We start from the raw sequence: 72,089 nt of genomic DNA on the forward strand, positions 1-72,089 counted from the left end.
TTGACATAATTTTTTATTTTAACTAAATATATCGTGTTATTGTAACTAAATAAATTTGTTACAATTTATTATAGTGATAGTGAAAGAATGTTATTTGTCATAATTTTTTATATTGGGAATTTAATATTTGTTATAAATTATTATTATGAATAAGAAATTTGTCAAAAAATAATATAATTATTATTTTGAGAAAATATTATGACGAAATAAATTTAACATAACTTTTTATTTTGATTAAATTTAATATATTTTTATTAAATTTAATATGTTATTGTGACTGAAATCACCATTTTTTTTATCTATATATACATTAAAAAAAGAAATTCAATACAAATTTAGAGCATTTAATGCCCAGTAATAGTCTCAACAATGACTCATGAGCAACCCCAACAACTGAGAAGCACACCAACAATCTTCCTCTCCTTGCCACGCATGCAACAATAGTCCTTATCTCCAACCATTTATTTTCAAAAAGTTAAAAAAACGAATCTAAAACACAACTTCAAATCATCAATATTACATGCTCAGAGCAACATGCAAATAAGAAAAATGAAATTACTCAGTAATATACTAATATTTGATCATATAGTTCATTATTACAGGCGATCGGGTGCGAAATAATTCAATCAACGAAGAGGATTGAATCAAACTTAAATAAAATATCATCATTACCAATTCAAGGTATAAATCAAATATTTTGGAGATCTCTTAAAGGTGACAATATTTTCAAAGAGGAGGAAACTTGAGATTCAAAATGCATATTTACCAAAGTAGATGGATAAATAACTTTTAGGGTGCGTTTGGTTCACGGAATGTAAGATTACCAGTGGGAATAAAAGATTACCAGGGAATAGGATTACTGGGAATGTTACATTACTGTGTTTGGTTGGTTTGGCAGGAATGTAAGATTACTGTGTTTGGTTGAAGGAATAAAAGATTAATGGAATATATATTTTACCAAATTGTCCTTGTTCTATATTTTTAACAAGTAAAATTCTAAATATTTAAATAAAAATTATTTATATAAAAATTATATATAGTGATAATATATTACTTGAGTATTTAAATATATCATGTATTATTTTAATTTTAATTAATATTAAATTTTACATAATTTATGTAAAAATATATTAATATTTACATTGTGGAAACTAGCTTCAGTTTATATGTGATGCATTCACTGGGAGGTTTATTGTATTTTTTAATCGACAAGGTTTACATTCTTCTATATACAATAATTCATCATAGATATTCATAATAATAAAAAGATGTAAATTATTTTTTATATAAGATATAATATTTATTATATCTTCTATATACAATAATTTATTTATTTACCTTTCATATTTATACTTAATTCTGCATATTTTATCATTATTATTTATCTCATGAATTTATATTACAAAAACATAATTCAAATAAGTAAGAAAATAATAGTCTTGTGATATAAGGCACAAGTTTGATTAATTATACTATGCATCTGCTGGCCTAAGATACCTACATTACTCTATCACATTTCCCTTTATCTTAGATGGCATTGGAATAATATATGTATTCATTGCATTAGTAACTTAATAATAGACATACTGCTCATAGGCTCGTAGCATTATCATTTTCAATAGCGTATACATACAATAACCACAATAGTAATATTCATATCCATGGCTTTTCGTCTTCAAGAATTCAACTACCTTTGAGAGCGGTGCAGATTTGTGACAAAACGATCGTGCATTAGTTATTCATATACAAACAAGCTTGGATGAAGCACATGCAACAACAACGATCAAGCACGATCTATGTAACACGATAACTATTTGCGACAATTTTCCTTTATAAATAACAGTCAACATATTTCTCTTAATCCTCTTAAAAATGCAATATGAATGTACTTTTGGATGGATTACTGCAACTAATTCAATTTAGAATTTGCATCACCCAGTGATGTGATCAACAAAGAACATTATAGCATAACAACATCAAAAGAATGATCTAATTTAGTTTCCCTTCAAATATTCTCATGCTATATCTACATAAAAGATTTAAGTAATCCAATCAAATGTTGATCAGCGAATTTCCAACACAAATCATGCAATCTCATTTGCCATACTGTCGCCCCCTTACACCCATATCACCCTACCATTGCTGAATCAACAAGGGACTGCGAGGTAAAGTTTATAGCTGAATATAATGACTGCTACCGTTTCTTCCATGAATGATTCTTTAAAGATGATTTAATACCCTAATTCGGATCATCACACCATGTGGTAACTCACCATAAATAACTACTGAGCTACCTTTGCTTCAATACCTAAAAATACATAACTAAAATCCATTTCCACCATGACACAGTAAAAGGCTAGAAACATCGATAGCATGCAATGCAATTCTTGTAAAGAAATTTGACAAACCAAAATATTGATACGTATGACGGACAATGATATATAATTATGTGCTCAACACAATCACAAATTCAGTATCTTCGGCTCCACAGCATGTTTTCAACTGGACATATGTAAATCATGATCAACAAACGGCAACGGCTATCCTGAAGTTCTTGTTCATAGCGTTTAAGTTTTTCCCTGCACTCCTTTACTTGCTATAAACCTCTTTGAGACAATGTATCAGGTCAAATAAAATTAAACAACAGGTACTATCATTAAGATACCTTAGATTTTTTCCGCAATTCCAAAACAACTTGTTGTCTCTCTTCTAACCTTACTTCCATCAGCGAAATCTGATGAGTCACGAAAATATCACTCGCCTTTTCCTACCACTACACAATTGTGGAAATGAAAAACCAAAACATACACACAAACATGCACGTCTTTCTTTGAGTATTGGAGGAAAGGAGGATAAAATTGCCCCTAACGAAAGAAGGCTGGTTGGATTCTGTTAAAACACATTGGATAATGATATTCCCGCTCTAGTGATTACCATGGTAATACAAGCACAAGAATGCATATGCACACATAACAAATGCATTAGCCTACTCCTAAATGCTATCATATCCATCTTCCTACACCAGATTTCGTAGAAAAATCAATTCAAAATTCCAACAATGTAGCAGACCTCTGTTTTAAGTTCTTCTTGGCCTTGAATCTATCTTTCCATTTCTTTTTCAATATGAAAACAAAACATAACTAGTAAAAAGAAAAGGAGACTACACAAATATGCATCAAAATAAAGTTGAGGTTGCCTGATTGTAATCATCAACAGAATCAGATGAAAGTCCTCTACCATGATCATTGCTCGTGTAGCTGCAAAATTGAAAATTAGTTTAATAGACTTCTCATATTAATACACACACACGAAAAAAAATCTAGAAACATTACTAAAACTGAAGTGATTGATCCAAGGAAAAATATTGAAGCTTAGCGCTCAGCTCATAAAGAAGAATTAATAGAGTCAATATATTATGAACTACAGGAAGACCTTAGACTGGAAAATATAGCAACAGCTCATGCAAAGGAAGCACAATAGAATCAGTATCAACATGTGAAGAACTCTATTACAGAAAATTTAAGTAACCAATTGGGGAGTGTTACCCATTCTATCTCTTTAGTCGTTGCTCCTTGTCCTTGTCAACACTTTTATAACCGTTGGTTCCAGCAGACTCCCTATCTTGATCCAAATTCAGCTTATGATCTTTATCCCAATCCTAAACATGCGCCCTTGAACATGATCCTCCACTTCTCTGTTGTGATCGCTATCCAATAAGTATTCTCCAACTCTATCATGTTCATGATCCTCATATCCTCTTTCTCTTCCAGAATCATTGTCCTGAGACCGATCACGCTCTCTAGACCTATCACTATATCAATCACAATACTGTTCTCTACCATGATCTCTTTCTTTGTCCTGTCCCATTGGCCTATCCCACTCACCCCTAGGGCGGTCCTGACTAAAATTTGATCTACCCCCTCTGGTGGTCACTTCATTAACTCTCACAACTCGACCTCCAATAGTATAGTTACAATTTCATGTTTCAACAATGTCAAATCTCTACAAATATCAAAACAAGAACGGAATCATTTCATGTTCCATGGAACCAACAAGTAATACATTCCTTACCCTAATTATAGTTGTAATCGCGGCACAGCTCTTGACATTTTCTGTCCATGATCTTTATGATCTTTGAAAGCATCTTCAATACAACCTAATTTCTGTCATCATTTGCTGGACGATTCTTGTTTTCTTGTCCACCCTCTACTTTCTGACTCGCCCTCGCCCTGTTTACCTTACCAACTTCGCTTGTTACAAACCGGAGGAATCTCGTAAATGCTCGAAAATGATGTCCGTGGATCAATCACAAATGACTAGTACATTCACCGATGATAATCTTCAGTTTCAGCATAGGATCCTTGAAAGGTCAGGGCTTGGGGATTCAACATATCTTCCAGAGGCGGTACTCAACATTCCCCCTAACCTGTCAATGCATCAAGCAAGAAAATAAACCAAGGATGTCATGTTTGGTGCTATTGACGAGTTTTTGGCTAAGACCTCCGTAAAACCCAAAGACATTGGAATTTTGATTGTTAACTGCAGTTTGTTTAATCCGGCACCATCGTTGTCTACCATGGTTATCAACCATTACAAGCTTTGAGGGAATATTCAAAGCTACAATTTGGAAGGAATGGGTTGTTGTGCAAGGTTGATCTCAATAGATCTTGCGAAACATCTTCTTCAAGTCCGTCCCAACTCCTATGCACTGGTTATCAGCATGGAGAACATACCTTGAACTGGTACTTTGGAAACGATCGCTCGAAACTTGTATCAAACTGCTTATTCAGGATATGAGGGGCTACAATACTGCTCTCTAACAAATGGTCTGATAAAAGAAGATCCAAATACTGCACTCACAGGTGTGCAGCACGGGGGAGAAGAAGATTACCAGTTAGAGGCAAGCTCACAGGAAAATAAGGGTATTTTAGCCCTTAGCACGGAAAAGGAAAAATACCTAACACATATGGGAATAACATAAAACACTAAAATTTACTGTTGGTATTAAAATATTACCTTCACTTGAGAATCTTACTTGATCCTTCATTAGGAAAAAATTATACCTGCTGAGAATGCTAAATTCTTGGATCCAAATGGGCTCTCATAGGGTTTCTATTGAGTAGAAAACTATTGAAAGAAGAATATACAAACCAATTTACAGTAAAACCATAGGCTTGAAATGCAATTTACAAAGGAAACTAGTAACTAAAATGTTTAACGAACAAAATAATCTATAAAACAACAAATTCCTTACTATTGAAGTAATTTATTCATCAAGTGTCTCCTTGTACTTGTTATAAAGCTATTCAGAATAATCATGAGGCTCCTTTTGAGTACACGTGTTGTAGATTGTACTGCAAATTAAGGAAGATGATGAATAATTAAGTGGCCAAACAAAATTCGATACAACTGAAAATAAGTAATTGGAGGATACGTGTAAATCATCATATATTCTCTTATGGAAAATGGAGTTTTTGCCTTCCCTGCCAATAGTCTCTTCAGCTTTGAGATCCCTTTATGTATATCTGCCCATCCTTGATCAAATTCATAATGCCGCGCTCCCGGTCCATTGTGTACAATCAGGAAGCTAAGAGCTCAAATTGAAATCTATAAAAAGATGAAAGCAAAACCTTAAACATGAAAAAAAGCAAACGAGAATTGAGTGGGATATCTCCTGCACCCGTGTATTGAGCCTTTTCTTAATGTATTATTACTTTAAATGTATGAATAATATGAGCCTTTTCTTAATGAGTATTTTCTTTCCCTGTAAAAGTTTATGAAATTTTTAGGCTTTTAAAACGTTACATGTTCCATTTGGATAACATCTCACATATCTAGTTTGATACTTCAATGAAGATTCCCTTTGTTGTTCAGGTTGAGACATATTTCGTAAGTCATAAACATTTACATGTCTTCCGGCAGTTGCCACAACTACTCGATTTCCAACTAGAGATAACGAGTAAACGCGCTCAGGTTGCCAACAAGAGTACGCTCCTGCCCACCTGCACCTCTTGGATCCCAGCATTTCAATGTCTTATCCCAACTGCCTGTGATCACTTGTCCTATAACAACAGATCAAACACTGAGGATTCAAACATTTTCTTACATAAAACAAAAAGCTCATGCTCAACACTGTATGTTGTAGATTCAATAAGGTTTCAGTGAAACTTGTGACGGAATCAGCAAGCATCTTTTCTAAAAACGCTTTCCATCATATCAGTTCATTTTTTATTCAGTTAAATCAAAGGTGAATTAATCAATCAATCGTTCAAAAAGAAATTGAAACTCATGTGGGGTTTGATTTATTTAAATGTTTTTGAGGAATTGAAATCTGTAGAAATTGTAATCTGAATCTCAAACGTGTTTGGTTGACAGGAAATTGAATTATAATCTAAAATTGTCTTTTTTTTTTCTTAATTTTAGTTTGTTTTATAACTTATATATAACAATATATTATAAAAATTTAAAAAATATTAAAATTTTATTTTATTGATTGATTATTCATTTTAATAAATTATAAAAATCATACTAATAAACATCATAAGTTAAAATCATCCTAATTAGGGATTTTTCATGGGTCGGGTTGGATCGAGTTTTTGGTCCACCCGACCCGAGAACAAGGAAGCCTCCACCCGAGACCTGACCCGACCAAAATAAAGTTTCACCTGACCTAATCCGACCCAAATATATGAATTAGAAATCCGACCCAAAATAATAAAAAATTATTTTTATTCAATAAAAACAATAACTTAATTGAAAAAAAAATTATATATAAATGGGTATTATTGTAATTATTCCTAAATATATAATGTAAAATTATATATATTTTTCGGGTCAGATCGGGTATTTTTCAATCTAAACCTGAACATGACCCAAATATCACATTTAAAAAATCAACCCGACCCGAATATCAAACTTAAAAAAAACTCGACCCGAACCCGAAATTTTAAAAAAAAATCCGACCAAATACCAAAAGATTGATGAGGGTATATAATCAAATTTCACATTCCCTCTGTCATAGGATTTTAATTTCATGTTATGGATGTAATTTAATTTCCCTCTCTTGATGGAATTAGATTCCAATTACCCTTTAAAAACTTGAACTAAACATGGAAAGGTGGTAGAATTAGATTCTAATTCTTCTAATTTCAAAGGATCCCAACAAACCAAACGCCACCAAACAGGTAGAGATAATCTCACTTTGAAAGGCAACATCAACGACAAATCATCCTGAACTCATCTTTAAAAGGCCGACAAATTAAGTCAAAGGAGATGATTTGCAAATTCTAACTAACCTGCTGCGTAAGAATACTCTATACAACGCAGAGGAGCATCATGTCTACCTAATACATCTCCTTTCCATGGCTGAACATTATCCTACAAAATTAAAAGCTCGAAATTAATCTTGATTCTAAATTCATCTCTCCTAAGCTTTCTTGAGAATCAACCAGAAAAATTAACTAACCTCCTAACTTTATTATCGGCACTGGCACTGAACTCGGATGAATCATCGTGGAAGCAACAATCAAGTACCGGTCCACCGTGCATGAACTCTCCTTGCAAAATGTTCGCGCTCGCATCATACAATCTCACAGACTACGATTAAAAAAGAAAGAAAGAAAAACACTGTTCACTGAAAAACCAAAAGGAAACTTAAAATTTTAAAAGACATTTGATATTTGAAACAGAGCACCTTATCCCAAGAGGAGATGAGTAGATTATCACTGTGATTGGAGAACCCAAGGTTCGAGATCCCGTCCGTCGGAGGATTAGCTAGCTCCCGTCCCGGTACCGGAGGCGGATGGACAGAAGGTATAACTTGATTGGATGTTAGAGTGATTAGAGGACTAACGATAGATATCTTAGGGTTTTTGAGAGAGCGATAAAAAGAGAGGGAAGGAGATTTGAAATTCTAGAAATGGTATTTGGGTTTGTTTCAAATTTTGGCGATATCATGAATAAATAAACAAACGAAAACACTTTTTGAATTCAAAATCAGTTGGTAGTTCTCTCTACCCAAAAAGCCCTTTCTCCAACTCAATTGTTTGGTCCGTTTTAGTATTCAATAATAACTACACAAAGATCATTCTTCAAATTTTCACAATTCGAAGAGGACTAAAGATATAATTAGACCACTCATCCAAGGAAGCCGATTGATTAGGTCATTTTATCATTTGTAAATTCATTCGATATTTATTCTGATTTAAATCTTATTGTATGTGAATTTTTTTCACATATATCTTAATTCCGATTTCAATTCCGAAACATAGGTTTATATAAAGAACAAATAGCCATTTATTGTTCCATTTTACATATTAATGATATGCATTCTTCAAATCCAAATGAATAAATGTGGAACAAGAAACCACACCACAACAATGGAGTTTATGTCCTATCTGTCTTCATGCTTGTTCGATCATGTGATTCGGAACTTCGCCTGGAGTTTATGTTCTATTTTATTTTTTGCCATCACGATGAAAGAAGAAATATAAAGTTTGAATAATGGTCTGAAATAGTTAAATTGAGGGTTTTAAAAAAAGTATTTATAAAATAAATACAAATAAATTTCTTTAAAAACCAGTTTCTCTTTAAAAATCAATTTCCTTTAAAATAAAATAGAGGGAAATTTCCCTAAAAAATTAATTATTTATTTTAAAAAATATTATTTAATATTATTAAGAGCATACCACAATTTTTTTATCATTCGGATTAGTTAGGGATGTTCATATCTAGGTACTCGCTTTTTCAGGTATTCGAAATTTTTTGGTGTCAAAAACTCGATCTATGTCTCAATCAGTAATATGTGGGCACCCATAAGTTGGGTACCCATAAAACCTAGGTACCCATATTTTCGGGTCATCGATACTCGATTAATATTTATTTAATTTATATTAATTTTCAGAAAAAAAGATACATAAGGCTCTTGTACATTTTCAAAAAAAAAATCAAATTGACCATCAAATTACTGTTTCATTCAATGCAACCCTCAAACTTAAGAAAAAAAACAATTAACATGACCTTTAACCAACAACTTCTATCATTAACCATTATGAAACTATATAATAAAAATATTAAAAATAGTTATACAACTAAGAAGAGTATTGTAGTGAATATAACATGATAAACGGAAATAAACTTCACCTAAACTTAATGTAAAAAATTTAATAGGAAATTTGCTCAACTATGATTAATATATATTGTTCAAGACTTACACGGACCACCTTACCTAAGGGCTTAAGTTAGCTTGTTCATTCCTAATTCAATATATATATATATATTTCAATTTTTTAGCAATTTAATTTTCATTTTTACTATTTTTAATATTTTATTTTTTATGTTTTTTAGATTTTAAATTTATAATAATATTGTTTAATAAATAAACAAGCCCCTTAAATTTTTTATAATATATTTTGTTATTATATTTTATTTGAAAATACCATTTAATTATATGTATATTATCATAAAAATTAATTTTTTAAACATTTTATTTTTTTATAATAATAATTATATTTTATCATTATAATTAAATATATAACCGCAAACATAATTTTTTTATAAAAAAAACCTTGAATTTTTTATTAATTAAAAAAATGAATTTTTTGTGATAATTTTTCTATAACAATAACTATCACATATAGTTACAAAACTTGTCACTATATAACATTTTTGCACCAAAAAATAGGAGAAATATTTCTGATAGTATAAGTTTTCATAATGATTAAAATATATAACTATAAAAATAATTAATTACAAATAACTTAAAAATAATTAATTACAATATATTTTGTTACTATATAACATTTTTGACACTAAAAAATAGGAAGAAATATTTCTGATAGTATAATTTTTCATAATGATTAAAATATATAAGTACAAAAATAATTTAATACAAAAAACTTGATTTTTATTATTTGATGTGATAATTTTTTATAACAATAACTATAAATTGTAATTATAAAATTGTCAATATAACTTTTGGAACAAAAAAGTAGAGAAAAATAGTTATGACAATTAATATATACTATCTATATAGTTCAAATTTATAACTACAAATATAATTTGTCACAAAAACGTGAATATCATTGTTTTTTGTGACAATATTTTTTGTAATCATTATTAACACTTATAGTTACAAAATTTGTCACTATATGACATTTTTGGCGCAAAAAATATGGAGGGAAATATTTGTGAAAATATATTTTGTCACTATAATTAAAACATATAACGACAAACATTGTTTTTTACTAAAAACTTGAATCTCATCATTTGTTGTGATAATTTTTTTGTAACAATAATTATAGCTTATAGTTACAAAACATGTCACTAATGATTTTGTTTTTGTATCAAAAATTGGAGATAATCATTTGTGATTATACATTTTGTCACTATAATTAAAATATATAATTATAAACAAAATTTTTCATGACAAATCTAAATCTCATTATTTGTTGTGACAATTTTTTCTGTCATAGTTACTAAAACTTTTAGTTACAAAAGTTGTCACTATATGCCTTTAATTTGGCGCCAAAAAATTGGAGGGAAACATTTGTGACAAAAATTTGTAACAAAATTTATTTTATCATAATATGTTACACATGTTTGTCAATTGTGACAAATTATTATGATTATTTTAGCTTTTGTCATAATTGTATATTTTTTTTAATCAAATGCAACGATTATTTATTTTTTCACCAAAAAGCTACTAATAGTGACAAAATTAATTTTGTCAAAATTAAATTTGTCACAATAGTAGAAATTTCTTATAGTGAAAATTGTTCGTTGGTACCGATATTGACCCTTTGGTATCGATATCCACCTATTGGTATCGACACTCTCTAACTGATATAGGCAGATTGGGTGAGGTAGTATCAATACTCTATACTAAGTATCGATACTTTGGTGTTGAGGTATCGATACCAAAATTATGTTCAATGTTTTGAAAAATATCAAGGTATCGATACCCTTACTGGGAGTATCGATACTATTGCCTTGGTATCGATACTCTATATGAGTACCGATACCAAATTTATACTCTGGAATATTGGTCTCTATACCAACCCAGTGAGTATCAAAACCGAGACCCCAGTATCGATACTTCTTGAATGATTATCAATATTACCCTTTAAAAATCCACTTTTTGCGCCTGAATGAAGAACAACATCGATATTGTTCTTACAGTATCGATACCCCTACTTTAAGGCTCACTATTTTGGCATAAAAGATCCTATATTTCTACCCTAAAAGCCCTATTGAGGTCATCAATTGATGTTAAGTGTTTTATCTGATAATAGGGGTCATAAAGAGTCTATAAACATGCTAAAAACACCCAAACAATGGAATCTACCATGAACATGCTTCAAGCTTATGCAACCTACCAAAACACATCTAATGAGCTACATGTGGTTGAATTGAGTTAGAAATGAGTTACTTGGTGATTCTAAACTGTTGAAAGTGTCCAAGGCTCAACCAAGAACAAATTTTTCCTTCCCTTAGCTTTGCTTTCTCCAACTTCTCTCACTAGACAAGAATCAACTGTAATGGTTACTATATGAATTTAGGGGTTAAGAAGTGTTTTAAAAAAACACTTCATGAGGCTAGAAATATTTGAAAATTGAATCAAAATGCATAGGTTTCCTAAACCCCCACTGTCGGAACCGTCTTTCGGTTGGGCTCGAAATTGGGCTTCGACTTAAAAAATGTGGATTGAGAGTCGCCACAGATCATTTATTTAAAAATAAATAGGTTGATCAAATACCTTATTTCTTACCCGATCTACGTCTTTCCAAAGATGTGTCGAATTCGGGAGTCGGTTACAATCAATGAAGGGTTAGCACCCTTGAACTGCCCTTTCGGTACTATATAATTTCCAGTTGTCTTTAATTAAGAAAAATATAAGTTTAAATTAAAATGGTAAAAATATGATCCAAATTACTTACCACTGATGATTTCGAAAGTGTACCATTTAAAAAAATAGAGAAACGTATTAACGGGAAAATATAATAAAAATAAAAATAAAGAGAAAAAAAATTAAAATAGATAAAAAAAATAAAATAAAGGAAAGTAATAATAATGATAATATATACATAATAACAACAAGAAGAAAATAAAAATAAATAAATAAAATATAAGGAAAATAAAATAATAAAAATAATACACATATATACAAAATAAAAGAAATGAAAAAAAAGATCAAAACATATAAAAAGTAACGTTATAGAAAAACAAATAATATACAAAATAATAATAATAATAATAATAATAAAACAAAAGAATCACCTAACACCACTAATGCCACCTAACGGAAGAAATTGAGTAGTAGGGAAAGAAGTGGGCCCTCTCTAGGAGATGATAGTCCAAGTTAGGTTAATAATATATATATAAAATAATATTTAATTAAAAGACAATAAAAGTTATATAAATACATAAACGTAAAAACATATAAATAAAATAATATAATAAGATATAAAATAAACAAAATAAACAAAATAAAATAAAAATAAAATGACAAAAATGAAATAGAAATCAATAAAAATATATATATAATAATGTATAGACAAAATAATAATGTATAGACAAAATAATAATAGACAAAATATATATATAAAATAATAATGTATAGACAAAATAATAATAGGAAATAAGAAAAAATAAAATGAACAAATAAAAAATAATACAAATAATAAAATAATAATAATGAAAAGGACTAAATTGAATTGAAAATTAATTGGGTGGCCAAATTAGAAGTAAATAAACCTGAAAAAATAGATTTATGGGGTATATTAGAAGTTTTAAAAACTATAGGGACCAAAAAGCGCGGTTTACCCCTTTTTAAACAGAAACGCGCGGGTCGTATGGCATTGGGTCGGGTCATGGGCCGGGTTACGGGTAGTATATAACTTAAAAAAAATTAAAACCTCATTTGATTCATTTTGAAACTGAGACCCCCTCTTGTTCTTTGTTTCTCTCTGGTTTGTTCATCCCTTGGGATGAACACCGCCGCTTGTTTCCAGATTCCCACAACCCCTCCGCCTCTATCGGCGGCGAAACCAAAAAAATGGTATTTTGGATAGCTTTCCTTTCCCTCTCTTTGAAAGCCGAGTTATTTCTGTCAACAAAGGCCTCGAGAGGGCTAGATCTAAAGCAAAAGATCTCAAACCCCTCCCCGAGTCATTGGCCAAACACTCTTTTTTTTGCTTTCTTTTGAATTGAAACGAAGGGAAAAATGAACCAACACCCACATGCAAGCAAAGAAAGTAAATAAAGGTAAAGACTTTAACCTTTTTTATTGCTTTTCGAAATGTTTACAAGGCTTGGTGTTTTCTCTGTAAAAAATTTTTGAGTGATTTTATGCGTGCCTTCAGTGTCCTCTCTTGTATGGTGGTGTGTTACATTTATAGAAAAAAAAATATACTATTTTTAGTACAAATAGAGTCCTAAAGAGACTAATCTGCTTGCTTTGGTTGTTTTTTCGGTGTCCCAAATATCCACGTTGCTACGGTTGTTGTCGAGGAACGCGGTGGTTGCGTGAGAATCGGCGTTTGGTTGATTGAGCTTGGTGAGAAACGGCGTTGTGGGAGGGACTTGCTAGGGTTTCTGGGTCAGCGTGGTGTGGGCTGCTTTGCTGGGCCATTTGGTCTTGGTCTTTGTAACGTTTTGGGCCTGTAATATGTAAACATGAAGTGTAAAAATATGTATATATATTATGTAATGAAATAAAGCAAATATGTAAAATAATGTTGGTCAAAATTTAGTGTCTTCACCCACAAAACCCGTTTTTGCAAACCATGGCCAAAACTTGCAAGAGAATGCTTGAATTGTAACTTAGGAGATGAAGGTTATGGTTCTTACCTTTAAGTTCCTGAATGGGGTCTGAAATGCTATAAAGCTTTTACCTTATCTTGAATTTCTAAGGGAAGAAGAAGAAGATGAATCGGAAAAGAATAAGACAAAGAAGAGTTGAGAAAAATAGGGAGAGGACAACGTGAGATCACCAACAACTAAAGGTTTTTAGCTTTTAAATTTCCAAATGGTATAATTACTCCCTTGGTCTTATTAATTTTGATGACAAACTAAAAATGCCATTTTTATCCGCTATTGGGCTTAAACCAAGCCCAATTTCAATAAATCTTAGATCAAGAGTTCTTTCAAGCCAAGAGGTTTATCTAAAACCCATTTCAGATTAACTCAAAACTTATAACCCAAAATTCAGGGTGTTATAGAGGTCTTAGGAAGATATTAATTGAAGAATCATTATCCTTCTTTCTTCCATTATAAGAGTTTATATATTGACCAATTATGCATGTTTCTAATCATACTTAATATCTTGATTATTTTATGTAGATTATCATAGCATATAAATGTGGTCGTTAGTCCATAACTTTGATTTTGACAAATTTATTAGGTCTACCAAAGATATTGTCAAGGGTTTATGATTGATCAGAGATATTTTTTTATGGGAGAATCCCTCCAGAATTATCTTTAGTAAGTGACTTGGTTTTAAAAAGCAATGTTTTTAAAACTGGACTAGAACTTAAACCGGTGAAGGTATTGATTTACTGGTTCAATCGTGATTCAACCGGGCTGAACCGGATTTTATATAAAATAATATTTTTTTAAAATTTTACATAATATTCAAAGCAATATTAATATATATAACATTTTTTAAGTTTACAATACTAAAAGGTATACAAATATCACAAGTCATAACATATATAAGTTAAAAAACATAAAATCAAGTGAAACAAACTTATTCAAATCAACTACAACATAATATTTAAGGTAAAACATATTAAATAATAAATATAATTATATAATTATAATCAAAAAAATAAATTTGAGGCTAAAAAAACATAACAAACGATGTCGTTTGGTTTAATTTAAAAAAACAATCTCACATGGCTAATAAACATAAAAGAGCATCCCAAAAGTCTAAAGAGTAAAAAATATGATAACAAAACAATCTTACATGGCTAAGAAACATAGAAGAGCATCCCAACTGACTTCTATAAATACTAGAGGTAATTTGACATTCAAAATCATGGAGCCTTTTGGTGAGCACAGAGCGAACTATTCTTTCGCTTCAATTGAGCTCGAATTTCAGGCTTCAATCGAGCTTCTAATTTTTTTTTGAGTTTGAGCCTTTTTGAGTTCAAGTTTCAATATTATATTTCGAGTTCGAGCTGAACTTGATAGTTTTTAGCTCATGAGTTTTTTACTCGAGTTGAGCTTACTTTTAAAGTTTTTGAGTTCGAGTCGAGCTCAGCAGTACTTGAGTTTGACTTGGCTCGTTTAACAAATGACGTCGTTTGGTTTAATTTTTTTTAAAGAAAAAAATAGAACCGGCGGTTCACACTGATTTTGTCAATTTTCAGCCGGTTCTACTGATTCTGTGCACAACCGATTTTGAAAGTTAACCGGACAGGACAGTCCACCAATTCACGATTCAATCGGTTGAACCGGTCGATCCGATCCGATTTTAATAACATTGTTAAAAAGAGCTCTTATGGGCGCGCGTTTCAGACGTGTTTTTGCAGAGGCGCAAAGAGCACACTTTCCACGCTTTTGGGGAAAGATTTCTACTGCTTGGTGAGAGCGTTTTTAATATGAGAAAATAACCTCAGTGACCAAAAATGTCTTATAATATACTATTTTAACCAACTTTTTTTTTGATTTTCCAAAATGACCAACTAAATCGCAATGCGATCTCCGGTATCGCAAATCAGTTTCCAGATTCGTAACGCGATTCTGACTATCGCATTGCAATTTTCCAAATTTGCGTTGCGATTTTCCGACTATCGCAATGCGAATATGTAAATCGTAATGCGATTATGACTATCGCAACGCGATTCTGACTATCGCAACGAGATTCTGACTATCACAATGCGATTCTGACTATCGCAACGCGATGCTGACTATTACAACGCAATTTTCAAAGCGCCATTATTATCGCAACGCATATTTTTTTTTCAAATTCCAAAAACGAATATTAATATATCGGAATACTGAACCGTCCACAGTATATCCCGTAATCGCAACTCATAACCTAAAACCCTAAATCACAACTCAGTCCTATCTTCATCTCTCACTCTCTAAGACGACATCTGACCCCATCTCCGGCGAAATCTGTCTATCTCCATCTCTCAGAGCCACCCTCACAATCATTCATGGTCAGAAATGGAAAATCAACCAAATCAACCACCGAGGGTTAGTTTTTTTAATTATTTTTATTTTGAAAATTTTGCATTATCATTAGGTTTTTCATATTGAAATTGATGATAAGTTTACTGGTAATTTCAATAATAGATTAACCATTTCATTTAGATTGCTTATTAAATTCATTCGATTGCTGCCAATACTGCTAAACTGTTTAGTCTTTAAACCCTGTGAATTTAGTATTTGTCTTTGTTTTGTCTTATGGTTGGAGTAATGCAATCCATTCAAGTTTCAATTTTAGTATTTGAAACCGAGAATCGCAACGCGAAATGAAAATCGCAACGACAGAATCGCAATGCGATTTTAGTTTCGCGTTGCGATTTTCATTACGCGTTACGATAGTCAAATTCACGTTGCGATAGTCATTTTCGTGTTGCGATTTTTATTTTCGTGTTGCGATTTTAAGTTTCAGAAACTATTCTTCTTCTGCAAATTGAAACTTGAATGAATTGCATTACTTCAACAAAAAAACAAAGACAAATACTAAATTCACAGTGTTGCAAATTTAAGTTTGAAGAATAAACTACTACTCTTTATGTTTATTGTTCTTGGTATATCTTCACAGCGTAGTTTTTGGTATATCTAACTTGGTATGTTTGTTGTTTTTGTAGAACTTTTATTCGGCTTAATTGACCTTAAGAAATAAAGTAAGCCTGGCCAAAACAATTGCGTCGAAGCTTTCACCTGCACAAAGAAAAATATTTGAGGATATTTTCTTCGGGTCATGGCTAAAAATACAACATCCGGGTGGAGATGCTATGTTGACCCATCTGTTTCTTCAAACCATGACTAGCGATCTACCAGAGACTATACAACGTCGTGATGAAGAGATATGGTTTGATTTTCCACCTGCGTATATGATGATGTAGGTCGGTACACTAGACATATTACCCGCCTATCATGGTTATCCCGGGTTTTTCCTGAGCTGTCAATGGAGAAGTTGAATTTACACGTGGAATACTTGACGAGATTATTGAATAAGAAAGATGGTTTTACTCGGATGGATGACGTCGATGTTGTCCGAGTATGCCTTCTAATACTTTTGCATACCGGCTTTTTAGACAGAGCGGCCAGACAACCTATTCCTAATGATCTAATTAAATTGGTAGAGGACCTAAATGCATGGAACCTATTTCCGTGGGGTTCGTATATATGGAAAGCTACATGGAATAAGTTGTCGTCTGCCTTTGATGATCGAAAAGGTTTTTGTGGCGATGATTCCAAATACACTTTGTCAGGCTTTATTTGGGCCTTTAAGGTAAGAATTTTTATATAATGTTTCCAAAATTATAATTAATTATTTAACAATTACTAATGTTTGTTATTATATTGTTTGTAGATTTGGATATTTGAGGTCTTTCCCGCCATGCAGACATATGCATTAAAAACTTCTAATGATATTCCTATGGCTATTTCCTGGAAGAGGAAACGGACCTTGCAGCAATGGGAAGATTTACTATCGTATATGACAATAAATAATGTAAGTTAACACAAATACTACCATATGTTTATAAACAAGTTATTACTAGTACACGTTTAACTTTGTTTGAGCTTTTATATTGTTAGGAGGCCAACACTCCATTATAGAGGCTGACACCAACGGAAACTGAGATTGTCACTGATTGGTGGCAAGCTAGTAAGCGTTTTTTTGATGGCACGGATGATGAGCAGCCTCCACTTCGAGAGCCATCACCTCACCCAGAGCCATCACCTGATCGACCCGACTATACACCTCCACAACGAGAGCCATCACCTATTCTGTCATATCATCGAGCCTCTTCTCCACCATCACCTCATGATAGGTGACTGGCAAAGATGACACGACGTTTATCTCTCTGTTCTCCACCTCCACGGGATGAGTTAGGGGAGTTACGTGATGAGGTCAATGCCTTGCGTGAGGAGGTCGGTACTTTACGCGAAGACAATGGTGCATGGCATGTTGAGGTGTCTACTTTACGTGGTGAGGTAGCCGCTCTACGTGAGATGGTAGCATCTCTACGTGAGATGGTAGCATCATTGCAGAATGAGGTTCATACTCTACGCAACGAGGTAAGTTTAATATATTTCATATTTAACTTGATGATAAATTTACTCGTAATTTCACTTAGATTAACCATTTCACTTAGATTAACCATTTCACTTAGATTGCTTAGTAAATTCATTCGGTTGTTGCCAATACTGCTAAACTGTTTATTCTTTAACCCTGTAAAGTTAGTATTTGTTTTTGGTTATCTTTTGGTTGAAGTAATGCAATCCATTAAAGTTTTAATTTGCAGAAGAAGAATAGTTTACTTTCGCAACGCGAAAATGACTATCGCAACGTGAATTTGTCTATCGCAACGAAAGAATCGCAATGCGAAATGAAAATCGCATTGCGTTTCTCTCTTTGCGATAGCCAAATTCGCGTTGCGATAGTCATTTTCGCGTTGCGATAGTCATTCATGTTGCGATTCTAAGTTTCAGATTCTATTCTTCTTCTGCAAATTGAAACTTGAATGAATTGCATTACTTCAACCAAAAGACAAAGACAAATACTAACTTCACAGTGTTGAAAATTTAAGTTTCAAGAATAAACTACTACTCTTTATGTTGTCATTGAACCTGCACTAAACCTATATGTTGTCCTTTTAAATGTTTATATAAGTGATTACTTCTGGAATGTTATCTGATGCATTTTGTGAATAATGATAGAATAATGACTTGGGTGAATACCGTGCAAGTTTGAAATATATTTGTCTTTGTTTTCACTATTTAATATCATGTTTTTTATTTACTGATTTATGTATTAATTTATTTTTAGCGGCCCGCTAAGGTGGATGCTCTACGTCGGGTTTTTCTTGCAAGACGGAGTTCACGCATCAGACGGCGTGCACGTGCCATTACGTCTCCGTTCACCCCAATAGTATGAAGAATCCGTAAAAAAGCTCGACTCATCTGTCATCGTTCAAGAGGCCTCCCCTATCGTTCAAGAGGCCCCTATCATCCCTCAAGAGTCCCCTCCCACCGTTCAAGAGGCCACTGTCATCGTTGAAGAGGTCCCTCCCAACATTCTAGAGCCCGATTCACATGGCGTAATATATCGAATTATTGAGAAACCCCCTCACGTGCCGGACATGATGGATGACTGTTGGCTTTCGTATAAGTTACCGGCCAGTACCATTCCGGCAGATGAAGTGGAGAGGAAACAACTACCGGAAATAATTCTGGATAATACCCTTTGGGCTAAGACCGCAGTTGATTCTACATGAGAAGAGCCAAGGGTTTTACGCTAACATATACAAACTCAACGATGATATGCATTTGTTGATTGAACAGTCTTGGTGGGGTGTGTTATTAGGGGTTGAAGACAATGGCTATTTCGATGGAGGGGTAAGTCTTATATTTCTTCTTATATTTCATTTTGATTAATTTTTTTTTAAATTTATGTAATTCACTAATATATGTCTTTTTTTGTAAAACAACATATTGATGCATGGGTGTCACATCTTCTAATAGTAAGGAAATTGAAGAAAAATAAAAAAATACTCGATATACAATTATGCCGACATCTTTTTACGTAGTTCACTTAAAGAATCAACGACAGGAATCATATATGTTGGCTAATGGACAAGCTAAACTTTATCCTGCATGGTGGGAGGTCGATAAGGTTAGTATTTATTTGTTTAAATATTTTAAAGGTGTTCATAAATAAGTGCGCAATTTGAATTATTACATTTCGATGCAGGTCTTTATCCCTGTTTTAGAACGTACTCATTGGCTTCTCGTCGAGCTTTATCTCCCATCCCTAAAGAAAATAGTATATGACAGCATGATAAATTACATATCATTGTCTGATTTGAGAGATATTATTAAGGGATGGAGCTCTTATTTGGCTAAATTCTTGGATGCGATTAATTATTGAACTTATTCTGGAAACAAGAAGCCAAAGAAGTTCAATGTTACAGTTATCAGGGACGAGACCGTGCCACAACAAACGCCGGAAGCCAAAGGGATTGTGGTCCTCTCGTATGCATGTGCTTGGAGCGTTTGACGACAGGAAGTACACAGTTTCTACCTCCCACCGATAGAGATAGAGGTGCAGTAGGCTTGTGGTTTCGGTATTTTATGGCTAGAGCGATATATGCGAGACGTTGCCTACCTGCATCAGCGTTATGAAAGTGTCCATAAACAATTTGTAAGTCAAATGCAAGTGTTGTTAAGTACCTAGAATTCAATAATAATTTGTTGTTTGTTGGTTTTAGATGTGTAGAAAGTGTTATTTGAGCAAATGTTTGGTTTCTGCAAGTTAATCCTGAAGTGAACTGCGTGAAATTGATGTATGGGTGCATAAACAACTGTCTGGGGTACACTTTTTTTGATTGTTTAATTGATTCTTAAAAGTCTGATTTGTTTAATTGATGAGGAAAATAATAATTATTATCATTTTTTTGCTTGTTTAATTGATTTATAAAAATTGATTTGTAAAAGTTGATTTGTTTAATATTGATGTGTAAATAATTCTTATTTGTGCTTGTTTAATTGATTGAAATGTAAAAGTTGATTTGTTGATTTCAATCTGCATCATATTGAAGGCAAAAGACCTGTTGAATGTACACTTTCGCAACGCTAAACTCAAAATCGCAATGCGAAAGCCAAAATCGCAACGCGAAAGTCAATTCGCATTGCGATAGTCTAATACGCTTTACGATTTTCTCGTTGCGATAGTCAAATACCCGTTGCGATAATCAAATTCGCGTTGTGATAGTCAAATTCGCATTGCGATAGTCAAATTCGCATTGCGATTTTCTCGTTGCGATAGTCAAATACCCGTTGCGATAATCAAATTCGAGTTGCGATAGTCAAATTCGCGTTGTGATAGATAAAATCGTGTTGCGATTTTTGCGTTGCGATAGTCATATTCGTGTTGCGATAGTCAAATTCGCGTTGCGATAGTCAAAATCGTGTTGCGATATTCAAATGAATGTGTAATAAGTGATAACAACTGAACATATCATAGCAATGTTCAAACTCAAGTTACTAATACATGCCTAACTGAAAATGTTAAAAGTTTACACATAATAGTCAAATTCGCGTTGCGATATTCAAATGAATGTATAATAAGTGATAGCAACTGAACAAATCGTATCAATGTTCAAACTCAAGTTACTAATACATGCCTAACTGAAAATGTTAAAAGTTTACACATAATACAACGTTTGCATTTAAAAATCACCTAAGTTAATAGTCCCAAAAGGTGAAGCCGGTTGTGATTGAGATTTTGATTTTGATTGCCTTTTTCTTGACACCATATGAGCTTTGGATTTTGATGAGGATCCATATTTTAGTTGAGGAAAAGATGATTGTGATGGCACTGGTGATCCACATGTCAACCTTGTATGACCACTTTCCTTGCACCGACTACATGTCGATCTCTTCTTCTCTTCACCCTTAGACGGTATACGATCGTGACTTTTTGGTCGGCCATGTAGCCTTCTGTCCATGGCTAGTGGCAAAACTGTTTGTAAGTCATCTGGTATGTCTCACTTAGAAGGATGTGGAATAGGGTAGATAATCTCGACATAAGTCTGTCGGTATACTTCTGTAGTGTAGCAATCCATAGCGTATGCGCTTGAATCATCTTAGTTTAGATGAAGAGCAACTTTTATAACATGCCCACACGGATAACCAGATGTTTGTCATTTCATACAACTACACGTCTTTGCATTTAGATCGACAAGCCCATTTAAGTTATTATCCAGTACTTCAAATAAAGTGTTTGAACATGGTTCAACTCTCCATGACGTTGACTTCACAACACGTTTCGTTATCTTTTTTTCAGTCCATGGTGTAACACGATGTTCCAATGTTCCTGTAAATTTAAATAAATAATACTTAGTAAAATATATGATAAGTTACGAATTTAAAGAAATAATACCTGCATGGTTTCTTTTCTTGTAGTACCATTGTTGAATAGAGGCTCGAAAAAACTCCATTAACATAGTAATGGGTAATTTCTGGGAATGACGACTTAGAGCGTTGATTGATTCTGCACTATTAGACGTCATGAAACCATATCTTGCTCCAAGTTGATGTACTCTTGACCATCTTTCAAACCCAACATCTTCTAGTGTTTGAGCACACTGAGGCAAAACACGTCTTAAACAATTTATATGCTTATTAAAATCCACTTCCCGATAAGCTTTTACAGCCTTCTAGTATGTCCATTTGTGATTTTTTATACCAGCAGACCTTGATTTTAGATTTCTATATAAATGAACACCACAAAGTCCATGAAAAGCATCTGGGAAATACCTTCTAACAGCGTTGTCAATTGAGTTTGCCCTATCGGATATGATTGTCATATTGCTAATAGGACCTATGCAATCCCTAAGATGCCCCATAAACCATATCCATGAATCAGAGGTTTCAGATTTACCAACCCCGTAAGCTATTGGCAGTATCCCATTGTTAGCATCCATGGCTACTACTAATAAGTTTACTCTAAGGTATCGACCTTTTAAATGTGCTCTGTCAACTATAATAAATGGGCGCATGCAAGTAATAAACGAACAAATCTACAAAATCATATACACAAGAAATATAATCATTTAAATGTGAAATGCATGTAACTAACAAAAATGAGTCAACAAAATTATATTGATTTACTAACCGCAGTACCAATGGCGATAAACAGCAACTCAAAGCGTCCATCTCTATCTGTTTTGATATGAGTTACTGACCCAGGATTTTTCAGCTTTAAATTGTGACAATAAGCCGGCAGTTGGGCAAACGATGCTTCTGGCGACCCCCTCAACAATTCCAAGGCATAACATTTGGCTCTCCAATCTTGAGAATATGAGATACTAATCTTGAACCGAGCATTCATGTCAGTCATAATTTCATGTCCCCGATATACCCTGCCATTCAAAAACATTAGCTCAGCCATAAAACCACCCAACACCTTTTTGTTTGCCTGTCTATGGTGAGGAAAAATTTGGGTTCTTGAACATGTATGTTTATCAATAAAAGTCCTAACTTGAAACATTTCGTAATCTTTTATCCTCTTTGCAATCATACGCCACGTACAGCTTTTGTCAATCATACACCTTGTTTCGAAACGATCTTTGCTTGATTTGTTAACTTTTAGTTGATAGCCATTTTCCACACATTTCGTATACAAAGCTATCTTCAAGTCTTCATTTGTATCAAAACAATCATCTTTCTTGATACGAATAATTTTTGTGTAACAATCAACTGCTATTTTTACCAACTCTTCTTCCGGTATCTGAAGTAATTCTGGCATATTCCAGTTATACTCCCGTGGCATTTTCTTCGAGGACTTTTCTTCGGGGATTTCTTCTTCTTCTTTTTCTTCTTCAGGGTTATATAAATTACAGAATGAATGTTCAACATGTTCATTCACAATCGTAACTTCCTCCTCATTATCATCAACAACATCTTCCTCGGTAGCGGCTGTTTCATCATCAAAATTCGGGTATTGACCAATATCAAAATCATTACACGCAGGGTCTGTTTCTTCTTCTGAAACATCATCAAAATCCGAGTATTGACCAAGATCAAAGTCCGGGTATTGACCAAGATCAAATTTCGAATACCGACTAGTACTCATAATTTTTTCTGTTGGCTCATCATCGTCTAACTGGTTAATACGAAAACCGGAATTTGGTGCTGAAAGTTGATTGGGATTTGGATTAGGGAAAGGTTGTGGGTTTTGAGATTGTGTCTGGTATTGGAAATGTGGTGAAACAAAATTTGCTTGGTGATGAAATTGTGGTGGAACCATTAAATTTTGAGCACCATAAACTGGGGTTGAAAAACTTAGTTGATTACTACCCCTACTGACCCAACTTCACTACTTATAGGTTCAACAACATACAATGTAACATCATCTTGCGAAACACTAATGTAAGCAATGAATCGTTCATCATCTTCATTGTCTGTTAACAAATAAACTTTATCTTTTCTCTGATAAGATAGTCTAAATCCAAGGGCTCTAAATTCAATTTATTTGCAACACGTAACATTAGAGTTTCATAAGTTAACTTTTTAATGACAGTTTTAGTTGAAGATTCATGGGTAAAGACATATATTGTAAAACACCATGAACATTCTCCCATGACCCTCCAAAACACAAATCTATCCAAACATGATCAACATTAGATGATTTCATTATTGTAAATTAATTTACTAAACAAACGAGCTGTGAACTAAAACCTGTTGCCGAATGGGGAAGGATGTCGTTGGATATAGGAACGGATGTCGCCGGAGAGAGTGATAGATGAAGATGGAATGAGTTGCGATTTAGGGATTTAGGTTATGAGTTGCTTCTGCTGCGTAGTTATATACCCAAAACATTTGTGTTGCGAAACTAAAACCTGTTACGAATTTGAAATTCAGTGTTGCGACAGTCAGAATCGCGTTGCGATAGTCAGAATCTCGTTGCGATAGTCAGAATCACGTTGCGATAGTCATAATCGCATTGCGATAGTCATAATCGCGTTGCGATTTACATATTCGCATTGCGAATTCGGAAAATCGCAATGCGATAGTCAGAACCGCGTTGCGAATCTGTAAACTGATTTGCGATACCGGAGATCGCGTTGCAAATTATTGATCGCATTGCGATTTAGTTGGTCATTTTGACAAATCCAAAAAAAATTGATTCAAATTATATATTATATGACATTTTTTATCACTGAAGTTATTTTCTCTTTTAATATTAATAAAAAAGGGATAACGTTTAGTGGGAGGGATTTTAATATAAAAAGTTAGATTGAGGCTTAGTGGGAAGGTTTTTAATATAAAAATGAGGTTGTTGCTTAGTGTAAGGGATTTTAATATTAAAAAAAGGGATTATGACTTAGTGAGAGGGATTTTAATATAAAAAGATGGGGGTTGTAGCATGTGGGGAAGATTTTAATATAAAAAGGGGACTGTTGCTGAGGGTTTTAATATAAAAAAGGGATTTTTTTTGTAGTTTGGGAGAGATACTTTAATCAAAAAAGGATTTTAATAATAAGATATTTCATTATTTTTTTTGAAATTAAAATAACTAAATCATCACACGAAAGACATAAATTAATAAAAAAATTAAAATTTAGTGACTAGTAGTATAATTTGAAAACTATTTTTTTAGTCAAGCCTATATTTTTTTAACGAAGGACGAGAATGCGATTTCTAAGCTTGAGAAAAGGAAATATAAAAAAATGGGGTAATTAGGGATAATCGAAGAGAGTGATGTGAATTAGGATTTTCCCCTTTTTTGGTTGTTTCGAAGTTTCCGTCAGAGATCGGGTTTTGTAGAAATTACAGGGAGCGAAATAATCGGTTCGGATTTTAGACTCTCTCGCGGTGAGTGTTGATTTCTTCTTCTTCTACTACTTAAAATCTTTATTTGTGCATGTTAAGATTTGCTAAGATTTTGGCCTCAATTTTTTAATTAATTTAATTTTGTTTTCAAAATTTATTGAGAATATTTATTGCAAGTAAGATTGCATGTTGCTTCTTATGATTTTGTTGCTTCCTGTGTGTGTGTGTGTGTGTTTGCATGATATTTCAGAATTTTAGCCTGTAATTATCACTATTAAATCATATATCCTATCATTTGGCAGTGATATTCCAATGTTTAGAAATTAGGACTCTGTATAGAGAAGGCTACGCCCAATTGTGTGTTCAGAAGGGGAAAAAGTTTTATCCACTAGTGGTGTAAAATGCCCGTCATGTTTTCATTTTGATTCGAAATAAAGGAATATATTTTGAATTACTAAGTTAACATATGTAATTATATGTCTGTTTAGAATCGCGTTGAAATATTCTTAAGCTTCTCCAGCCTATTTCTATATCCAAATCATCCAAACTGTTGCTTCAAAATGTGCCAGAGATGTAATCAAACTTGTTAGTGATATGATTTCCCCCCTTCACGGTTCGCAGTGCATGGTTATATTTCCATAAATCATAGAAAGTTTATTGATGGTTAATTTCTATTCTGATGCTTTTAAATTGGTTCTTGTTATAAGATATTTGAGTAATTTTGTCTGAGAGGCAATGCATGTAAGTTATTCTAGAATGCTGCTGATCATCGTTGTGTGAATCAACTCATCTTTCACATTAAAGTATCTAATAAATCTAAAAGATCCTCTATTGTTTAGTATTAGTTTTGCATAAAACTTTGCTCATGGAATTAATTCATTATGGGAGTGAAGCAGTGACAATCTCTGGAAGCGGGGAATGATTAATAACCAGTATCTCTAGATGGAAAGACGGTAATTGTTTCAGGTTATCGAGGAGTTGTTTTTTGAAGTTGTTATTCATATGCTTTTCCTACACCTTTTGAGTAAAAGGGGGACTTCAATGATGAACGAAGGCTTGAGCTTTGATTTGAGTGTATCATGTAATATTGCACATATCGTGTATCACTTTCATGAAGAATTTATTGCATGTATTCACTTTTTTTCCTGAATAAAACTCTTATCAATGAGAGTCCAAGCTCAGGCTTGATCCTTGTATGAGTTCACTTTTGTTATTTGGACCATAGGAAGATTATGCATGAAGATATACATTGTTAATTTATTGAACCATTATCTGCTCTTGGGAAAGTAGTCTTGTTTTCATTGAGTTGGCTAGTGACAAACAGAAATTATAATTAGAAGCATATTAGCTGTATTATGGCTGTTCACATTTTGCTGCCAGTAATTTTCCCTTCTAAGAAGGGAAAACTTTGGTTTTGAAGTCAAGCATGGTTAGAATAGAAGGAATCTATCATTTTATATGTTTGAAAAATGGACGATAAAGGAAATTTTAATAAAGGATTCTTATAGTTGATAATATTTTGTGCATTTGCTTTCTGATATTTTCACTTTTTTATTGAATCCTTTTCCCCCTTTCTCAGAGAATAGTTTTTTGTAGGGCACAATCTCTAAAATGGTGTTCAGGGATTCACTTAAGAAGCCCAATATGGAAGTAGAAGGGGCAGAACATGAATCACCAGTAATGGCTGGTTTGCAAGGTCGTGTCCCATCGCAGCATCCAGTATCTTTCAACCACAGTTCAAGAATTTCGCAAGATGATTGGCATCTGTTGGCATATATTCTGTCAGCTAATAAGACTATTCGGAAAGGTATTGGGCAAGTTTTACTAGACAAGGAAGTGCATGCTCTAACTTTTGGCTATATAGGATCAAATGGAAAAAAGCCTAAAATTATGGCAGGATCCCGAGAAAATCATGGTGGACAAGGGTCTGATAATAGTTTCATTCCAGGTCTTAATGATGACATGGCACTGGACATTCTGGCCTGGAGCAGCAGATCTGGTTACCCGAATATGGCCTGTTTAAACAGAAAATTTAGGTCACTTATTGGGAGTGGATATTTATATAAACTGAGACGTCAGCTTGGCATAATTGAACACTGGGTTTATTTAGCCTGTAATATGATGCCTTGGGAAGCTTTTGATCCTATGAAACAGAAATGGATGAGACTACCTAGGATTCCATGTGATGACTGTTTTACTTGTGCTGACAAGGAGTCTCTGGCAGTAGGGACTGAGTTACTTGTTTTTGGCCGTGAGTTATCTGGATTTGCCATTTGGATGTATAGGTTGATCACTCACAATTGGTCTAGATGCCCTCTAATGAATTTGCCTCGATGTTTGTTTGGTTCTAGCAGCCTTGGGGAGATTGCCATTGTAGCCGGGGGAAGTGATAAGAACGGAAAAGTTCTACAATCTGCTGAGCTCTACAATTCTGAGCTTGGTACTTGGCAAACATTGCCAGATATGAACTTACCTCGAAAGCTGTGTTCAGGCTTTTTTATGGATGGGAAATTTTATGTCATTGGAGGCATGTCAAGTCATACGGATTGCTTGAGTTGTGGTGAACAGTACAATATTGAGACAAGATCATGGAGGAGGATAGAAAATATGTATCCTGGTTACAATGCGGGTGCATTTCATCCTGCTATGCGTTCACCCCCTCTAGTTGCTGTAGTGAATAATCAGCTTTACCTTGCTGATCAAGTGACTAATGAGGTCAAGAAATATAACAAGGTTTATAACTCCTGGAATGTTGTGAAGAGACTACCTGTTAGAGCTGACTCTTCCAATGGTTGGGGACTCGCATTTAAAGCTTGTGGAAAAAGTTTACTTGTAATAGGAGCTGGAGGACATGGCGGGCGTGATGATCGAGTAATTATTCTACACTCTTGGGATCCAGAGGACGGAAACATGGATGGACCAGAGTGGAATGTGCTTGCAGTCAAGGAGCGAGCAGGTGCATTTGTGTCCAATTGTGCAGTAATGGGTTGTTAATGACTCGTCAACATCTTTATATACTCAGTGTCGTTAATTTGTTATTGTTTTTCGTTTTCCCATTTATGGATATTCAGAAGAATAATGGACCACCTCAAATCAATTTCTGAAATTTGGCAACTGATCTCATAACCGAAAGATTTGACCTAATATCTTGAAGTAATGTCTGTTGCCATTTCTCCTGTACATTGACATTGAATTCTTATCCTGGAATGTTACAGTGAATGCTCCGTTCTGGATATGAATAACCTTAAGACTGGTACTTCTTTTATACATTGCTTTCATCTTCATCGCTGTTTGTTGTGTTGCATTAAAGTACATTATTTTACACTTGTTTATGATTCGGAAGCTTATGTCAGGTTCTGCTTGATATGAAGGTTGGAAAGGATGGAGGATAGAAAATTTGTTAGTCAAAATGGTTAGCATTCCTAACAATTTCCTACTTTGAAGTTTAGCTATTAAGATTAACGAATTTTCCATCCATCATACCAAGAGGAGCCTTGGGCTCTCCTTGGCATGAAGGACAGAAAAGCTCATGTATGGAATCCAATGGCTAAACTTCTGAGTAAGAAAGTGGCGGTGAATATTTTAATCATTCGTTTAATAAGTTTTCTATCCTTCATCTTTTCCACCCGTCATACCGAGCGAAAACGAAGACCTAAAGTTGGAGATAATCGGGAATAAGTTTCTAGGAGAGTAGTGTTAGGTAAACAGGATTGTCATTGAAAGGAAAAACTCGTTTTATCTGTCTTTAAGAGACATTGGAAGGGAGCTCATTCTTCTTTCTAAAAAGACAGTGCGTCTTTGCTACTCGATACTACCCAGGCTTTGTTGAGTGTGGAATATAGACGTGTCCAAGATGATATATTCGACTTCTTTTTCCACATATGATAAATGAATCACCATATGATTATCTTCTTAGTTGTATTACAAATTATGAGTGTTACCATACATGAAATATATAGTTAGACGAAAGACGGTTAATATAAATGATAAATCCTATCATAGAATATTAAGTATAAATGAGAAATTAATACACCACCAAAAATCCCGTCATCAATTATTTTTTTATTAAGTTAAAGTGATTATAAAATATATATGTTCTAAATATTTTAAACCATTTGATAACGGATATTTTTTTATTAAATTAAAGTGATTACAAAGAGTATATATTCTAATTACTCTCAACCATTTGACAATAAAATATCTATTCTAAATACTCTCTACCATTTGACAATAAAAGCTCAATCACTTTGCTACAACTATTGGTGCTCAAACCCCTGAACTCTAGAAACAATAAAGATTCTTTTAATCACCGAGTGAATTTTCTAATGTCCCCAACAACTTTGTTTGCCATTAATTGTAGCATTAATACCTTCGACCAAGTATACTTAGCATCCCAAACAACATGCTAGGGCCGTAATTAAATACACTGCTATAAAAGTACAAATGAAATTCAAAGCATGATTCTGTACCAAGTAATTTGATTACTTAATGCTCATGTTTATTTAGATTTAAAAGTTTTCATGCTGAAGGAAAATCATCAGAGAGTACAACATTAGTCAAGTAGCTACAACTTTTCCGGGCCTTCTCCTCCGGGAAATCTCGAATTTCCGCTCATTCAACTAACTGCGGCATAATTCAAATGCGGGGTTCGAATGTTTAGACGAATTGGACATACCAGAAGGAACTATGGAGTTTGAAACTCACCATGGGGAGAATGAGAACTAGTTGTGGAGAAGTCGGATGATACCATCGGAATGGATATCGATAACTGGGTTGTTGAAAAGGAGGTTTGGTTTGATCTGTCGTCTTCAAGAGACGACCAGGAGTCCCTGGTTTTGGGCCACTCGTCAAAGAAGGGTCGAAGAGATTGACCCCCATGCTTCACGGCTTCTCCCGAGGTGAAATCACCGAAAAACGAATGCTGGGGGTAATCAGCCTGCAAGCTCGGGTGGCTACCGGTTTTTGACTCGGTAAACAAAGAGTCTCTAGACTGCATAAGAGGCCATGTGTCGCGGTTGCTCCCTGAAGCATCAAAGGAAATATTATGCCCACCGGCATCGGGTTTAATTCCTTGAAGATACCTGCGTGTTACAATGAATCGAGTAAAACACATTAAAATCATGATCAACCACAATCAGATCAAAACATTCGATAATAGTCATAGAAGATCACTAAATTCACTCTTTTGCATCTTTATAATCAGATCAAAACTTACCGATGATGTAGCAGGGAGGTATAGTTAAAACAAACGACAGAATCCAAACAATATGAATCGAATAACAAAATCGAAATGTCATGAAACCTCTTACAAATGATATGCAATATAAATTTGTGTGATACAAACTTGAACTTAAGCAAGATCGAAGAAGCTACATAAAATAACACTGAATTTTGGAATATCCAACTAGTATGAACAGCACAGGTCAAAACTCATGCAAGTTGAGCATGCGTGCTAAGGGGAAAAGACCGATATAAATGAATGAGCGGTCTAATTGCGTACGATCACAAATACTACTACGACATGGAAAAAATATATATGATATGAAAAATTAATGTATCAAACTTTATAAAAATATAAAATACCATAAACACAAATATGACATGGCAAAAATACACATGCAGCATGAATAGACAAATCATCTGATTAGACTGATGTGCAATAACCTAGGCTACAGATGAATTACCAAGTTTGCTATCATAATATAGAAAGTAAAACCATAAATGCTTTCCGTGTTGTGAGGCCTCAGACTTGGGATACACCACCATTTTCCCCGAAAAATTGTGGGTAACACAATAGTTTTAAAACAAGATTCCGACAACAATGGTAAAAGCAAGTTCTACATTTGATATTTTTTCCGTTTGGCAGAAAACAAGATTCCGTTTACCAAGACTTGGAATTCTACAATGTACTAATGGACATAAGGGCCCGGAACCCTGAAAATCGAAATAAACTAACAAAGTTTCATGGAATGAATCCCTTATCTGCACCGTAGGAATATAGGAACAAGATCAAGTTTTTGAACATCATGACTAATCATGATCACAATGGTAATAAGACATATATTACCACGCACCTCATGTCGAGCCTAAAACCTAGTAGGCAGACCACGACACACTGGGAAACTAAACGGTAAAGACAGTTTTTAGCTTTGTACAACTATATTCCTGAAATACAAAATTCGGGAGTGAAATAGTAGTTCCTTTTTGTTTTGTTTTTTCTCCTAGATTTTATAAGCAATCCTTGAATTCAAACTCTGCAAAAAGGTACACATACCATTAGGTAAAAAACATAAAAAGTGGATAAGTTTGCATGCGGTAGCATGCTATCAACAGTTTCTCATGGTCGCCAGACAACAGAAATGAACAAAAGCGAACAACACGGAGTAAACAAAAGCAAAAAATGGACCAGAAAAGATAACTGTCGGTGAAGAACAAATTTCAGCAGCAACTCAACTGAACTCGTCGTCCATCTTTGAGGACACCAGGGCCCGGAACAGAGTTTAACAGAAACTTTATAAAGTTTCTGCAAGATCTCCATTATCCTAATGAGAAGCAATCTGTAATTTTACTCCTACCACACAATCTAACAGATAGGGGCCCAACAATTATTATGTCTTGTATCCCTACCACAGCTAAAACAACCAGAAACTTATACTGCAAACCATATTTTTAACGATCTACATCTCGAAAAGGATAACGTATTGAAGCAAAATTAACCCTTTCTCGAATTGTGCAGGCGTTACCATGAATGGAAGACGATGAAATGATTTGATCTTTCCTATGATGTGCTAAGAATGAAAGTATGGTAAGCGAAACACATATAGTGGATTTACCTGTAATCTTTCCTCGGGATTCCATAGGGGATCGACTCCAGATGATAATTGGACTGACCGGTGGCGGATGCAGTGACTTGTGTATTGCCAAAAGCATGTAAAGGAAGGCTCTGGAAGCTTCCTGTACCAGTGGTGCTACCAGAAACAGTCAATGATGTCACAGTAGATGATGACTGTGTCATAGTTTGTGATTCCACAGGCTTTCTTGAACGGTTACGGCCACGGTGCATATGGCGCTCGCAATACTTTGAGTCCGGGGAGGCGTCTTTCGAACAACGCCATTTCTTGCCATCGGTCCTCCGACAACGTCCTGGTTCCGGATCTACCTTCTTTCCAAAATAGGAACAATGTCCCACTGCAAAATTACACTCGGATCGAATTCATAAACAAGGCTTTTCATGAACAAACAGGAACAGATGTGGCAAAACACCAAGAAATTTATGTTCCTAGGTTAAAAAAGTACAAAACCAACAACAATGAGAACAACAAAATAATCACAGCAACATTATAAAAAATTAGCAAATATCAGAACAAGAATAGAACATGTGAAAAAGTGATATGATGTTTGATGATTAAGACACCAACAATATCAAGAATAAAACACGTTCGGAATTTATATTCCAAAACTTTGAGAAAACAAGGAAAAGGGACCCAATCTTTGTCCTTAAAATGTGATTTTAATGGCATTCAAAGCCCGTTATTTAATCCAAACTTTGAGAAAACAAGGAAAATGGAATTTATATTCCATGAATTTTTCAAATATTCAGTCGGTTGATTTTGCTTGTGTATCAAAAAGGTCATCTTAAAACGCATTAACATGGGAAATCGTTGCTTGAAAATCTGATTCTTCTTGCCTGTTAATCAATAGAAACGAAAAAACAAAAAATTTCCCCTCAAATCAGAAAACACAAACCCAGAAAAGAGGGCAAAAGAAAATTAATAAATAAATAACATGTAATCTCTAAAAGTTAATAATAAAAGAAAATGGAAGGCTTTTAAAAATGAAGAAAATAAAATAAATCAGTGCTTACTGGTAGGGTGGCGAAAGAACCTATGAGAAATGGATTCAAAGCTCTTCTGAATAGGTAGCAGAAGATCAGACGGCACAGGCAAACCTGCCATCATATATTTAAAGATCAAAGCTTGATGCTTCAGTTCTTGCCACTGCGACGCTGTAAACAGCGATGATGACCTCATTGCCACCATCCCTCCGCCGCCACTCTCACCCTCACCGCCACCACCAATATCCATCCTTCAACCACCACCCAGGAAACTTGTATTTATAAAAATATATCAAACAAAAGTAAAATAAGAGATTTAAAAGAAAACCTCAGTTTACTCACTGTTTTTCTTTTCTATTGCCCACAAGATAAGTTTTTTCAAGCAACAGACTGAACAGTTTATATATAGATATTCATAGTGATGTTCGGGTTAATTAATTAAATCATTGCTCCATTAAGAATATACACTTGATTTAAGTGGGTTTTGGTTGGTTTAATTTGATTAATCAGTGGTAATAAAGGAATTTCCTTAAAAGGACAAGAGTGGAGCTGTGTCTGAACGGGAGTTGTTTGCTTCTTGTTGGGAAGGGGTAAGGGTTTGTCTTAAGATGATATGACGTCACTAAAGGAACTTGACGTTTTAACCCCCTCGCACACAAAAACAATTCATCCTCACATAAAATAATTATATGTTAGACATCATTTTCTTAAATATTATTGATCTAATATCTTTTTTTAATAGGTAGACATAATGCGCCGATTAGAAAGCATGCCTTCTTAGGATTACATCAGAACTAACATCAAGATGAAAAGGCACGACTAACGAAATATATTTTTAGAGAAATTTGACACATAAAAAAAGACACGGATTATGAGATGTATCTCTATCAATACCCTTTTAATACAACACAATTGTCTATCATCCTCTCCTTAATTATCACCTACCCTTTTAATATTGTCCGTACCCTTCCCCTCCCTCTATAAATACTCCTTCATACAATCCTCAAATCACATCAAAAATTCTCATTCTTCCTTTTATTAAGCATTAAATAGATTTTATTATCGTTTTTAGAAGGTAATTTTTTTTATTATATTATAATCATTTAATAGTTTATTATTTTATTATATTTTACTATACTATTTTTTTTACTTTTTGTAGTTATAAAATGGAAGGAGTTTTTATGTTTACTTGTGAATCATATCTGAGTCATTTTATCGATACGATAATAATTTTAAAGTGTGTTACTTTAATTATTGTGAATGTTTTATTTATTTAAATATTTTATTTATTTATTTATTTTAGTATTAGTTTATATTTTAATTTGTATACTATTTATTTAATTAAGGGAATAATTGTATATTAAATCCATTTATTTGTAACGCTAAGTTAGAGATATTAAGTCGTGTCTGGTCGTATTTAGCCGAGGTTGAATTTGGTTACATAGCGAAATATGAAGGGCATTGCAACCTTGAACCCAACCTTATTTCTGTACTAATTGAGAGGTAGTGACCAAAGACACACATTTCATCTTCCGTGTGGGGAGTACACTATTACACTAGAGGATTATTCAATACATTTGGGGCTTCTGGTAGATGAGGATGTTATTTCTGGTGTGTTAATAGTGATTGTCATTTATTGTGCGAGGAGTATCTTGGAGGTATCTCGCCTAATTTCAACGGTGGTTGAATACCGTTATAATGGTTGACTACAAATTTTCAACATTTGAGTGAAGATTATTCTGATGAACAGACTAAAATATTTACTCGGGCTTGCATATTACAACTTATAGGAGGGATCTTGATGACCGACAAATCTCGTAACCAAGTTCATTGTATGTGGTTGTGTCACCTCGAAGATTTTCACGTTACCGGCTCACTCAGTTGGGGCTCCGTATTTTTGGCATTTCTATATAGAGAAATGTGTCGGGCAACTGATTATCGAAAAAATGTTATCGACAGATGTCTCATTCTTCTCCAGTCATGGGCATGATATCGCATACCCTTTTTATGTCCGGTTGTGAATATCTCGTTGGTCTTCTAGTTATTGTTGAGGTAATTTCAATATTGAGTTCGTATATAAATAATTTTTTGAGTATATAATGAAATGTTTTTTTACATTGAATAAGTGGTCATGTACAAGGAAAAATCATCGTGATATACTAGACAAATTTGAAGAAATTCGGCTACTCATTGATCAGAAGGCTGGTACAGAGGTATGTATTTAAATTTTATTATTTACCTTTAATTATCATTATATAATTATAGTATTATTTTTATAAAAATTATATATATTTGTTTTAGTTTCAATAGGCTCCTTATTCTACTGAAGAAATGAGGCTTTGCATCCCACCTCACTTAAATGGCTCATTAGATGTATGGATAGCGGTAGTCTCTATAATATGTTATGCTATTGTCGAGTGGCATCCTACCGATCGCGTGTTCCGCTAACTTGGCTTCGTACAATATATTCTTGAAGCACCTAAAAATCTCAACAATATACACAACGTCGATAGATGGGGCAAAAAGGATGTCAACTGGCTGATCAAGCACAGCGAGTGGATAATGATATAGGAGAATTAACCTCAACGCATTCCTCATACGAAGCCAATTTATGTGAATCATTAGTAAATTGTGACTGACTATTATCAGTGGTTCAATACGAACGGGAAGTCATTCCTACTTTCTGAGGAAGCATGAGGCGAGAGCATTCATCGGCATTGAGAAAAACATCCACAATCACAACATCATCATCCCCTGACTTGTAAACGGAGAACATGAGTTTTCGGCTCGTCCTCAACTACAGTAACAGAATCATCACAGCATCCATCGTCTATACCAGTTTACATTCCTAGCTTGTTACTATACATTGGTCCACCATCAGCTCAAATGGCACTGCAATCATTTCAGATGCCACCACCGCAGGGTTTTATAACACCTCTTGGCGGATATTATACTAGCATGTTTATGGATCCAGCATGGGATTTATATAATGCTTATTTGGCAGGTGGTGCTTCACCACATGCATAGACACCTCCGGCTCAGTATGAATCGCAATCGTCAATGTTTTCACAGTTTTTCCAGTTCTCTATGAGCATTGGGATGGTTAGTCATACGCCTCCAGGGTTCTTATTCTATGGAGGTATTACATCGTCATCCGTCCCTCATCAACAAAATGTAGCTGCTATTACTGATGATGATAATGATGATGAGAGTAAGGAGGAAAGTGAGTTATATGAATAAACCCTCATTGAAATAGACAACCACCACCCTATGGAACACATTCAAGACGCATACATCGATAGAATTTTTATTTATTTTGTTTGTTTATCAGCAAATGTAATGAATTATGGAGCTTTTTGTTTGTTTATTTTAGTTTGTAATGTATTTATTTAATTTTCTTAATGTATTTATTGTTTCTATTTATTTGGTGATGCTCAAATGGTATTAATTGAAAGTAAACGAAAATGAAATAACACAAACTGAGATTTTAGAAACTGCAATTGCATGGTGATGCTCTATGGTTACGTGATGATAAAAGAGATTGACATTTTTTCTTATTGTGGCCTAAGTTTCTACAATGCCCACATCTTTTGTTTTCTTTGGACGCCTCTTGAATATCTATATCATAATGAATTCGAATTGATTTTGGATGACATACCTCCCATAATAAGAACGAATCTAGTATAATCGTAAGCCAATTATGAATCTCGTATGGGTTTTTTTCATTACCTATCAAGGGGAACTCAAATTCATATACCTTAAATACGGTTGAAAGTCGGTATACGAGATCCAAAAAACGACTATAGTCTTGACAAGTATAAGAACAAATTGATATGGCTTGAAAAAACCCATAGTCACACCACATTTTTTATAGATTAACTCTAAATGACCTAGCTTCAATCCCTTAAAGAGGTCGTGGCATTTCTGTAACACGAAATAATCCATGAGTTCGAGAAAAGCTTGTTACATACATTTCATTTGATGCAGTAATTTTTTATATATCTACAACTAATTTTATGTGATAATCATGGTCATTTTGCATCCAAGTTAGAGCTTGTCCCCCGAGGTGTGAAATGATGCAGATTTGTTTCTCTCGTGAAAACATGTAAGTGTAAGTTTATGAGAAAAAAAGCCCAAGAATTTGTATATTCACCTTCAACAAGGGAAAAAGCAACTGGAAGAATGTTGCGATTACTATCTTGGACAACGGCCAATAGTAAAACTTGCTTGTATTTTTCATACAAGAATATCCCATCAATTTGGACCACGTGCTTGTAGTATTTCACAACATTAATGCATTGTAGGTAAGTCTAAAAAATCGATATAATTGGCATCGATCTCGAAACACTCGATCATTGTGGCTAATCGACCCGATATTTTTTATAATAATTATTATTATTATTATTATTATATTTATATTATTTTTATTATTTTACGTAGGTTTCAATACAAACCCAAATTGAACACATTTACAAACGGGTTAATCAACCCAAACCCAAAGCCCACGGCAAGCCCCAAGTGACCCGGTGAGCCCAACAACAAAGCCCAAACTATGGCCCATATCAATTAGGGTTTGGTGAAACCCTAGTTTTCTATTCCAGTCACCGATGAAAGTCTTCCACCGCTGCCACTATTCTGACCATCGGTTCTCGATGATTCCATCGGTCATTCAACCACTCCAACGTTAGCAAATCAAAGAAAACAGAAAACCAAATAAAAAAATCAATCAAAAAAACTCATTTTAAAATCCAAAAATCCTGGGAAATCCGGATCTTTGAATGCATGCTTAGGGGAAATCATTCCCTACCTTCTGTTACCACCAAATATATCACCAAACAGAGCCAGACAGAGAGATATAAGGGAGACCAAAACTCATGAAAAAAGAATGAGGACGAAGGGGGTTCGAAAAAAAAAGAACATAGATAAGGATTTCGAACTAACAAACAGAGGGGGTTTTCGGGAAACCAAAATCGAGCAGAAAAAACAGTGGAAAAAGAAAAAGAGAGAAACCAAACAAAATATCTTACTTTTGTCTTCAACCCGAGACCACTTTACTTAATCAGAGATAAGAAAACCTGTCGCGAATGTAAAAATGGGTTTTATTTTAAGGTTGGGGTTTAGGGATTCGAAGGGTTGGTTTTGTTTTGGATGTTCGAAGGGTAGGATAAGGGAAATATATGAGTTTGAGGTTTAGTTTACCTACTATTACCGCTGACTTACGGCGATCAGAGTTTTTCATTTCTTTCTCGACGGCGGGGAAGGAAAAGAAAGGATGAGAGGGGAGAGAACTTATCTTAGGTTTTTAGGGTAAGAATGAAATGAGCTAATAAAGGTAGATGGCCGGTTTTTGCCTTGTTTTTTTTTCTTATATTAGGCGTGAAACGACATAGTTTTGGGAAGGGACCAGAGAGTATATTTTGTGTGTGGGTTAATTACGTATTGGGTCCCTCGATCTTTGTAATTTCATCTTTTGGTCATTGAATGAAGCTTTCTGTTATTCTATTTTTTTTACCTTCATTTCATTTTGGTCGTGGCACTCTTTTTATTCATGTTTTGTGACGTTTCTAATTTGGCACTTAGTCTTAGTAACTTCTATTTTAGTCCTCAATGATTTGCTATTTTTTTTTCATTTTTTGCTGCTGATTTTGTGTAGTACTTATTTACACATAAAAGCCTTGTGCTTAGTTTTATATTTATTTTGGCCATTAACTTTGACTTTGGTTGTTGAACTTTGGTATTATTGTCTGATTAATTCTTGTTGCTCTACGTATATTAGGTTTTAATTTTTATAAATTATATAATATATCCTGTTATTACATTACCATTATATATATATGAAATTTTGTATACTGAAAATGTTTTCATTTTTTTTATTTTAAAATTTTGCATATTTTTATTTACTCATTTTTTACATATATGTTATTAAGTATTTTACTATTATGTTATATCATATATGCATGTATATGCTTAGTTAATTTCCTTAACCCCTATATGTTTACAGACTTTGATTTATTATATTATTTATATTTAATATATACATTTTATCTAAAATTTGGGCAATATTATTTTGTATGGGGAATCTATGAAAATGACCCCTTAACTGACAATAAATGTATTTTGAGAATTGTTCATGCAAAATAACAACCTGTATATTTTTTTCTAAAATAATAACAAAATTTAATGTGTATTCGAATTTGCCAATTTCAATATTTAGATGACGTATAATCGCTTAGGTACATATTTCAGGTGTTGTGGGGTACTAATCCTTCCCCAAGCGTAATTGATTTTTGAACCCTTTTTCAAAACGAATCTATGGTTAAACGCATATCATTTTTATTCTTTAAAATTATTTTAAAATATATTTCTAGGTATTCGACCTACCTAACCTAAAGGTCGGTGGTGACTCCAAATTTATTTATTTTAAAACCCAACTTTTTTCCAAGATTAAGTTGGATAGCTCCCCGCCATAGCCCTAAAAAGCTTAAGGGTCGTTCTGACACATGGCAAGTTTCAAAGTCGACTATTATCCCAGGATTCAATATGCTCACTACGTTAAACCAACTTGGTAGTTCGTTGTAAGATGAATCTTACTCGTCGTAAAGTTTTTAATGGTATTTTACTTTGCCTTCCATGTTTTCCGGTAGAAGACAGTGTACCTATATTGAGATTGTATACATGAAATCAACATCGTAATAGCTCTATGGGTGCTTGCTTTGACCATGGGCATGATAGCTTGCCAGATAATGTTGGATTCCAAATTGGAATAGTCATAGTAGATCCCTCTAGCACAACATGTGTGAAGACCGTTGTATATTGTTAATTCTCATATATAGTTTTTCCTCTTCATATTTGATACACGAACCATCCAGTTGCATTCGTTAACACGTTGGACACAGTGGCAGACATACTTTTCGATGGTGGATCGATCGTCTTTGGAGTGAACAGAATTACGAATGTTGTAATTCTTAATTACAATCATCGCTTCTTCTTTTGATAGAAACTTCATTCTGATATATAACTCACCATCATTGACTAGTGAGTTAAATTTGTAGTCACTAACATTAGACATATTCACAAATTATGGCTCTTACATTGCATCATGTCAACTTCATACATGTGTACTGGGGTTCACCATGTATCGTATTTGTGGTAACATCATCATTAGAGTTCATATTGAACTGTGGTGATTCTGGTTTATCGAATAGTTTAGTCTCAGCACCACTCGCACCTAGCTCACGAAGAGGTTCTTCTGATAGAGATGAGGGTTTCTCCATGACGTCGATATTTAGGTCGAACAAGCTGGTAGTGGAATGTTTTTCTCTTAAACTTAAAGGCATCGTGTCATATGGGTTTTGAACTTAGTGTTGTGCCGCATGTATCTCCACATTGAGATCGAAGAAGCTTGCAGTTGAATGTCTCCCCTTGGAACTTGAAGGCATCGTGTCAAATGGGTATTGAATAGATTGCTTCGTCGAGGGCATCTTCATATTCAGGTTAAAGAAATTGGCATATGAATGTCTTCTCCTTGAACTGGAACCGATGTTGCCATATGAACTGTTTGTAGAGCCACCTCAGTACATATCATAACAAGTTACTAATGAATATCTCCCCATTGAACTTGATGGAATGGTACCAGGATGCGGATTTTCCATTAACGAGGTAAAATAATTACACATTACTTGAGTTGGGTTGTCAACTTTATCAGCTTGTTAAGCCAGCCCATAGTGAGAACATAATGACATACCACGAACTGCAAACACTTCAACAAATAGCATACATTTGTGTAACAACGTCTGAATTTTGATTCTAAGCATCAACCATCATAGCAATATCGTCATCGTTGGAGAGTACAAACATTGTATAAGTTAACGGAAATAGTCAATCGGAAATATGTACTGAAGTGATGACAGTCTTCTAGTACTCTCAACATGAACCTTCTCTGAAATTTTAATGATCAGCTCATCAAGAGTGATGTTTCTCTTGAAGGATAAGGTGATATAATGATTTGATGCGAAGACAACGTCAATTTTATCTTCCCGAATTTCTCTATCATAGTAAACAATAACTGAAATATGCCTCATTTTGAGAGTTTGAAAGATTAAGAGTCTTATATCTACAAAAGTAAATAATTGTTTATAATATACGATCATTCTCCTAATTAAATAAATAGCATACGAATTAAAAATAAACTAATACTAAAAATTTAAAAATATTCACAATAGTTTAAATAACACAATTTAATATTGTTATCGTATCAGTAAAATGTCTCGAGCTATGATCTCACATTCCATTATACAATCGTAAAAAAATGATAAAAAATAATTAGTACAATAAAATTCGATCAAATAATTAAATATGAAATAAATATAATATAATAAAAATAGTTTAACCTTTTAAAAACTATAACGAAATCTACTTAGTTTGATAGAGGAAATTGATAGAAAGAAGAATGTGAAAATAATGTTAGTATGGTTTGATATTTGGATTCGGGGAGGGGGGTGGGTAATTAGCCTGTTGGATGGTGGAGACAATAATTGAAGGGGAATAATAGAAAGCACGCTTCATGATCCATGCCTTCCCCCTGTGTCAGAAAACCCCGCGAAGGTCGCTCTTCATTAGTCGCTCTTTCCACTGTGGCACTAGCTCGGACGTAACACTAAGAAGGCGTGCTTCCTAATCCACTCCTTCTGTCCACCTGTCAGAAAGGGTTCTAAATCAATAATATTTGGAGAAACAATGCATGACAGGTAATCATTTACTGTTAGAATGGTCTTTTGGGTAAAAACGCCTAACAACTAGTCAAATTTCTTTTAACATTACAATTACAATTATAAAATGTCCAAATCTTTTTTTATTTTAATAAAAACTCATATATATTATTACATTCAAATTTAAGGATGCTAATTTAATTATTAAATTATTTTTAAGTAATATTTTTAATTTTATAGAATTGATTTTTACTCCACATTGAGGCATTATTATATAAGAACCCCAATAATTATTATTTTTTGAAAAATTATCCCTTAACAAAATTGTTAGAAAATTACTCTCAAATTGTCAAGGAGGACTACCTCACGTCCTATAAAACGTGTTTAATAGACCTCGAGTTTTATATGACGTGAGATCCATCAACTTTTTCAGATAAAGTCATTTAATTTTGGATAAATGCATAAAATTCATTTATCATAAAACACAACCTCGCTTTTTGCAGAAAGCGAGGTTATTCTACATAGATAATTTGAGAATATTTTTTTAACAAATATGCTAAAAAGTTATTTTTCTAGGAAAATAATTCTTGGGGACTTTTAATATAATAAAACCCTAAATTGACCTCCACTTAAGCTTTTTGTTGATAAAAAATATTTAAAAACATTTTTTATTTTGTCGGGATGTGGGTTTTTAATAGCTTAGGACCTACTACAGCTTTAAATTATCTGGCAAATTTGAATTAAATAAAGGGCTTCTACGTGTGAGGAAAAAATGTAGTAAATAACTTAACATTTTCATTTTTATGGATTGTCTCAGGAAAGGCAGGTTAATATACGGTTAATATACGGTATTACCGGATACATTAAAAGATATTTAACAAATTCGGTTTAGCGCTACCGGCAAACTTAACTTGTCGGTTCATGTCGATCCAAATTAAAAATGTGTCGATCCAAAACGATATAACAGGTAAAACTATGACAAAACCGGTATTGAAATGATAAAACCGGTAAAGCGCTACCGGATACATTTAAAGTGTTGGTACTTTAATATAAGGATCGACACTTCGTGAATTTAAAAGAGAAGCAGTTTTAAATCCTATAAAGTGTTGATACTTTTAAAAAATGTATCGATCCAAAACGATATACCAGGTAAAAATATGATAAAACCGATATCAAAATGATAAAACCGGTAAAACGTTACCGGATATATTGAAAGTATCGATACTTTATATAATGATCGACACTTTGTGAATTTAAAAGAGAAGCAGTTTTAGCGCCTATAATGTGTCGATACTTTAAAAAAATATATCGATCCACAACGATATAACAGGTAAAAATATGATAAAACCGGTATCAAAATGATAAAACTGGTAAAACGATACCGGATATATTGAAAGTGTCGATACTTTCGTAAGTACGTGTAATAAATTATCGACACTTTCAAAGAAATAGGTAATTATCCTTTCGAAAGTATCGACACCTGACATAAAAGTATCGACACTTTTGTATTTGTATCGATTAAATATAAATAACATATCCGATGAAAATATAAAGGCCATAGCTAAATATCCTCTGAAAATAGATAGAACGGACGAGTTTTTGAAATCGAAGCGTAATTGTTGCTGCATTTCATAAGGCGTTTTTTAAAGCGAAGTTTATTTGTTTGTTGCTGCAGTCGAATCGAAAAGTATGTTGTCGAAACCCTAGTTTGTTATTATTACAGTAATCCCAAATAGGGTTTTTATGTGTTGTTTGGGGTTTTGGAGTAAAGAAGCATTTGGGACCGATTGCAGGTAGAAAGTGATATTGAAGGTAAAATATAAATGTCGATACTTTTATTAAATGTTATAGGTAGAAAATGATATTATATGTTGTATAAATGTGCCGACACATTTTGTAGTGGCCATTCAAATTCTTTTGAAGAAAACCGTTTTACCATAAGAGTAGTTATCTATATTTGTATATTGAATAAAGTGTATGTAACAAAATAATTTGATTTGCGTAAACTGATATATGAAGGAAAAATGGAGTCAATGGGTTGGAAAATTGTTGGTGGCGCATATGACTTTGAAATTGAGGCCGAGACTCGAAAGCAGCCAAAGGGTGGATATATGTACTTCTAGTAAGTATCAATGTCTTTTTGTTATTATTGTTGAAATGGTAATTGGATTAAAGTATCGATAAACTTTAAATTGATTACAAATTTTAAATGTTGACAGTATGGCCGAATGCAAAAGGATGAAGGAAGATGGCACACAGAGCGGTTCGGTATGTAAAATGAAATTGACATTGAGTAGTATTTAGTGTTAATGTATTGATTAAGAAACGTTTATGTTTAATATTAGGTGACAAAAGATGTGAGGTCCAAATGGAATTCAATGAGTGATGCTGAAAAGGAACCTTACATCACACAGTCAAGGAATGATAGTAAAGAATACAAAGAACGGAGGAAAGCACATGAAAATAAGGTATTCATTAAACTTGTAAATACGTTGATACAAAATATATAAGAACCATAACATTATATATTATTAAAAAATGTAGGAAGTATCGACAAGATGCAGCATTAAAAGGGTGAATTCATTAATTAAACACCTTAAGGAGAAGGGTCAGTTGAATGTGCTGGGAGAAATAGGTTTTGGATCGTTGGTAGGAGTAAGGGAACGACCTATTCGGAGGGAATTGTGTCGATCCTTGATGGCGCAATTTGATGTCAGACAATGTATTGCTAAGTATGGTGATTTTTCATTTCCTCTCGGGATCCCATGTGCTGCAGCCGTATTGGGGGTAGAAAATAAATGCAAAAGTGTTGTAGAAGTCTATAAGAGTAAGGACTGGAAAGCACTTGCCTCCAAATATGGTTTGAAGTAGAAGGTGACATATGCTGAAATTGAAGAGGAAATAAAAAGTGGATCTTACGTTGGGGATGAGCTGAAGGCCAGAGTTCTATTATACCTTGTCGGTATCTTTCTTTGTCCAACGGGTCATACGCCAACGAACAAGGAACATATGAAGCTCATTTGCGATGAAGGCTTGAAGGGTGAATTCAATTGGGCTAAATATATCCATTCGAGATTGATTGAATCAATAATCACCTTTAAAAAGGGCAGCCAGAGATACCTCAAAGGGTGCATAGCAATCTTAGAGGTAAATGAGTTGAAGAACTTTTTTGTGTTTTTATATAAAAATATAAATTTTATTATAAATGCAGGTTGCACTGTTCGATTTTAGGTCGGGCTGTGAGACAGTGTCGGCTTATGAAAGAACCGGAGTGACACGCATCCGTGCATGGGGGAAGGAAGAGGTGGTTAGAGTGATGGTGAAGTTGAAGTTGGATAGAGCGAAGAAGCAAGAAAGGGTAATAAATGTAATTAAATAATATTAAGAATATAATTAATGTCTTAATATTGTAATTTAATTTTGAAGGTTATTGGCAAGGATGCAGTGGAGGCAGAGGAGAAGAAAGGAGAGATGGTTGTATTGGGGGATGACGGTGAGGGAAAACATAGTAACTTCGACATTTTGATGTCTGAATTGGCTGATATAAAAAAAATCCAATTTGATATCATGCAAAGACAATCAAGAGTCGAAGAGAAACTTGATAGAGTCGAAGAGAAACTTGAGAGAGTCGAAGATACACTTGAGAGGCATAAGGGGGTAGTGGAAGGAAAAATAGATGGAGTGGTGAAAGAAGTAGAGGTGTTGAGGGGTGAAGTGGTGAAAGAAGTTGGGGTGTTAAGGGGTGATATTAAGATGGTGACGGGTGAAAAATTTGAGGGAGTGGTGAAGGAGGTTGTGGAATTGAGGAGTGAACTTACGGGGGTGAAGGGGGTGGTTGATAAATACTTGGATGAAGGAGATCAATTGAAGGGTGAAATAAAAGAGATGAAGAGCTATGTAGAAAAAAAATACGATGAACTGAAAAAATATGAAGAAGAAAAGAGGGAGGAGGAAGAAGAAGAGATGGAAGAAATGAGGAGGAAGAAGTCGATGTCATTTATACACCGGAGAGTGTTATAGCAGCAGATTTGGATTCGGAATGTCCTGCACCCCAGAAGAAGAAGCAAAAGGTAAGTTGAATAAAAGAAAACTTAATTTGATTTTTATTATGTCATGTTGTGACAAAAATTTGTATGCAAAATTGTAGGTTGAAAAAGCGGATATTCCAAGCGGAATTGATGACATCGAAGCTACAATTTGTGATTATTTATGGAATAATGAGTTAGAATCGGAGTAAGTGAAATATATTGCTTTGTGAGTTATATTTAAATATTTCATGACAACATATTAATCCTAATGATTCATACAGATATTCTGTAATCTCAATGGGAAATCAATTCGCTAGTGTATACGATGTTACAATGTTGAAGCCTACGGAATGGGTTGGCGGTGTGGTAAGTAGAAAGTAGAAAATGTTAAAACTTATTGAATATGTTCTGATTTTGTAATTAATTTTGTTAGGTTATTGATTTGCTCGCCTGGACAATATGCTACAATTCTCAGAAGTCACTCCGGAGGATTGACTACCTTCCATACCACTTAGTGGTGAGTTAAATTAATAAATGGAGATAAGTAGTGTTATAGACGGTAAATTAATAATGTTTGTTGCGTAATTGCAGTAGCAGGCGTTGGATGCCAACAACAAAGAAAGTGTTGAGAGTATTGCTACCTTCTGGGGTCCCATATTGAATAACTATGTGAAATTCACCGACTGTGAGAAGGTAAGACACCATACCAATTGCAAATGATGTTTTCGGATATAGAATGTTGAATTTTGTCAAATTGGGTGTGAAATTTGTTGCAGATCATGATCACAATAAACTACCATAATTCACATTGGTATCTGTTGGTGTTGGATATGGTAGATCATGCTGCAACAATATATGATAGTATGTTTACAACTGAAGCATCTAAACAGAGAGTGAAGGATGCTAAGAGATTGGTATGTATGTATGTATGAAAGAACATTATGTGAATTATAATGCATAATTTTTTTGGATCATAACTTCTTCTATTTTAATGCAGATTAAAATATTAGATTTTTATAATAAGAAACGCATTTGGGTTGAATCCTGTGGATCTCTAGGAAATATCCCTTGAAAAATTTCAAATTTGTGGAGCTTAAGAAGAATAAGCAATTGAATGGGTATGAGATGTTATCACAAATAGAAAGCTTAATTTATGCAGTATTCATCATAATTGACATGTGTGGTTTTCAAATTTTGTAACAGACATGATTGTGGCATGTATGTGATGATGTGGATGAAATCGATCGGTTCTACAGGGGCAACTGGTGATTTTGTAAGTGGAAAGAAAATTTTGTTTGTGGTAAAATTGTTAAAAGTCGTAGATTGAATGCTGTAGTTTACAATACTTAACGTTCTGACAATTTGAATATAGGTTGTTGGAGAGTGGGATCGATCGCGAATATTAAACGATCTCGTAAGCCACAATCAAAATCAACGAAGACAGGAGATAACAAAAGCTGCCATGATATATAAGAATAACAAAAGGATGCAATGATGTAAATGTAGGGTTAATTTTGTATAAGATTTATAATTTTGTATACGATTTATAATTTTGTATGTGAATATAATTATGAATGAGATGAGAAAAGTTAGCAGTATGTTGTTGTACATGTTTCTTATACACATTAAGGGTCATGTTGATACTTACGATATATGGAGATTGTTGTCTGTATTATACCAAATGTCATCATAATTGTCATCATGTGCGAGAATGAATGGCCATTCCATATATATTGAGGGTATGTACAATAACTACAAAATTCACTTTAAAGTAAAAGGCAAATTTACAATATGGCAAACAGGGTACAACCATAAAGTGTTGATCCATATATAAAAAATGTCGATCCATAAACATCGAAACCAAAAGTATAATGTAATAGGTAATTTTTCAATCTAATCGGTACAAGTATACCAATTTTATGAGAGAATAGGTCTAAATAATGTATCGACACTTTTGTAGTTTGTGTCGATATTTTTGGTCCAGAATGAATGGCAAACAGGGTGCAACAATAAAGTGTCGATCTATATATAAAAAGTGTCGATCCGATAAACATCGAAACCCATAAGTATAATGTAATAGGTAATTTTTCAATCTAACCGGTACAAGTATACCAGTTTTATGAGGGATAGGTCTAAATAATGTATCGACACTTTTGTAGTTTGTGTCGATATTTTTGGTCCAGAATGAATGGCAAACAGGGTACAACAATAAAGTGTCGATCCATATATAAAAAGTGTCGATCCGATAAACATCGAAACCCATAAGTATAATGTAATAGGTAATTTTTCAATCTAACCGGTACAAGTATACCGATTTTATGAGAGAATAGGTCTAAATAATGTATCGACACTTTTGTAGTTTGTGTCGATATTTTTGGTCCAGAATGAATGGCAAACAGGGTGCAACAATAAAGTGTCGATCCATATATAAAAAGTGTCGATCCCATAAACATCGAAACCCATAAGTATAATGTAATAGGTAATTTTTCAATCTAACCGGTACAAGTATACCGGTTTTATAAGAGAATAGGTCTAAATAATGTATCGACACTTTTGTAGTTTGTGTCGATATTTTTGGTCCAGAATGAATGGCAAACAGGGTGCAACCATAAAGTGTCGATCCATATATAAAAAGTGTCGATCCCATAAACATCGAAACCCAAAAGTATAATGTATTAGGTAATTTTTCAATCTAACCGGTATAAGTATACCGGTTTTATGGGAGAATTGGTATATAATATGTATCGACACTGTTTAATGTTTGTCGATACTAATTTAAATATCAAGTGTTTTTCCACCGTTCATATAGTACTCTAAATCGAAAAACCCTAAACATAAAGGCAAGCAGGCAGAAGATAACTCTTCCTCTCCGAAGAATACTAGCGTTATCATAACAGTGACGATCAGATATTTAGGTAAATTTATCGATATTTTATGGGTTTGATTGATTTCTATATTGGAGTTTTTTTCCTGAATGTGTTTGTGTTCCATTGTAATAGCATCCAACCAAAATGGCTCCAAAACGTCAGCGTCAGAAGCGCGGTCTTTCTCAAAGCTCTTCTCAACCCAGTTCTTCTCAACCACAACCTCCTTCTGAAACAAACGATTCTTCTGAGGAAATCAGGTCCTTCGAAACTCTGAACTTTAGATCCGATATGGAGAAACAAAGATGGCAGACGAGTTTTAAAGTAAGGAAGATTCATCCCGAACGTGTCATTGACCTGGGTTTCTTGTTTGATGATAAATATGCATTTAGTTTTAAATCTACATTTACATCTTGGGGTTGGCTTGAATTCCTTGGTGTAGAACCAAGATATTATCCCAACCTAGTTAGAGTCTTCTACAACAATGCTTCCTTACAGCACGAGCCTAATAAGAATAATATAATAGGAATTAATACACATGTCATGGGGAAGGATATATATATATCTCCGGAAACTATTGCGGAGGGTTTAGGTGTAGCGAACAAAAGGGGATTCAGATGAAAATGGTGTAGATTGGTCTACAATTAAACGGGTTGCTAGAAATAGCCCAATTCACCTTGATGTAGAGTCGAGAGTGTTTCACAAAATGCTCACATGGTATATCCGGCCTAGTGGGGGAAAACATTCAACGCTTCGAGACATCGATTATTGGTGGATAGCAAAGTATAAATCCAAATCCAAAACGGCTCCAAACATTGCAAAACTCATATTTAATACAATTGTATATATGGTCACAAAGGGAGCAACAATTTCAACTACACTACCATATGGATGTGTCATCACCCATATGTTGACGAAGAAGGAAGTTGATTTTTCGCATGACGCCCCTGTTCGATTAACCCGCAAGATTGACATGGTATTTATTAAAAAAGCGGGATATGATTTTGTTGAAAAACTCGGTTGGAAGTGTGTCAATGAGGTCGGATTAGATCGAGAGAGGGAGGAAATAGACCCCGTTGGCCATGAAGAATAGCAACCAAGTGGAGACGCAATGATGGAAGAAGCTCCAGTTGTAGAGGATGTCACAATTAAGACCGTGATGGAATACATGGTCAATTTTCAGGAGCATATTGATTCCTTTGTGAGTGGAATGCGATCCGATATTTCATCATTGCAACATGAAGTCTCCATGTTGCGTGACGAATTACGTCAACGACATCAAACGAGTTAGGTAATTCATTATTTATGTTTCTAAACATTTACACGTTCTGAACTGTATTTTATTTTCTTTTAACAGATGTGGACAACCAAGCGGTCAATGAAGATGAAGCTGACGATGAAGATGACGATGATGATGATGATGATGATGATGATGATCCAAACAAGTATATCGTGTTGCAACGCCGCCTTCAAGAAAACTTTTAATTTTTGATCTCAATGGTGTCCTTGCCTACATCCCAAGACTGCCTGCAGGTTTTAATTCTATTCTTTTGTATCCATTATTTTAACATATAAGCGTAGAACTTTAATCTCATTTTCTTCATGTTGTAGATGTTGTCCTCAGAACATGATTATTTGAATTTATGCAATTTTGTGTCGACAATTTTGTTGTTGCCCTTTGGTCTTCAAAGATGAGGTTAGAACATGTTTGGAGTAATTGAATTACTGTAGTCAAAATCATTAATATACATTTGAATGTTAACATTCAAACTTGATTACAATCTCAGGCATAACGTCAACCGTGTACTTGAGAAACTACCTTTATTTTCTGAGCATTTTCTATTCGTGTGGGTAAGATGAATGTCATTACAGTTTGCTGGCTTTTCGTTGTCTATGATTCCTACATATTTATGTTCGACTGCTTGTGAACAGGATCAAGCAAAATGCAAAACATACGATACTGTTACCTACTGTAAAGATCTCAATGATGTTTGGAACGCGTGTCTAGATTTTAACGAGCTAAATACACTTTTGGTCGATGATTCAGCGGAAAAAATGATTTATAATCCGGTAAGTTGCATTTATGCAATATGTTTTTCCAGTTGAACAGGTGTTCAGACATTGATTATTTTAACAACTTATGTGTTTATATAGAAATACAATTACATATGTCCACATACCTTTGACGCTGCTTCCCATTCGAACGACAATGCTCTAGGTATGACACAAATTTATTCATGCTTATGCGAATTTAGTTTATTGTTAGTAAAATTGCACCTCATTAGTTTGATAATTGAAATTATTTATGTATGTCCTCAGAAAAAGGCGGAAACATACGAGAGTATTTGGAAAATTTGTTGAAGGCCTCTAATGTTCCGGACTTCGTTAGAAATAACCCTTTTTCATCGGATTAATTTCGTTTGTCAGTACATTATTTGAACATTATTGTGTATGTATATTTTGGTGTGATTATATTATGTGTATATTTTCATTAATTATTCCATATTTGCTTCTCTGTATACATATACATTTGAGGATTGTTGAAATATCAATACTAGTTATTAATGTATTTTACATATGCTTGCAAATGTATCGAAACACATTACTATATCATTGTTTTCCATGATATCCACAACAAATTTTCACACTTTTTAATATTGTGTCGGTACTTTATGTCCAAAATGGAAGAAAAATGTGTTGATACCTTTTCAAAAAGTATCGATTGAAAAAACATCGGAACCCATAATTATAATGTAATAGATAATTTTGTAATATAATCGGTATAAATATACCGGTTTTATGAGCGAATAGGTCTACAACCTATATCGACACTTTTTAATATTGTGTCGGTACTTTATGTCCAGAATGGAAGAAAAATGTGTCGATACCTTGTCAAAAAGTGTCGACATTTACACATCGGAACCCAGAATTATAATGTAATAGATAATTTTATAATATAACCGGTATAAGTATACCGGTTTTATGAGCGAATAGGTCTACAACCTATATCGACACTTTTTAATATTGTGTCGGTACTTTATGTCCAGAATGGAAGAAAAATGTGTCGATACCTTGTCAAAAAGTGTCGACATTTACACATCGGAACCCATAATTATAATGTAATAAATAATTTTGTAATATAATCAGTATAAATATACCAGTTTTATGAGCGAATAGGTCTACAACCTATATCGACACTTTTTAATATTGTGTCGCTAATTTTAAGTAACTCGGTTTTTCTTCCTTCATTCAAAATATTTATATGTACATGTTTCTTATACACAATAGGAGTCATGTTGATACTTACGATATATGGAGATTGTTGTCATTCCATTCCGTATTCAAAAAAATTAGTTGATGTAGGTTGTGTGCTTGTACTCAAACTGAGCTTGACTTGAGGACATGTTAGTTTGTTATGTCCCTCACCGTTGCAGTACCCACATCGCCTAATTTTCTTCTCGACCTTGTTCTTCGGCACTTCTTTTCGCTTGCATTGTTTTCGTTGAGGGTCACGAACGTTGTTTACTACAATGCTCTGGTTGACTGAATCATTCAAACCAAACGAGTTTTCTAATTCTTCTATTAGTTTTTTCATCTCATCTCTTGCGGTTTTGAAAGACTCGTCTGTCTTTGATGCAATGTAGCATAACCTACTTGACGTTGAACGTAGAGCAGCGAACCTTGCCATTTGCATCACTTCTGGAGACACATTCAAATCAACATAACTGGGTGCAGAAGCCTTCGCATCATTAGTCCACCTACTTTGAATCAAAGTTCCGGGAAAATATGTGTAGTCCAAGTGCTTCAAAATGTGAAGTTGATGGCGACATGGAAGTCCAACGGTCTCGATTTTTTTGCAGGAGGAAATTAGAGTTTTCGTACGAGAATCAAAACTAATTTCAAATTTCCTATTTTTTTCTGCGTACTTTGACAAAATATAATGTTGACATTCATTTGATAAGGACTTAATCTCTGCCTCAATCCGGTACAATGTCTCCCGTATAAGTTCATCTTGGAACACACAAAAAGATTCGCGGGTAAAAATCGCAGCGACATGGCTTTCAAGGTCGACCAGTTTTGTGATCTGGAAGGGCTTCGTATGGGAACTTAAGTAATCCACTTTCAACTCGTTCATACGCATTCTACTAATTCCATCTTCAATTGCACGAACAACATCTAAATATGTCTTCTTGTGTTTTAGTGCAATAGCTAGTGAAGCATTCATAGACTCGCACCTTTGTGTTGAGCGAATATTGGCAAAGAAATGACCGGTTAGATATGCTTGTGCCCATAAGTGTCGTGTATTTCCCTTCTCAATCACCCATGGATGCTTTTGGACGTTGAATTCTGAAACAACCGAACGCCATTAAATATCAAATTCCTCGGTTGTCCACCAGGAAGCCATGCATTTTGAGAATGCTGCTGTAAACTTTGGGTCACCAATGTTAGCTTGTGCATTGCGAGAAAGATGCCAAGAACATAATCTGTGCTTAGCATAAGGGATAACAGATTTGATAGCCCTCTGTATTGCCCTATCTCCATCGGTGACAACTGAAATAGGTGATTTATTCATTATGGCTTCTAAAAAATTCTGTAGCACCCACTCGAAAGATTGAGACATCTCGTCAGCGATTATGACAGTGGCAAACACAATTGTGTTATGGTAATGATTGACACCAACAATAGGCATAATTGGTCGACCATACAAATTATCTTTGTACGTTGTGTCGAACGCAATTACATCACCGAAGCATGTGTAATCCGATCTCGATGTAGAATCCGACCAAATAAGATTATACAATGCCCCCGATTCGTCTACCGAGTATGTCATAAAAAACCCGGGATCATCATGTTTCTTATAATCAAAGTAGGCAATAAGCGCATTCACATCCCCATCGACGATTTCCTTTGCTTTACCTCTTTGAAGTGCATTGTAGAGGTCTTTATGTGTAAATCCAACATTATGATAGCCCCCTGCCTGCTGCGTTAAATAGTTCATTACTTGTGACGTGTCATCACCGACATCTTTCAATGTTGTTGCCTCATCGATATCAGCCTTACTTACAGCTCTATTAGAACGCATAAATGGTGTCATAGCAGGTGTGAACAATGCATGATTATGTTTCTGATCAGACTTACTTATAACCCACTGATCGTTTGTATTTGTTGATGTAACTACGACTCTAGCCTTACATCCTGTTCTTGTGACTGGCGTATGAGCACGTTGACGATCAACAATATTGACTTTTGATACTCGAAACCCTTCTTTGGAACAACAAAATTCTTGTGTCTTCACATTCCCTTCCACGTCAAGCCGTGTTGTTCCCTTACGTGCACTAAACCCATGTTCCCGTGCGAATCCCTTGTAAAAGTACCAAGCTTGATCACGTGAACAGAAGAGCTGACCAACCAATCTGTCAGATTCATCAACATTATGTACTTCATGGCATTCCTCGGTTGGCTTAACATTGTCTATATCAGTATTATCCATGGAAAAAATTTTGTTGTGCAAGTTCAGTGGTCCAGGAGTTGATGGAGATGTAAGCAAAGGTTCATTTTGAACATGTTTCAGTCGTGCTGCTTTCAATAGGATGTGGTATTGGTAGTGGTAGTTAGAGGGTGGGTACAACATTAAATTCGCAGTACATATTTAGGTATGTACAATAACTACAAGTATCTACCCAAAAAACATCAAAACCAATAATTATAATGTAATAGGTAAATTAACAATGTAACAAGTATCGACCCAAACGAGGTGTACGCATAATATATTAGGTCAACATAAAGTATCGACACTTATTAAAAGTATCGATCCTGAAAACATCGAAACCAATAATTATAATGTATTAGGTAAATTTACAATGTAACCGATATAAATATACCGGTTTTATGCTAAAATAGGTCAGCATATAGTATCGACACTTGTTAAAGTTGTGTCGATACTTACGGTCTAGAATGAATGCCAAAAAGGTGTACCCTTAAAGTGTCGATACATTTATTAAAAAAGTATCGATCCCTAAAACATCGAAACCCATAAGTATAATGTTCAATGAAACCGGTATAATTATACCGGTTTTATGAGAGAATAGGTCTAAATCATGTATCGACACTTTTTTAGTTTGTGTCGATATTTTTGTCCAGAATGAAATATTAAAACCAACGAGGTGCAAGCATAAAGTGTCGATACTTACGGTCTAGAATGAATGCCAAAAAAGGTGTACCCTTAAAAAGTGTCGATACATTTATTAAAAAAATATCGATCCCTAAAACATCGAAACCCATAAGTATAATGTAATAGGTAAATGGTCAATGAAACCGGTATAATTATACCGGTTTTATGAGAAAATAGGTCTAAATCATGTATCGACACTTTTTTAGTTTGTGTCGATATTTTTGTCCAGAATGAAATATTAATGCCCAACGAGGTGCAAGCATAAAGTGTCGATACTTTTATAAAAAGTTTCGACACTTTATGAAATATCGAAACCGATAATTATAATGTAATAGGTAAATTTGCAATGTTACCGGTATAAATATACCGATTTACTTATAAAATAGGTCAATATAAGCGCTACCTATTACATTATATAAGCGCTACCTAATATGTTATTGTACTTGATAATATTTCCCGTTAAATACCTATTTTATTATACAAGCGCTATCTATTACATTATATAAGCGTTACCTAATATGTTATTGTACTTTATAATATTTCCGGTTAAATAATATAACATAACCGGTCTAAATTTTAACCGGTCACTTGTTTAACCGGTCACGCCGTATATTAGCGTTTTTTAGGCGCCGCACCGCAGAACTACCCGAAAATTGGCATATCTCATGAAAACTTGAGTTTATTAAAAATGTATCATATCTAATTCATTGAGTGCGTATACATACACATATTATTAATTTATACGATATGATCATTACATGTATTACATCAATTGTATTTAATCATATCATATTATTATACTATTATTATATTTATTTATATCGTACTTATTAATTATGTCGTGTGCTTATTACAATTAAATTTTTTTTAATAAAATTATAGAATTAATTTTTTTTACTTGGCATAGGGGACGAAGGCCTAGGTAGGCCCAGGCCTACCTCCGCCCCTGCTCTTAATCTCTACGAAGATTTGCCACTATTTAATTAAAATTAAATTAATTAAAGTCTTATTTAATTTCAAGTTTAACTATAATTTTACTTTTTGAAGAATTCTTTTTAAATCCCAAAAGTAATTTTAAATTTTAAATTGTAAGATTATAAATGTGAGTTATACTCCTATTAGAATATTTTTTATTATATTTATTTTAGCCCAATCAATAATATTTTTTTTGATTCGCCAGTGATCAAGAGGAATCTTGATTCCTGTCAATTATTCTTTTAATGTTAATTAATATTAAAAATTATACTTTATAAAATAAATAAAATAAAAATTTTCAAGCCCCTCAATTCATAAATATATTTCTAAAAAATAAAAAATAGTTTAACCCGTCTTTAATAAATTTTTAATTTCACCCATGCGTATGTTTGGTTAATGGTAACATCAGGCAGTTTCGGATTTATGTGTTTGTTACGTGTCCACTCTTAAATTCTAACTTTTTTATATTGGTTTTTTATTTTACTCTTGGTGTCATCCTAAAATTTTATTTGTATCTATCTCATATAATTTTTTTTATTAATATATATAAACTTATATTGAAAAATATCTCTGGATCCGTTACTAACTTTAAGTAATAATCTTTGCCTTCTGGCAATAATTATTAATTCTTTTTCACTTGTTTTAATTTAATTAAAATATCGGAGTTTTTTTCGAAAAATCACCGATGATCGGTATATTTATCGATCTAACACCGGTTAGATTATATTTCCCGATCTAACACCCATAGCAGTAAAGCGTCCCCCTGAACCGTGCTATATGCTGATTTGGCGCCACGCGGGGTATAGCGCCCCCTGTACCGCGCTATACACTGACATGGGTTACACGTGTGTATAGCGCGCGCCCTGATCCGCGCTATATGTCACGTAGGGTATAGCGCGGATCAGGGGCCGCACTATACGCCACGTAAGGGACCGGAATTATATTTAACGCGGTCCCTGGTTCGTGCTATATCTTTTATCTGAATAATTACATATAGCGCGGTGCAGGTACCGCGCCTTATATGGTTATAAATATCCTCCTCCGCCGGTTAAGTTTCTCACATCTTCTCCTCTCAACTTATAAATTAATTCAACAATTCCATCAACGAGTAATAATTATGGAAATCTTCTCATATTTGATTTAGAAGTTCGTGCGATTTTTCGATATAAGGTAATTTTGTTATAGTTTTTAATTATACTTATTGTTTATTATCATTATTTGAAAAAATATTATACTAATTATTTTCAATTAATTTTTATGTTTGTAAAATTGAAAAGCGGGAGCATACGTCGAAATAGTTTTGCGGTGCAAGTAATAATATAAAATTATATTATTTAAATTATTTACGTTGATGTGTAAAAAATTTATTGTGTTATATTTTCGTTCATATATAATTTATTTAATCAGGTTTGTTTCAGTTATTTTTTTTTGCAGATATAATATTGCCGTACTTTTAAACTCAAATAATGACGCGACTTTCAGCTATTGTTTATTATGATGGTGAAATTCGAGAAGATGAAACCGACGTTGTTTTCGTATCAAATGAGCGTGTTAAAATATCATTCAAGAGAAACATAACTCTTGAGGAGCTGATAACGAAGATTTCGAGGAAGATTAATGTTGGAAGTAGTAGAAGAAAGTCGTCGCTGCAGTACAAATTTCTAACATCATTGTTGTCATTAACTTATACAACATTCGAACTTTCGAACAATGATGATGTTCAAATGATGGTTGAAGCTCAAAGTAATTATTCAGACGCCGCTATTGAGATGTATGCACATTTTGTTCAAGTGTGTGCTGTTCGGGGTCAATCATTAAGCTCCCACTATGGGCTGGCTGAACAAGTTGATCAAGTTGACAGCCCAACTACAGTAATGTGTAATGATTTTAATGCCATAATGGGGATACATTCATCCGCAACTCCTTACGATATGTACCGAGGTGGGTCTACGAACAATCCGTATGGCAACACCGCGTCCAGTTCAAGGAGAAGACATTCATCTGCAAATTTCTTTGACCTTAATATGGAGATGTCATCGACGCAACAATCTGTGCAGTTTCCATTTGACACGATGACTTCAAGCTCCAGGGGGAGGCATTCGACTGCGAGCTTTTTCGATCTCAATGTCGATATGACTTCTAGTTCAAGGGGAAGACATGCAAGTAATAGGTTCTTCGACCTAAATATGGAGCGCATAGAGGAACCATCATCTCCACCAGAAGAACCGCTCCGTGAGCCTGGTACGGATGGTGCTGAGACTGGACTATTCATTCACCCAGAATCACCGCAATTCAACTCCGATGATGATGATGTAGATGAAGTTACAGGAAATGTGACACAAACTGACCCTCCTGCATACATGTATGAAGCTGATTATGGTGCAATGTAAGGGCCAGAATTTGCGGATATGCCTTATCTCGGTGACTATAGATATTACTCATCAATAAATAATGGTGAGTTATCTTTAGGCATGGAGTTTTCAAGCAAACAAGAAGCGATGATGGCTATAAAAAATTACAATATCCGTAATTCTGTTCAGTCCAGAGTCAACCGATCGACGACCGAAAAATATGTATGCTACCGTGCCCGATGCGAAAACAGATGCAATTGGATGGTTCGCGTATCGAAAATGAAGAGAAAAAACAACATATGGGAACCAACATTGTACAACGGTTCTCACACATATTGTGCTGGAGGGGTCAACCAAGATCATCCCAACTTGGACTCTTAAATGATATGCCAAGCCATCATGCCCATGGTAAAAGCAAGCTCTCATATAGTTGTTGCAGTGTTGATTTCAACTATACAAACGCAGTATATGTACACTGTCTCCTATAAAAAAGCTTGGGTGGAAAAACAAAATGCCATTGTCAAACTTCATGGCGAATGAGATACATCTTACAACGAACTTCCAGGTTGGTTTAGGCTGGTGCGGACGTTGAATCTTGGCATAATTATGGAGTTCGAAACCTCCTATGCATACCATAATGATCAAGTTCTTCGCGATCGAAGCAAATTCTACTGGGTTTTTTGGAGTTACCCATAGTGCGTTAATGCTGCCAAATACTGCAAGTCTGTGGTCCAGATCGACGAGACTTTCTTGTATGGAAAATACAAGCAAGTTTTATTATTGGCAGTTATCCAAGATGGCAATCGCAACATTTCTTTCAGTTGCTTTTGCTCTTGTCGAAGGAGAAGATACAGATTCTTGGGCTTTTTTCCTCTAAAATTTACGTGCACATGTTATCACGAGGGAAAACATTTGTGTCATTTCAGATCGTGGAGCTGGGATCAAAGCAGCAATGGAGTCTTTGGGTCCAATGTGGCAACCACCCTTTGTCCAACATAGGTATTGTCTCCGACACATTGCTGCGAACTATTATGGAAGGTACAAGAAAAATGATGAGCGTCAATTAATTATGCGCATGGGTAAGTGAAAGCAAGTTAGTAAGTTATACATTTTGTGATCATTTTAATTTTGCAAAGAAAGCAAGTTAGTAAGTTATACATTTTTTGATCAGGTTACGAACTACTTCCTCGAACGTTTGAATCAATGCTTCAAGATTTACGGGCGAAGAACGAGGAAGGATACGATTACATCAGCCTCATCGATAAAGAAATGTGGACGAACGCATATGATGGTGGATATCGATATGGACACATGATGACCAACTTGGCCGAGGCAATTAATTCAACCTTAAAGGGTGCACGTCACTTACCTGTAGCGGCTTTGATAAAAACTACATATTTTTGTTTGGGGGCACTTTTTGCGAAGCTCGGGGGACAAGCTCAAACCTGGATGCAAGGCGGTCATGTCTATCACCATAGATTAGTTGCAGATCTACAGAAAAAAAAATTGCTGCATCAAATGGAATGTCTGTAACAAGCTTCTCTAGAAGGCATGAAATGTTTCGTTTCACAGAGTTGTCGCGACCTCTTCAAGGGATTGAAGCTATGTCGTTAAGAGTAAATCTAAGGGACAGAACGTGCGACTGCGGGTTTTTTCAAGCTCTGAAGTATCCATGCTTTCATGTGATAACAGCTTGCTCGCACACACGTCAATACTATAACCATTTTGTGGATCCCGTATACCTACTATCTGAAGTTTTTAAGGTATATGAATTTGAGTTTCCCCCATAAGTAATGACAAAGACCCTGATGAGGTTGTTCAAGATTGGCTTTCGATTGTACCAAATCTGAGTTTATTGAGGGAGCGTGGTCGTCCAAAATCCAATCGAATTTATTACGATATGGATATTCGAGAAAGATCTAGACAAGACAGAAGATGTGGCATTGTAGAAACCCAGGACACACGAGAAAAACATGTCCACTTCTGTTGTCATCAAGTAACAATTGATGAGGAAATGATGTATTTGTTTATCAAATAATAATTCTTGTACTTTAATTTGCATTTACTTCAAGTTAATGATAACCAAATTGGTATTTGAATATAATTTTAAATACAACAAACTTACAATAAGTATTAAATGGTAAATGATAACCAAATTACAATAACTGATATTAAATGGTAATAAACAAAATTAACTGAAATACATTAAAAAAAGTCCAACAAATTTAACAAAATAAAGTAAGTATTAAATGAGAAATAATAAAAAATTACAATTTAACAAAATAAAGTAAATACAAATATAATAAAAAAAATCAATCGATGCCTGCGACGCGAATGTGTTCCGCAGGGCGGTGGCTGTCGGTCTCGAGGAGGATTTCTTCGTATCACTGGTTCTGACTCCTCGTTGTCATCATCATCACCATCATCGTCGTCGTCGTCTTTAGCAGATACATTAGGTTGATGAGGAGCTGATGACGATGAAGCACCTCCATAGAATAAGGACCCTAGAGGTGTATGACTGACTATCCCACCGGCCTGCGAAAACTGGGAAAACCCAGACATCGATGAGTGTGAAAACTGTACATGAGGTGTCTGTGCTGCGGCAATGGGTGATGAGGCTGAACCCGCCAAATATTTAGCATATGAACCCCAAGTCGGATCTACAAACATAGACCCATAATAGCCTCCAGAAGGGGTCATCTGTGACGGCGGCGGCGGGGTCATAAAACCCAGTGAAGGCGGCGGCGACGGTATCTGGTAATGGAAAGGCGATGACGACATCATATATGGCTGCGGCATCATAAGTGGCTGCTGTGAAGGTCCTGCTGGTGCTATGTCAATAAACGTCTCTGTCGACGTCGTCAAAAAGTCTACCCTCGTGCATCCTCGGGAAGTAGAAACAGTTTCCCGTTAATTTTGAACCACTCATAATAACCCTCAGCATATATCAAGAAGTCAGTAAAAATGGGCTCTCTACGGGGAAGGCGCCGATGTCGATCTTCCCACAACACGACCCACTCATGATGCCTCACCAGCCAATCTGTATTTGTCTTGTCGCGTCTATATAAGCTATGCAACTCGTCCGTATTGCGAGGTACTTCCGGAATTGGTTGAAAACAACCAAATTGCCAGAGCACGCGATCAGTGGAGTGCCACTCGACTGTCGCATAACAGATCAAAGGGACCATCGCCATCCAAACATCTGATGGACCCCTCAACTCAGGTGGGATCACCGCCCTCACATCATCAGTAAAATATGGCACCCATTCAAACTAAAACAAATAATATATAATTTTTATCAAAATAATAATCTAATTATATAACTATAATCTAAAATCGATTTTTAAACATTAAAATTCATATCTGTGTGCCAGCCTTCTGATTGATTAGCACCCTAATTTTTTCTAAATCATCATATAGCTCCTGATGATTTTTCCTATCAGTAGACTACCTATTCAAGGAAAAAAATTTATTATACGCTGTATAAAATTATTAATATACAAAATCAGTTTTATAATTTCCTCAGAAGTAGTGGAAATACGAATGAGTTCTTCACAACGGGACATAAAAAGGGCAATCGATACTATTCCCAAGACTGCAGCAGCAGGAGACATCCGCCGATATCATTACGCCTGTAGTCAGTGACTCCACACATCTCCCTATACAGCAAAGCCAAAACTACCGAGCCCCAACTGAATAATTCGGTGAGACGAAAGTCGCTAAGATATCGCAACCACATGGAGTGAACTAGGTTGCGCGATTTGTCCGGCATCAACAACCCTCCTATCAACTACAATATGCATGCTCGTGCATACATCTTAACCTCATCCTCAGAGGCGTCTGCGCTCAACTCCTGAAAATTGGCATCTAACCAATTTAACGGTATCCTACCTCAGATAAAACTTTCCGGGACACGTCCTAGATTATCTCGACACAAAGTAGTCCAAGAACCGGAAGCTATCCCTGATATCACATCTCCATCCACCGGAAGCCCCAGGTGCATAGAAACATCCTCAAACGTGGTCGTGCACTCTCCGCACGGAAGATGGAATGTATGGGTCTCCGGCCTCCACCGCTCTACTAAGGCAGAAATAAGGTATGGTTCTATCTTACAGTGACCCTAATATCTACCTATGTAACCAAATCCAGCCTCTACTAAATAGTACTAACTTAAGATTCCTAATAAAAGGGTCTAATACACGGTCGTCCTTCTCCTAAAAATAAATAATTACAAAAATTAATTCTTAATCTAATAATCATGCATTAAATAAATCAACTAATTATTACTAATATTTAAATTAAATTAAAACATTAAAATGTTACCGTATCAGCAAGTGTCGAGATATATGATTTCCATCCAAGCGAAGTAGACCGCCTTCCATTATATATCTGCAAAAGAATTATATTAGTAAAATATTAAATAAAGTAAAATACTTAAATAAATTAAATACATAATATTAAAAATATTATAAAATATACCTTAAACGGAGAGAGTATTTGAGAGAATTTGAGAGAATTTGGGGTGATGAAAGTGATTGAGGATGGGGGTATTTATAGGGAGGATTGGGGTGGGACGGGTGGGTAATTAAAGGTATAGTGTACCCCCTGTACCGCGCTATACCCCACATGTCAGATAACCAGGTATAGCGCGGATCAGGGGCCTCGCTATACCCACGTATAACCATGTCAGCGTATAGCGCGGGGCAGGGGGTAAGCTATACCCCACGTAATGCCAAATCAGCATAAAGCGCGGGGCAGGGGGTGCGTTTTACTGCTACGGGTGTTAGATCGAGAAATATAATCTGACCGGTGTTAGATCGGTCAATATACCAATCACCGGTGATTTTTTGGGAAAAACGCCTAAAATATCACCACCGTACACTTACTGAATGTTGGATTTAAATATTAATAAATGGAAATGGAAAAGAGCGAGTAGACAACTGATATTGACCAGGTAAGATTTTCATAGTACTATATAATTGGCGTAGAATAACACAAGTTAATCGGATTGTCTCAGGAAAGACGGATAATATAAGGCTAATATACGGTGTTACCATATACATTATAATATATTTAACAAATTCGGTTTAGCGCTACCGGAAATATCGAGTAATAACAATGTTGTAAGTGGAAATCATGAAGAAAATATTAAAAAATTTGGCAACCGGCAAACTTAGCTTATTTGTTTGTCGATACAAATGAAAAATGTATCGCTCCATAGCAATATAAAAGGTAAAAATATGATAAAACGGTTTCATTATGATAAAACCGGTAAACCGCTACTGGATATATCGAAAGTATTGATTAGATTTAAATAAGTATCGACACTTTTGGAATTTAAAAGACAAGAAGTAATAGCGTCAATAAAGTGTCGATACTTTATAAAAACGTATCGATCCATAACAATATAACAGTTATAAGTATGACAAAACCGATCACGAAATGATAAAACCGATAAAGAGTTACCGGATATATTGAAAGTGTCGATACGTTATTATAAGCATCGACACTTTTTGAATTTAAAAGAGAAGAAGTTATAGCACCTATAAAGTGTCGATACTTTATACAAATGTATCGATCCATAGCAATATAATAGGTAAGAATATGAAAAAACAGGTCTCAGAATGATAAAAGCGGTAAAAAGCTACCGGATATATTGAAAGTGTCGATAAATTAATATAAGTATCGATATTTTCGTAATTTAAAAGAGAAGAAGTTATAGCGCCTAAAAAGTATCGATACTTTATGAAAATGTATCGATCCATAACAATATAATAGGTAAAAATATGACAAAACCGATATCGAAATGACAAAACCGGTAAAGCGCTACCAGTTATGTTGAAAGTGTCGGTACTTTAATAAGTACGCGTAAAAAAGTATCGACACTTTTAAAGAAATAGGTAAATATCCTATCGAAAGTATCGACACTTCACATAAAAGTATCGACACTTATGTAATTGTATCGATTAAATATAAATAACATATCTAGTGTAAATATAAAGGCATAACTAAATTCCTCTGAAAATAGAAAAAGTTTTTGAAATCGAAGCGAAATTGTTGCTGCATTTCAGAAGGCGTTTCTACGTTGAAGTTTGTTTGTTTGTTGCATTTCAAATCGAAAGGTACATTGTTGAAACCCTAGTTTTTTATTATTATAGTAATTAGGGTTTTTATGTGTTGTTGTTTGGGGTTTTCGAAGTAAAGAAGCATTTGGGACTGATTACATGTAGAAAGTGATCTTCTAGGTAGATGATAAATATCGATACTTTTTTTTAATATTATAGGTAGAAAATGATATTATAAGTTGTATAAATGTGTCGATACTTGGAGTATTGAGTGTTCCCATTTGTTTGAAGGAAATATGGAGGTTTTGGGACCGATTATTATATAATATTATTGGTAGAAAATAAACATGGATACCTATATATAATATTATAGGTAGAAAATGATATTTTAGGTTGTATAAATATGCTAACACTTGTTGTAGTGGCCATTCAAATTCTTTTGAAGACCAATCGTTTTACCACAAGAGTGGTTATCGATTTTTGTATACAAGTATTTGATTTGATTTGCGTAAACTGATATATGAAGGAAAAATGAAGTCAATGGGTGGAAAGCAACCAAAGGGTGGATATATGTACTTCTAGTAAGTATCAATTTCTTTTTGTTATTATTGTTGAAATGGTAATTAGATTAAAGTATTTAGGAACTTTAAATTGATTAGAAATTTTAAAAGTTGACAGTATGGCCGAATGCAAAAGGATGAAGGAAGATGGTGCACACACCGGTTCGGTATGTAAAATGAAATTGACATTGAGTATTATTTAGCGTTAATATGTTGATTAAGAAACGTTTATGCTTAATATTAGGTGACAAAAGATGTGAGGTAGAAATGAAATTTGATGAGTGATGCTCAAAAGGAACCTTACATCACACAGTCAAGGAATGATAGTAAAGAATACAAAGAACGGAGGAAAACACATGAAAAGAAGGTATTCATTAAACTTGTAAATACGTTGATACAAGATATATAAGAACAATAACATTATATATTGTTAAAAAATGTAGGATGTGTCGACAAGGTGTAGCATAAAAAGGGTGTATTCATTAATTGAACACCTTAAAAAGAATGATTAGTTGAATGTGCTGAGTGAAATGGGGCTTGGATCATTGATAGGAGTAAAGGATCGACCAATTCGGAGGGAATTGTGTTGATCCTTGATGGATCAATTTGATGTCAAATAATGTATTGCTAAATATGCCGATTATTCATTCCCTCTGGGGGTATCGACTGCTGCAGCCGTCTTGGGGGTACAAAACAAAGGCAAAAGTGTTGTAGAAGTCTATAGGAGTAAGAATTGGAAAGCACTTGCCTCCAAATATGGTTTGAATCATAAGGTGACATATGCTGAAGTTGAAGAGGATATCAAAAGCGGATCTTACAGAGGGGATGAGCTGAAGGCCCAAGTTCTATTGTACCTTATCGGGATATTTCTTTGTCCAACAGGTGATACGTCAACGAACAAGGACAATATGCAGCTCATTTGTGATGAAGGCTTGAAGGGTGAATTCAATTGGGCTGAATATGTTCATTCGAGATTGATTGAATCAATAATCACCTTTCAAAAGGGCAGCCAGAGATACCTCAAAGGGTGCATAGTAATCTTAGAGGTAACTGAGTTGAAGAATTTTTTGTTTTTATATAAAATGATGGTATAATTATTATATAAAATGATTAATTTTATTATAAATTCAGGTTACACTGTTCGATTATTGGTCGGGCTATTATAATTTGCTGACTTATGAAAGACACAGAGTGGCACGCATCCGTGCATGGGGGAAGAAAGAGGTGGTTAGAGTGATGGCGAAGTTAAAGGTGGATAGACCGAGGAAGCTAGAAATGGTAATAAATGAAATTAAATAATATTAAAAATATAATCAATTTCTTAATACAAATTTAATTTTGAAGGTTATTTTCAATGACGTAGAGGAGGCAGAGGAGTCGGAGGAAGAGATGGTTGGAGGGGTGGATGACAGTCAGGGGGATTACGGTAAGGGAAAACAGAGTAAATTCGATATTTTGATGTCTGAATTGGCTGATATTAAAAAATCCATTTTGATATTCGTCAAAGACAATTAAGAGTCGAAGAGACACATGAGAGGAATAAGATGGAAGTGGAAGGAAATATAGATGTATTGGTGAAAAAAGTTAAGGTGTTGAGTGGTGAAGTTAATCTGTTGACGGGTGGAAAAATTGATGAGTTATCAAGGAGGTTGTGGAAATAAGGAGTGAACTTTCGGGGGTGAAGGAGGTGGTTCATAAAAACTTGGATGAAGGGGGGAAATTGAAGGGTGAAATAAAAGAGATGAAGAGCTATGTAGAGAAAAAAATACGATGAACTGAGAAAATTTGAAGAAGAAAAGATGGAGGAAGAAGAAAAGATGGAGGAAATGAGGAGAAATAATGTCACTAACATTTATACACTGGAGAGTGTTATAGATGCAGATTTGGATTCGGAATGTCCTGCACCCCAGAAGAAGAAGCAGAAGGTAAGTTGAATAAAAGATAACTTAATTTGATTTTTATCATGTTGTTGGGACACAAATTTGTATGCAAAACTGTAGGTTGTAAAAGCGGATATTCCAATCGGAATTGAACCGGTCGAAGCTGCAATTTGTGATTATTTATGGAATAGTGAGTTAGAATCAGGTTAAGTCACTTATATTTCTTTGTGAGTGATATTTAAATATTTCATGAAAAGATATTAATCCTAATGATTCATAAAGATATACTGTAATCTCAATGGGAAATCAATACGCACAAGTACCCGACGTTACAACGTTGAAGCCTGTGGAATGGGTTGGCGGTGTGGTAAGTAGAAATCAATTAAAAGTTAAAACCTATTGAATATGTTCTGATTGTGTAATTAATTTTGTTAGGTTATTGATTTGCTCGCCTGGACAGTATGCTACGATTCTAAAAAGTCAGGCCGGATGATTGACTACATTCCATACCACTTAGCGGTGAGTTAAATTAATAAATGTTGAAAATAATGTTATAGATGGTAAATTAATAATGATTGTCGCGTAATTGCAGCAACAGGCGTTGGACAACGATTTGCCTAACTATATGAAATTCACCAACTATGAGAAGGTAAGACACGATACGAATAGGCATAAATGATGTTTTTGGATATATAATGTTGAATTTTGTCAAATTGTGTGTGAAATTTGTTGCAGATCATGATCACAATAAACTACAATAATTCACATTGGTATATATTGGTGTTGGATATGGTAAAACGTGTTGGAACTGTATATGATAGTCTGTTTAAATCTAAAGCACTAAACAGAGAGTGAATGATGCTAAGAGATTGGTATGTATGAAAGGAAATTATGTAAATTATAATGCATAATTTGTTTGGATCATAACTTCATATTTTTTAATGCAGATGAAAATATTAGATAGTTATAATGAGAAACACATTTAGGTAGAAGCATGTGGCTCTCTAGGAAAAGTCCCCTTGCAAATATTCAAATTCGTGGAGCATAAGATGACCGAACAATTGAATGGATATGATTGCAGCATCTATGTGATGATGTGGATGGAATCGATCGGTTCTAGCGGGGCTACTGGTGATTTTGTAAGTAGAATTAAAAATTAGTTTGTCGTTACATTATTAAAAGTCGTAGATTGAATGTTGTGGTTTACAATAATTAACGTACTGACAATTTGAATATAGGTTGTTGGAGAATGGGATCGTATACGAATATTAAACGATCTCGTATGCCACAATCAAAATCAACTAAGAGAGAAGATGACAAAAGCTGACATGCTACACAAGAATAACAAAAGGAAGAGATGATGTAAATGTAGGATTAATTTTGTATAAGATTTTTAATTTTGTATACGATTTATAATTTTGTATGTGAATGTAAATATGTATAATATGGGAAAAGTTAGCAATAGGTTGTTGTACAAGTTTCTTATACACAGTAGGAGTCTGCATTATTCCAAGTGTCACTAACATAATTGTCATCATGTACGGGACTGAATGGCCATTCCATATTTATGTATGTTCAATAACTACAAAATGCAATAACTTTAAAGTAATAGGTAAATTTACAATGTAGGTGGTAAAAATAGAAAATAACACTAGAAAAATTAATAAACACAGATTTGATTCCAACATTTTGTCCAAGTATGGTTCCCAAACGTAATAGGTAAAATATATCGGTTTAATGAGAGTATGGTAAACATTTGTGTCTGTAACCCCCCGACCTATGCGTTTCAACCAAGTCTAGTGGATCACATTCATGATTGTTAAAGACATTTTCCGAAACCGTTATTCAATCAATGTAAAATCACATTATAAATGACATGAAATTATAATAAATTATACTATCAAAATCCAACTCATAAATATAATACTAATAAGTAATAAATTAATTTAAAACATGTCTTAAAAAAATCAATATCACGATAAACCGAATATTAATAGCAAAAGAGTAATCATTATAAAATCCAATACTTTAAAATAAGGTCCATGTCATCAAAATAAAGTCAACCTGAAAGATAAAAACATTACAATCAGATATACTCCAAGAGATATGTTGATCCTCCAAGTGCTCAATCCGGGGTATCTAACCAACAGTATCTGAAAGGGGGAAAAACATTTTCGAAAGGTGAGCTAGGCTCAGTGTGTCCCATTATTACCATAAAATCACAATAGGTACAATAAACGAGTAATAGTTCGATAAATCATCATGAATTCATAATAAAGTTTAACTATTGAAAATCATAGTTTAAACCATTTTCTTGTACACCATCCGCAGTTTCCAAAACTGCGTCCATATAGCTTACTTTAAGCACATAGCAAAAAGGAAGCCAACCTAAGGATAGGCTTTAGAGCTTGTATCCTTAAGTCCGTAAGTCCATAAGTCCATATAGCTTACCCTAAGCACACAACAAAGGAAGCCAACCTAATAAAGCATCTTGGGCCCACGAGTCTACCCAAGAGTCACATTAGGTTCGTATTGTTTATTAGCTTGATCATAGCTATACCATCGTAATTCAATCCAATCCAAAATCAATATTTCCAATCAATACAATTTATGCAATAAGCATAATTTTCATAAATCATCACCAGTAAATCGGTATATCAATAAATAGTAAACCATAGATTTCAATGTACCATATTTCAATATATATATAAAACAATTATGTAGTAAACAGGGAACATACCTCGATAATAGGTTCAAATAGTAGATTTACTGATTGCTGGTCTCGCCACGCTCTACTACAGTTTTCGAACCTATTTTATAATAACACTATATTACTAATGGTTAACATAAATAAATCTCTAAAATCATAAAATTTACGGACCTTACGGGTGAATATCGGTATACGTGGTTTAACTGATCTAGAAGAGCTGGGTCGAGCTGTTGAACGATCCGGAGAGTCTCTTGTACCTTTAAACAATAATAATTTATCAGCCTCAAGTCTTACTTAATTGTTCAAAACTAAAATTCTTAAGAATATAAGCAATTTCCGGGTTTGACAATCAATTTGGAGTATTTCGAGTCTGAATTTGGCCAAACAGATTGTGGAATCGGAATCAAGACGTCGAAAAACATAAATTATGACTTTTCAAAAATTTAAATTCTTGGTCAAAGTCAAAGTCATCCACTTTGACCGTCGATATGGAAACCTTTGGGTTCGAATTTGGCAAAACGGACCTCGGAAACGGATTTGGGACGTCGAAAACTATCATAATAGGTATACTCGAACAAAATCAAAGGTCGTTTAATGGCCGTTTAAAGCCAGTCAAAGTTATGGTCAAAGGGGTTCAATAGTCCACATTCGAAAATTCTCGAAATTTCATTTTTTTCAAAATAATTCCTAGAATGTCACATTTTTCACAATAATTCCCGAAATGTCACCGGGTCGGGTCGGGTCAACGGGTCAGGTCGGTCAACGGGTCAGGCCGGTCAACGGGTCGGGTCAGACCGGTCAACCCGGTTCAGACCGGTTCAGACCAGTTTGGACCGGTCAAGCCGATCAACCAATTTAAACTGCCGTTCGAATCTTCCCCACGCGCAGGGGCGGTGCATGGGGGCGCGTGAGACCGCCTCTGGCCTCCAAATATTCATGCAAAAATTTCCAAAAATTCTTTTAAGCGATTTTGAGACACTTACCAACCTCAGTTCAAATTTTTGAACGGTGGAGAGCTCGATTTCAACTCGCCGATCTTTGACTGCTCCACCTCCCACACGCGCCGCCGCCTACGGAGACAAGGATGACACCGTCGAACTCGGAACGATACCAGGAACACGAAGGTGCAGGAGGTGTCGAAAACCGATCAACGATCGGATATGAATTTAAGATTTTCCCAGCGGTGGTACTAAAAAAACGTTGATACTTTGACTCTAACTTCATGGCGTTTGGCAGCGTTTCGCTAAAATTGGTTTATTGGGTTTTGTTCACGAGTCAAAGATGAACACGATGGTGGTTTCAATTTGACGATCGGAGGTCGGATGACTTCGGAATCGGACTTGAAAGTAGGGGTGTGGGAGGAGGAAAACTTAGTAAATTAAACATTTGTGTTTTCTGATTAAAATCAGAAAACACGTTTAATAGACAATCTACCGACATTTTCTGGGTAAATTTAGGGCTTGGTCCCTGAATTTCCCTCACTTCTAAAATGGCCTACAAGTTTTGAAAACTTTTAATTAAATCCCCAAATTTCGCCAAATTACACAATTAATTTTTTTTTCTATTTTTTTCAGGGTTGTTACAATTCTCCCCTTCTACGAGAAATTTCGTCCTCGAAATTTACCTTATGAGAAAAGTTGAGGAAACTGAGTCTTAATTGACTCCAATGTCTCCCAAGTAGCTTCAGAGGGGCCTCGGTTACTCCATTGAACTTTTACCATTGGAATACGCCTATTCCGAAGAACTCGTTCATCTCTTTCCAAAATCTGAATGGGCTCCTCCTCATACGAAAAATCAGGTCTCAGCTCTACCTCTTCAACCTGAATGATGTGACTTGGATCTGGATAGTATCTCCTCAACATTGATACATGAAAGACATCATGAATACGATTGAGCTGGGAAGGTAACTCAAGTTGATATACAACAGGTCCTACCCTCTTCAAGATACTAAATGGTCCAATAAATCTTGGACTCAATTTACCCTTACGCCTGAATCTCAATACTTTTTTCCAGGGTGATATTTTTAAAAAGACTTGATCTCCAACTTCAAACTGAATATCTTTCATTCTTTGATCTGCATAAGACTTCGGTCTATCAAATGCCTCTTTCAGACGGTCACGAATCAATTTGACTGTGTCCTCCGTCTCGCGTACTAACTCAGGTCCCAACAGATCGGAGTGCGACATTTACGCCCATAAAGTTCTTCGTAAGGTGCCATACGAATGCTGGTCTAATAAATGTTATTGTAAGCAAATTCAGCCAACGGCAAAAAGTTCTCCCAACTACCATGAAAATCGATTACGAAACACCGCAACATATCCTCCAGAATCTGAATTACTCTTTCAGATTGACCATCAGTTTGTGGATGAAAGGATGTACTATAATCCAATCTTGTTCCCAAAGCCGTATGTAGCGCATTCC

General features: G+C 34.4%; 2 protein-coding genes, 1 long non-coding RNA gene and 1 pseudogene across 6 annotated transcripts; 1 reads left to right on the forward strand and 3 right to left on the reverse strand.

Moving 5' to 3' along the window:
• Window positions 1-2,583: 2,583 nt before the first annotated feature.
• Window positions 2,584-5,028, reverse strand: LOC120121472. The gene is made up of 3 exons (XR_005515990.1): window positions 4,072-5,028; window positions 3,546-4,002; window positions 2,584-3,257 (listed from the first exon to the last, which is right to left on the reverse strand). It is a non-coding gene; the product is annotated as an uncharacterized LOC120121472 (long non-coding RNA).
• A 757-nt stretch (window positions 5,029-5,785) lies between these two features.
• On the reverse strand, window positions 5,786-9,048 carry LOC120121386 (annotated as a pseudogene).
• A 16,316-nt stretch (window positions 9,049-25,364) lies between these two features.
• On the forward strand, window positions 25,365-28,627 carry LOC120121450 (F-box/kelch-repeat protein At5g60570-like). Of its 4 annotated transcripts, XM_039140804.1 has the most exons (3): window positions 25,365-25,563; window positions 26,415-26,474; window positions 27,118-28,627. In XM_039140804.1, the coding sequence occupies exon 3, from the start codon at window positions 27,133-27,135 to the stop codon at window positions 28,513-28,515; it is 1,383 nt and encodes a 460-aa protein (XP_038996735.1). In that variant the 5' UTR covers window positions 25,365-25,563; window positions 26,415-26,474; window positions 27,118-27,132; the 3' UTR covers window positions 28,516-28,627. The 4 variants fall into 4 exon arrangements, with proteins under 4 accessions (XP_038996735.1, XP_038996734.1, XP_038996732.1 ...); XM_039140803.1 differs by lacking the exon at window positions 26,415-26,474 and having other exon boundaries at window positions 27,101-28,627; XM_039140801.1 differs by lacking the exon at window positions 26,415-26,474 and having other exon boundaries at window positions 25,366-25,563; window positions 27,120-28,627.
• Window positions 28,628-29,982: 1,355 nt separating this feature from the next.
• Window positions 29,983-33,650, reverse strand: LOC120121448 (growth-regulating factor 4-like). Its single transcript, XM_039140798.1, has 3 exons — window positions 33,386-33,650; window positions 32,355-32,709; window positions 29,983-30,602 (listed from the first exon to the last, which is right to left on the reverse strand). The coding sequence occupies exons 1-3, from the start codon at window positions 33,603-33,605 to the stop codon at window positions 30,206-30,208; spliced, it is 972 nt and encodes a 323-aa protein (XP_038996729.1). The 5' UTR covers window positions 33,606-33,650; the 3' UTR covers window positions 29,983-30,205.
• Between the last annotated feature and the right edge of the window lie 38,439 nt (window positions 33,651-72,089).

This window comes from Hibiscus syriacus, unplaced genomic scaffold, assembly GCF_006381635.1.
Source record: "Hibiscus syriacus cultivar Baekdansim isolate YM2019G1 unplaced genomic scaffold, ASM638163v2 tig00110372_pilon, whole genome shotgun sequence".
NCBI lineage: Eukaryota > Viridiplantae > Streptophyta > Magnoliopsida > Malvales > Malvaceae > Hibiscus > Hibiscus syriacus.

Coding starts and splice junctions, on each gene's coding strand:
- LOC120121450 (XM_039140804.1), top strand. CDS start 27,133: ATGGTGTTCAGGGATTCACTTAAGAAGCCCAATATGGAAGTAGAAGGG.
- LOC120121448 (XM_039140798.1), bottom strand. CDS start 33,605: ATGGATATTGGTGGTGGCGGTGAGGGTGAGAGTGGCGGCGGAGGGATG. Junction 32,710..33,385: donor GTTCTTTCGCCACCCTACCA/GTAAGCACTGAT, acceptor GTAATTTTGCAG/TGGGACATTGTTCCTATTTT. Junction 30,603..32,354: donor ATCCCGAGGAAAGATTACAG/GTAAATCCACTA, acceptor TGTAACACGCAG/GTATCTTCAAGGAATTAAAC.